The 72,089-nt window shown below is 47.5% G+C and overlaps 1 protein-coding gene, 1 long non-coding RNA gene and 1 pseudogene across 2 annotated transcripts; all 3 read right to left on the bottom strand.

Annotated features, from left to right (window-relative positions):
- Nucleotides 1-33,296: 33,296 nt before the first annotated feature.
- On the bottom strand, nt 33,297-36,481 carry LOC123057286 (serpin-Z2A-like; annotated as a pseudogene).
- Nucleotides 36,482-44,466: 7,985 nt separating this feature from the next.
- LOC123063540 (uncharacterized) lies at nt 44,467-48,082 on the bottom strand. Its single transcript, XR_006430385.1, has 4 exons — nt 47,694-48,082; nt 46,758-46,868; nt 46,586-46,656; nt 44,467-44,824 (listed from the first exon to the last, which is right to left on the bottom strand). It is a non-coding gene; the product is annotated as an uncharacterized lncRNA (long non-coding RNA).
- Nucleotides 48,083-49,376: 1,294 nt separating this feature from the next.
- LOC123063539 (serpin-Z2A-like) lies at nt 49,377-51,642 on the bottom strand. Its single transcript, XM_044487346.1, has 2 exons — nt 50,423-51,642; nt 49,377-50,328 (listed from the first exon to the last, which is right to left on the bottom strand). Exons 1-2 carry the CDS (start codon nt 50,786-50,788, stop codon nt 49,528-49,530), a joined length of 1,167 nt encoding a protein of 388 aa, XP_044343281.1. The 5' UTR covers nt 50,789-51,642; the 3' UTR covers nt 49,377-49,527.
- Nucleotides 51,643-72,089: the final 20,447 nt, after the last annotated feature.

Below are 72,089 nucleotides of genomic sequence, written 5' to 3'. Positions count from 1 at the left end.
CCCATAGGATTTTTGTATGCAGTTCTATAAGCCCATAATGCATCATCAAATTTCTTAGACCAATTCTTTCTAGACCTATTAACAGTCTTTTGCAAAATTAATTTGAGCTCTCTTCTGCTCAATTCTACTTGACCACTAGACTGTGGGTGATAAGGAGATGCAATTCTATGATTAACATCATATTTAGCAAGCATTTTACGGAAGGAACCATGAATAAAGTGTGAACCACCATCAGTCATTAAATATCTAGGGACTCCAAACCTCGTAAAAATAATTTCTTTAAGCATTTTAATATAAGTGTTATGATCAGCACTACTAGTTGGAATAGCTTCTACCCACTTAGTAACGTAATCAATAGCAACTAAAATATGTGTGTATCCATTAGAGGCAGGAAAAGGTCCCATATAATCAAAGCCCCATACATCAAACGGTTCAATAACAAGAGAATAATTCATAGGCATTTCTTGACATCTACTAATATTACCAATTCTTTGGCATTCATCACAAGACAAGACAAACTTATGGGCATCCTTGAAGAGAGTAGGCCAATAAAAACCAGATTGCAATACCTTATGTGCAGTTCTGTCTCCAGCGTGGTGTCCTCCATAAGACTCGGAATGACACTTGCGTAGGATCTGTTCCTGTTCATGCTCAGTTACACAATGTCTAATAACACCATCTACTCCTTCTTTATAAAGATGTGGGTCATCCCAAAAGTAATGTCTCAAGTCATAGAAGAACTTTTTCTTTTGCTGGTATGTGAAGCTAGGTGGTATAAACTTAGCAACAATATAATTAGCATAATCAGCATACCATGGAGTACTACGAGAAGTACTTATAACATTTAATTGTTCATCAGGAAAGTTATCATTAATAGGAAGTGGGTCATCAAGAATATTTTCTAACCTAGACAAGTTGTCTGCAACAGGGTTCTCAGCTCCCTTTCTATCAACAATATGAAAATCAAATTCTTGTAGCAAGAGAACCCATGTGATAAGTCTAGGTCTGGCATCTTTCTTTTCCATAAGGTATTTAATAGCAGCATGATCAGTTTGAATAGTTACTTTAGAATCAACAATATAAGATCTGAACTTATCACAAGCAAATACAACTGCTAAAAGTACTTTTTCAGTAGTAGCATAATTTCTTTGAGCATTGTCTAGAGTCTTACTAGCATAATGAATAACATTTAATTTCATATCAACTCTTTGCCCTAGAACAGCACCTACAACATAATCACTAGCATCACACATAATTTCAAAGGGTAAATTCCAATCAGGTGGCTGAACAACAGGTGCAGAGACTAATGCTTTATTAAGTATTTCAAATGCTTCTACACAATCATCATCAAAGACAAATGGTATATCTTTTTGCAATAAATTAGTCAGAGGTCGAGAAATTTTTGAGAAGTCCTTAATGAACCTCCTATAAAATCCAACATGACCAAGGAAACTTCTTATACCTTTGATGTCCTTCGGACATGGCATCTTTTCAATAGCATCAACCTTGGCTTTATCAACTTCAATACCTCTTTCAGAAACTTTGTGCCCCAAGACAATACCTTCATTAACCATAAAGTGGCACTTTTCCCAATTCAAGACAAGATTAGTTTCTTCACATCTCTGCAAAACTCGATTAAGATTGCTCAAGCAATCATCAAAGGAGGAACCATAGACGGAAAAGTCGTCCATGAAAACCTCACAAATCTTTTCACAAAAGTCAGAGAATATTGCCATCATGCATCTTTGAAAGGTAGCAGGTGCATTACATAAACCAAAAGGCATACGTCTATAAGCAAAAGTACCAAAAGGGCATGTATAAGTAGTCTTAGATTGATCTCTAGCCGACACAGGTATTTGAGAGAAACCAGAATAACCATCCAGAAAGCAATAGTGTGTATGTTTGCATAATCTTTCTAGCATTTGATCAATAAAAGGTAAGGGGTAATGATCTTTCTTAGTAGCTTTATTTAATTTGCGGAAATCAATTACCATCCTATAACCTGTGATAATTCTTTGTGGAATCAATTCATCTTTATCATTAGGAACAACAGTAATACCTCACTTCTTAGGGACACAATGGACATGACTTACCCACTCACTATCAACAACGGGATAGATTATACCTGCCTCCAGAAGCTTAAGTATTTCTTTTATTACCACTTCTTTCATTTTAGGATTCAGACGTCGTTGAGGATCACGAACTGGTTTGGCATCTGCTTCCAAATTTATTTTATGTTGACATAGAGTGGGACTAATGCCCTTAAGATCATCAAGAGTATATCCAATAGCAGCACGATGCTTCTTCAGAATTTTCAATAATCTTTCTTCTTCATGCTCCGAAAGGTTAGCACTAATAATAACAGGATATATCTTCTTTTCATCAAGATAAGCATATTTAAGATTATTAGGCAACGGTTTAAGCTCAAACACGGGATCACCCTTGGGTGGAGGAGGATCTCCTAAAATTTCAACTGGCAAATTGTGTTGCAGAATAGGTTCCTGTTTAAAGAATACTTCATCTATTTCCCTCCTTTCATTCATGAACATATTATTTTCATGGTCTAGCAGATAGTGTTCTAAACGATCACTAGGAGGTACGGCAATAGAAGCAAGACCAATAATTTCAACCTTACTAGGAAATCCTTCCTCACAATGTTGTTTACTAAATTTAGAGAAGTTAAACTCATGAACCATATCATCCAAGCCAATAGTAACAACATACTTTTCGCAATCTATCCTAGCATTAACAGTGTTCAAGAAGGGTCTACCAAATATAATGGGACAAAAGCTATCTTGTGGGGAACCAAGAACAAGAAAATCAGCAGGATATTTAGTTTTCTCACACAAGACTTCAACATCTCTAACAATCCCAATTGGTGAAAAAGTATCTCTATTGGCAAGTTTAATTGTGACATCAATATCTTCTATCTCTGCAATATCATGCATAATTTCTTTGTATAAGCATGGGGTCTAACACTAGCACTAGCACCCATATCACATACGCGATGATAACAATGATCTCCTATTTTAACAGAAATAACAGGCACGCCTACCACAGGTCTATGTTTATCTTTAGCACAAGGTTTAGCAATTCTAGCAGTTTCACCTTCAAACTGAATAACATGCCCATCAATATTATCAGACAAGAGATCTTTAATAATAGCAATATTAGGTTCAACTTTAACTTGCTCAGGAGGTGTATATGTTTTAATATTGCTTTTACGAACCACAGTTGAAGCTTTAGCATGATCCTTTATCCTAACAGGGAAAGGTGGTTTCTCAACATAAGAGGTAGGAACAATAGGATCATTATAAGTGACAGTCTTTTCTTCAACTTTAATAGGTACAGCTACTTTTACTTCTATGGGAGGATGATATTTAAACAACTTCTCCTTAGGGAGATCAACATATGTAGCAAAAGATTCACAGAAAGAAGCTACTATCTCAGAGTCAAGGCCATATTTAGTGCTAAACTTACGAAAAATATCGGTGTCCATAAAAGATTTAACACAATCAAACTTAGGTGTCATACCTGACTCCTTACCTTCGTCGAGGTCCCAATCTTCAGAGTTGTGTTTAACTCTATCCAATAAATTCCATCTGAATTCAATAGTCTTCATCATAAAAGAGCCAGCACAAGAAGTATCGAGCATGGTGCGATTGTTTTCAAAAAGCCGAGCATATAAATTTTGCATAATTATTTCTCTCGGAAGCTCATGATTGGGGCATGAATATAACATTGATTTAAGCCTCCCCCAAGCTTGACCGATGCTTTCTCCTTTGCGAGGCCAGAAATTATATATATAATTGCGATCACAGTGAACAAGATCCATAGGGTAATACTTTTGATGAAATTCCAACTTCAATCTTTTATAGTCCCATGATCTCATATCATCACATAGCCTATACCATATCAATGTGTCTCCCTTCAAAGATAAAGGGAAGACCTTCTTCTTAGCATGCAACATCATCGGGTATACTTGCAAGCTTAAATAATCCACAAACTTCATCCACATATATTAAATGCTCATCAGGATGCTATGTTCCATCTCCTGTAAAAGGGTCAGCTAGCAGTCTTTCCATCATACCCGAAGGAAATTCAAAAGGAGTTTCATTTTCAATAGGTTCAGTAGGTTGAGGAGCAACTCTTTGCTGTACTGGACGGGGTGAATATACCTCGAACAAGCCCCTCATAGAATTACTTTCCATAGTAAAAAGTGACAGTAAATTTCAGCACATTATATAAATTTTTCCTTACCAAATTCCACCTACCAAAGGCGCTACACTCCCCGGCAACGGCGCCAGAAAAGAGTCTTCATGACCCACAAGTATAGGGGATCTATCGTAGTCCTTTCGATAAGTAAGAGTGTCGAACCCAACGAGGAGCAGAAGGAAATGATAAGCAGTTTTCAGCAAGGTATTCTCTGCAAGTACTGAAATAAGTGGTAACAAATAGTTTTGTGATAAGATAAATTGTAACGAGCAACAAGTAAAAAAAGTAAATAAAGTGCAGAAAGGTGGCCCAATCCTTTTTGTAGCAAAGGACAAGCCGAAACAAACTATTATAATAGGAAAAGCGCTCCTGAGGACACATGGGAATATCGTCAAGCTAGTTTTCATCACGTTCATATGATTCGCGTTCGATACTTTGATAATTTGATATGTGGGTGGACCGGTGCTTGGGTGCTGTTCTTACTTGAACAAGCATCCCACTTACGATTAACCTCTATTGCAAGCATCCGCAACTACAACAAAAGTATTAAGGTAAACCTAACCATAGCATGAAACATATGGATCCAAATCAGCCCCTTACGAAGGAACGCATAAACTAGGGTTTAAGCTTCTGTCACTCTAGCAACCCATCACATACTTATTACTTCCCAATGCCTTCCTCTAGGCCCAAATAATGTTGAAGTGTTATGTAGTCGACGTTCACATAACACCGCTAGAGGCTAGACAACATACATCTTATCAAAATATCAAACAAATACCAAATTCACATGACTACTAATAGCAAGACATCTCCCTTGTCCTCAGGAACAAATGTAATTACTCACAAAGCATATTCATGTTCATAATCAGAGGGGTAATAATATGCATATAGGATCTGAACATATGATCTTCCACCAAATAAACCAACTAGCATCAACTACAAGGAGTAATCAACACTACTAGCAACCTACTAGCACCAATCCCGGACATTGAGACAAGAATTGATACAAGAGATGAACTAGGGTTTGGAGATGAGATGGTGCTGGTGAAGATGTTGATGGAGATTGCCCTCTCCCGATGGTGATGACGATGACGATGGTGATGATTTCCCCCTCCGGGAGGGAAGTATCCCCGACAGAACAGCCCTGTTGGAGCTCTAGATTGGATCCGCCAAGGTTCCGCCTCGTGGCGGCGGAGTCTCGTCCTGAAAAGTACCTTTCTATTTTTTTCTCATCGAAAGACTTCATATAGGATAAGATGGACGTCAGAGAGCCAAAAGGGGCCCACGAGGTAGGGGGGCGCGCCCTAGGGGGGGCCACCCTCGTGAACAGGGTGTGGGCCCCCTAGCCTTCATCTTTGGTGAGGATTTTTCTTTATTTATTTTAAGAGGTTTCGTGGAGTTTCAGGACTTTTGGAGTTGCACAGAATAGGTCTCTAATATTTGCTCCTTTTCCAGCCCAGAATTCCAGCTGCCGGCATTCTCCCTCCTTATGTAAATCTTGTAAAATAAGAGAGAATAGCCATAAGTATTGTGACATAAAGTGAAATAACAGCCCATAATGCAATAAATATCGATATAAAAGCATGATGCAAAATGGACGTATCTCGCAGCTGCATGACATTCTTTGGGCCGTCGATGACGGAAAAAACCATGGTATAAGCGAGGGGGAGGAAAATTTTAGGGAGTTCCCGGTTATGGTGGGAGATCGGGGGCCGAGCGATGCGCGCTTCTCTCGTACATGTACGTGCGCGTGTGCGAGGCGTTGACTCTAACTGAACCCGAGGGAGGCGTTGGGCTCTAACTGAACCCGAGCGATTGCACTACAGGCTATGCGTTACTGAACCCGAGCGTTCGATTGATGGCTGTTAACTGAACCCGATCGAGCGATTCCTTCGCTACTGCTGCTAACTGAAGCCGATCGATGCTGCCTTTGGATGAACAGTGAGCATTGCCGGGGGGGTTTGGATGAACAGTTCCCGGTGGGGGTGGATGAACAGGACCACCCCGTGGAGGGCAGGATGAACAGTAGACGGTGGAGGGCAGGATGAACAGTAGCCCGTGGAGGGGTGGTTGAACAGGAGCCCGTGGAGAGCGCTGGTTGAACAGTAGCCGATGGAGTAGCGCACGGTGGAGGCTGGATGAACAAGAGCCCGTGGATGAACAGTCGCAGGTGGAGGCTGGAGGAGGTCGACGGTGGATGAACAGTCGCTCGTGGAGGCTGGAGGGGGTCGACGGTGGAGATGAACAGTATACCGTGGAGTCCTATTTTGCGGTACGCCACACCCCTCCCGATGAACAGGACCCCCGTTTTAACCGTAGGAAGTCCGTTTCGTCCGTTTTGCGGTACGCCACACCCCTTCTGATGAACAGGACCCCCGTTTCGACCGTAGGAGGTCCATTTCCTCCGTTTTGCGGTACGCCAGACCCCTCCCGATCAACAGGACCCCGTTTCGAACGTGTCCAGTCGAACACAAGGCTGTTTCCTCCGTTCTGCAGTATGCCAGGCCTCGTTTCCATCGCCTGTTCCATCCAAGCCCTCCCGATGAACACGATGCATTCCGTTGCCTCCCCATGAACACGACGCATTCCTTGGCTCCCCATGAACACGACGACGATGTTGTCTCTCCGTTCCGACCCAGACATGTACACGAGCCCTGGCCGTACGTATGCGCGAGTAGGCGTTCAAGACCCCGCCCGTATGTACACATACGTGGCCTTATTTTCTTTCTTGCACCCTGGCCGCTGTACGTACGTGTAAATGCTACGTGCGCGCCTGTACTACGACACGTGTGTGCCTCTACATCGACCAGTATATATGTACGTACACGTTCATGAACAGAATGACAACGCTACGTACGCTTCGACCAGGTGGGTCCCGACTGTCAGGCACTTGCGTGCGAAGATGTAGCTGGTGGGTCCCAGCAGTCAGGGTCAAACGTCTTTTTCACGAAATACGGTGGCCCGTCCGGTGGGTCCCCGCTGTCAGGTGGAGGAATAATTATTTTGCGCGTAATAAGGAGGCACTTCCTTGCTGCGGCCGTGGACCCAGCTATCAGCATCTCCACGCACAGTACTCTTCCGATGGAAGTTGGTCGTTGACCACATTGACCACGCCGCGCCGAGAGCACCACGGCGGTGGACGACGGTGAGGCCTAGGAAGGGGACGACGTGGAGCTAGGGAAGACGCGGCAGTGAAGCCCGCGCGGAGAGGAGTACGAGGGTTCACTGGTTCGGCTGCGGTGTGAGGCTGCCATCGCCGCAGGGCCTGGCCAGCGGTGGGAATAGGGGGCGGTGAGGCCTTCGCGGCAGCACGGGAGGCAGGAGCATGCGGCACGACCGGCACTGCTTTGTGCGGCTAGAGCAAGAAGACCAGAGGTTGAAGAAGCACTACGGCCGTTGGATGGACATCGTACGGTCACTGGAGCTAGAATCGTTCATATTGACTAAGTTGAGAAAGCCCTTCGTCCCCGTCAACTTAGTAGGCCCAAAAGTCAGCCTCCCAACAAGGTGGGTACCAGCTAGCCAGGGGAGTATTCATTTTTTTGTGCGTAATAAGGAGGCACTTCCGATGGGTCCGAGCTGATAGCGGGGGGAACGTTTTTTTTGCGAAATACGGTGACCCGTCTGGTGGGTCCCAGCAGTCAGGGGGAAACAATTTTTTTCGCAAAATACTGGTGGCCCGTTTGGTGGGTCCCTGCTGTCAGGTGGAGGAATAATTATTTTGCGCGTAATAAGGAGGCACTTCCTTGCGGCTGCCATGGACCCAGCTGTCAGCCTCTCCACGTACAGTACTCTTCCGATGGAAGTCGGTCATTGACCACATTGACCACGCCGCGCCGAGAGCACCACGGCGGTGGACGACGGCGAGGCATAGGAAGGGGACGACGCAAAGCCGGGGAAGACGCGGCAGTGGATGCCCACGCGGAGAGGAGTACGAGCTTCACCGGATTCGGCTGCGGTGTGAGGCTGCCGTCGCCGCAGAATAACAGGGGTGTGGTGAGTAGAGGGATGCCCTGGCCAGCGGTGGGAGTAGTAGGGGGCGCTGAGGCCTGCGCGGCAGCACATCCGGCCACAGGAGGCGGGAGTAGGCGGTCCCGCCGGCGCTGCTTTGGCGGCTGGAGCAAGAAGATCAGAGATTGAAAAAACACGACGGCCGTTGGATTGACATCCAATGGTTACGTCTGCTAGAATCGTTTGTTGACGTATATAATAACTAAAAAATCTTGCATACGTGTCAACTAAACAGGCCCACAAGTGAGACCACTCCGTCTTTTTTTAATAATTTATTGCAGTCATTTTTTTGGTTGGCCAGATCCAATTTCGCATATTTCTGTGGGTTCCAAACTATTTTTAATACCAAAATGTCCAGCCAGATTTAAAGTACTTTGAAGACATATTTAAATTAGGTTAATGCCCAGTGAAATAGGAATCTGAAAATGTAATAAAATTCAGAAATTATGAAGTAATTGCCAATTTGTCATCTGTTTTTATATTTACAACCCATTTCATATTACTTTCAAGATTTGCAGGCGTCTTGAAAGAGTTGCAGCCCATTAGGGCATAGAAAAATAAGTAGGCCTGGATTGGGTATTCTTCAGAAGAAGTAAACTGGGCTCATTTTCACAAAGAAAAAATAGTTGGGCTGGTCACATGGTGAACATAAAATATAAGCCTGGGCTAGACGGGCCACAGCCCAGTTCAAACCCTGCTCCGTCTCAACAATACCAAACAAAAAAATACTGCTCGAGTAGCTACGTCTCAGGTGTCAGCCGATCTTGTGTTGTTCTCTTGTCTATTGACTATATACGCTCCCAATGTCGTGGGTCCCAGATGTCAGGAAAACACTAGGAGGAAGCATTTTATTTTTCCATACGCTGACGTGGTGGACCCCTACTGTCATCCTCTCCATGTACTTCTGCCGATTCCTGTTGTTTGTTGACCATGTTGACAACGCGAGAGGGCGGCGCCGTGGCGAGCGCACCAAAGCGTGATTTAAACCACAACGTGATATGCCAGATTTAAACCACAACGTGATATGCCAATTGCTATTTACCCTTCATAAGGACCCTTTTCATCGAATCCGTTCCGACTAAAGTGGGAGAGACTGGCACCCGCTAGCCACCTTATGCACCAAGTGCATGTCAATCGGTGGAACCTGTCTCACGTAAGAGTACGTGTAAGGTCAGTCCGGGCTGCTTCATCCCATAATACCGTCGAAACAAGATTGGACTAGTAACGGTAAGCATATTGAACAACATCAACGCCCACAACTACTTTGTGTTCTACTCGTGCAAAGAATCTACGCAATAGACCTAGCTCATGATGCCACTGTTGGGGAACGTAGCAGAAATTCAAAAAATTTCCTACGTAACACCAAGATCTATCTATGGAGAGACCAGCAACGAGTAGAAAGGGAGAGAGGAGAGTGCATCTACATACCCTTGTAGATCGCTAAGCGGAAGCGTTCAAGTGAACGGGGTTGATGGAGTCGTACTCGTCGTGATTCAGATCACCGATGATCAAGTGCCGAACGGACGGCACCTCCGCGTTCAACACACGTACAGCCCGGTGACGTCTCCCACGCCTTGATCCAGCAAGGAGGGAGGGAGAGATTGAGGAAGACTCCATCCAACAGCAGCACAACGGCGTGGTGGTGGTGGAGGAGCGTGGCAATCCAGCAGGGCTTCGCCAAGCACCATGGGAGAGGAGGAGTAGGGAGAGAGGTAGGGCTGTGCCAGAACTTCGTGTATAGCCCCCATGCGCCTCCCCACTATATATAGGGATGGAGGGGCTGGTTTCTTGCCCTCCAAGTCCATTGGGGCGTTGGCCAAGGTGGGAGGAAAGAAATCTCATTATTTCCTTCCCCACCGATTGTTATCCCCCCTTTTTAGGGATCTTGATCTTATCCTTTCGGGATATGATCTTATTCCTTCTAAGGGGGGATCTTGGTGCACCTTGACCAGGGGTGTGGGGCCTTGCCCCCACTACCCACGTCCATGTGGGTCCCCCCATGCAGGTGGGCCCCACTCCGGAACCTTCTAGAACCTTCCCGGTACAATACCGAAAAATTCCGAACATTTTCCGGTGGCCAAAATAGGACTTCCCATATATAAATCTTTACCTCCGGACCATTCCGGAACTCCTCGTGACGTCCGGGATCTCATCCGGGACTCCGAACAACATTCGGTAACCACATACAAACTTCCTTTATAACCCTAGCGTCATCGAACCTTAAGTGTGTAGACCCTACGGGTTCGGGAGACATGCAGACATGACCGAGACGTGCTCCGGTCAATAACCAACAGCGGGATCTGGATACCCATGATGGCTCCCACATGTTCCACGATGATCTCATCGGATGAACCACGATGTCAAGGACTTAATCAATCCCGTATTCAATTCCCTTTGTCTATCGGTATGTTACTTGCCCGAGATTCGATCATCGGTATCCAATACCTTGTTCAATCTCGTTACCGGCAAGTCACTTTACTCGTTCCGTAACACATCATCTCGTGATCAACTCCTTGGTCACATTGCACATATGATGATGTCCTACCGAGTGGGCCCAGAGATACCTCTCCGTTTACACGGAGTGACAAATCCCAGTCTCGATCCGCATAAAACAATAGATACTTTCGTAGATACCTGTAGTGCACCTTTATAGTCACCCAGTTACGTTGTGACGTTTGATACACCCAAAGCACTCCTACGGTATCCAGGAGTTACACGCTCTCATGGTCAAAGGAAGAGATACTTGACATTGGCAAAGCTCTAGCAAACGAACTACACGATCTTTGTGCTAGGCTTAGGATTGGGTCTTGTCCATCACATCATTCTCCTAATGATGTGATCCCGTTATCAACGACATCCAATGTCCATAGCCAGGAAACCATGACTATCTGTTGATCACAACGAGCTAGTCAACTAGAGGCTCACTAGGGACATATTGTGGTCTATGTATTCACACGTGTATTACGATTTCCGGATAATACAGTTATAGCATGAATAAAAGACAATTATCATGAACAAGGAAATATAATAATAATACTTTTATTATTGCCTCTAGGGCATATTTCCAACAGTCTCCCACTTGCATTAGAGTCAATAATCTAGTTCACATCGCCATGTGATTAACACTCACAGGTCACATCGCCATGTGACTAATACCCAAGAGTTTACTAGAGTCAATAGTCTAGTTCACATCACTATGTGATTAACACTCAATGAGTTTTATGTTTGATCATGTTGCTTGTGAGAGAGGTTTTAGTCAACGGGTCTGAACCTTTCAGATCCGTGTGTGCTTTACAAATCTCTATGTCATCTCCTAGATGCAGCTACCACGCTCTATTTGGAGCTATTCCAAATAACTGTTCTACTTGGAGCTATTCAAAATTGTTGCTCCATTATATGTATCCGGTCTCTCTACTCAGAGCTATCTGGATAGGTGTTAAGCTTGCATCGACGTAACCTTTACATCGAACTCTTTTACCACCTCCATAATCGAGAAAATTCCTTAGTCCACTAGTTACCAAGGATAACTTTGACCGCTGTCTGTGATCCATTCATGGATCACTCTTGTACCCCTTGACTGACTCATGGCAAGGCACACTTCAGGTGCGGTACTCAGCATGGCGTACTGTAGAGCCTATGTCTTAAGCATAGGGGACGACCTTCGTCCTTTCTCTCTATTCTGCCGAGGTCGAGCTTTAAGTCTTAACTTTGTACCTTACAACTCAGGCAAGAACTCCTTCTTTGACTGGTCCATCTTGAACACCTTCAAGATCATGTCAAGGTATGTGCTCATTTGAAAGTACCATTAAGCGTTTTGATCTATCCTTATAGATCTTGATGCTCAATGCTCAAGTAGCTTAATCCAGGTTTTCTATTGAAAAACACATTTCAAATAACCCTATATGCTTTCCAGAAATTCTACATCATTTCTGATCAACAATATGTCAACAACATATACTCATCAGAAATTCTATAGTGCTCCCACTCACTTCTTTGGAAATACAAGTTTCTCATAAACTTTGTACAAACCCAAAATCTTTGATCATCATCAAAGCATACATTCCAACTCCGAGATGCTCACTCCAGTCCTTAGAAGGATTGCTGGAGCTTTGCATACTTATTAGCATCTTTCGGGATTGACAAAACCTTCCGGTTGTATCACATACAACCTTTCCTCAAGAAAATCGTCGAGGAAACAATGTTTTGACATCCTATCTGCAAGATTTCATAAATAATGCAGTAATCGCTAATATAATTCCAACAGACTCTTAGCATCGCTACGAGTGAGAAAATCTCATCGTAGTCAACTCCTTGAACTTGTCGGAAAACATCTTAACGACAAGTCGAGCTTTCTTAATGGTAATTCTTACCATCATTGTCTGTCTTCCTTTTAAAATCCATCCGTACTCATTTGCCTTACGACCATCGAGCCGTTCTGCCAAAGTCTTCACTTTGTTTTCATACATGGATCCTCTCTCGGATTTTATGGCCTCAAGCCATTTATCGGAATCCGGGCCCACCATCGCTTCTCCATAGCTCGTAGGCTCATTGTTGTCTAGCAACATGACTTCCAAGACAGGATTACGTACCACTCTCAAGTAATACGCATCCTTGTCATCCTACGAGGTTTGGGAGTGACTTGATCTAAAGTTTCATGATCACTATCATAAGCTTCCACTTCAATTGGTGTAGGTGCCACGGGAACAACTTCCTGTGCCCTACTACACACTGGTTGAAGTGATGGTTCAATAACCTCATCAAGTCTCCACCATCCTCCCACTCAATTCTTTCGAGAGAAACCTTTCCTCGAGAAAGGACCTGATTCAAGAAACAATCCTTTATTGCTTTTGGATCTGAGACAGGAGGTATACCCAACTGTTTTGGGTGTCCTATGAAGATGCATTTATCCGCTTTGGGTTCTAGCTTATCAGCCTGAAACTTTTTCACATAAGCGTCGTAGCCCCAAACTTTTAAGAAACGACAACTTAGGTTTCTCTAAACCATAATTCATACGGTGTCATCTCAACGGAATTACGTGGTGCCCTATTTAAAGTGAATGTGGTTGTCTCTAATGCCTAACCCATGAACGATAGTGGTAATACGATAAGAGACATCATGGTATGCATCATATCCAATAGGGTGCAGTTATGATGTTCGGACACACCATCACACTATGGTGTTCCAGGCGGTATTAATTGCGAAACAATTTCCACAATGTCTTAATTGTGTGCCAAAACTCGTAACTCAGATACTCATCTCTATGATCTTATCATAGACATTTTATCCTCTTGTCACGATGATCTTCAACTTTACTCTGAAATTACTTGAACCATTCAATAATTCAGACTTGTGTTTCATCAAGTAAATATATTCAACATCTACTCGAATCATCTGTGAAGTAAGAACATAATGATATTCACTGCATGCCTCAGCACTCATTGGACTACACACATCAAAATGTGTTACTTCCAACAAGTTGCTATCTTGTTCCATCTTACTGAAACCGAGGCTTTTCAGTCATCTTGCCCATGTGGTATGATTTGCATATCTCAAGTGATTCAAAATCAAGTGAGTTCAAACGGTCCATTTGCATGGAGTTTCTTCATGCATATATACCAATAGACATGGTTCACATGTCTCAAACTTTTCAAAAATGAGTGAGTCCAAAGATCCATCAACATGGAGCTTCTTCATGCATTTTGTACCGATATGACTTACGTGGCAGTGCCACAAATAGGTGGTACTATCATTACTATCTTTTGGCATGAACATGTGTATCACTACGATCGAGATTTCAATGAACCATTCATTTTAGGTGCAAGACCATTGAAGGTATTATTCAAATAAATAGAGTAACCATTATTCTCTTTAAATGAATAACCGTATTGCGATAGACATAATCCAATCATGTCTATGCTCAACGCAAACACCAAATCTCGATGGTAGAGGGAGCGTGCGATGCTTGATCATATCAACATTGGAAACACTTCCAACACATATCGTCAGCTCACCTTTAGCTAGTCTCCATTTATGCCGTAGCTTTTATTTCGAGTTACTAACACTTAGCAACCGAACCGGTATCTTATACCCTAGTGCTACTAGGAGTACTAGTAAAGTACACATTAACATAATGTATATCCAATATACTTCTATCGACCTTGCCAGCCTTCTCATCTACCAAGTATGTAGGGTAATTCTGCTCTAGTGACTGTTCCCCTTATTACAGAAGCACTTAGTCTCGGGTTTGGGTTCAACCTTGGGTTTCTTCACTGGAGCAGCAGCTGATTTGCCGTTTCATGAAGTATCCCTTCTTGCCCTTGCCCTTCTTGAAACTAGTGGTTTCACCAACCATCAACAATTGATGCTCCTTCTTGATTTCTACTTTCGCGGTGTCAAACATCGTGAATACCTCAAGGATCATCTTATTTATCCCTGATATGTTATAGTTCATCACGAAGCTCTAGCAGCTCGGTGGCAATGACTTTGGAGAAACATCACTATCTCATTTGGAAGATCAACTCCCACTCAATTCAAGTGATTGTTGCACTCAGACAATCTGAGCACAAGCTCAACGATTGAGATTTTCTCCCTTAGTTTGCAGGCTAAGAGAATCGTCGGAGGTCTTATACCTCTTGACGTGAGCATGAGCCTGAAATATCAATTTCAGCCCTCGAAACATCTCATATGTTCCGCGATGTTTCGAAAACGTCTTTGGTGCCTCTACTTAAACCATTTAACTGAACTATCACGTAGTTATCAAAACGTGTATGTTCGATGTTCGAAACATCCACAAACGACGTTTGGGGTTCAGCACACTGAGCAGTGCATTAAGGACATAAGCTTTCTACTGTTCGCATAATCGCTACTATCAACTTTCAACTATATTTTCTCTAGGAACATATCTAAAACAGTAGAACTAAAGCGCGAGCTACGACATAATTTGCAAAAGGTCTTTTGACTATGTTCAGGATAATTAAGTTCATCTTATGAACTCCCACTCAGATAGACATCCCTCTGGTCATCTAAGTGATTACATGATCCGAGTCAACTAGGCCGTGTCCGATCATCACGTGAGACGGACTAGTCATCATCGGTGAACATCTTCATGTTGATCGTATCTACTATACGACTCATGCTCGACCTTTCGGTCTCCGTGTTCCGAGGCCATGTCTGTACATGCTAGGCTCGTCAAGTTAACCCTAAGTGTTTTCGCTGTGTAAAACTGTCTTACACCCGTTGTATGTGAACGTAAGAATCCATCACACCCGATCATCACGTGGTGCTTAGAAGCGACGAACTGTAGCAACGGTGCACAGTTAGGGGAGAACACTTCTTGAAATTGTTGTAAGGGATCATCTTATTTACTACCATCGTTCTAAGCAAACAAGATGCATAAACATGATAAACATCACATGCAATCAAGTAGTGTAGTGACATGATATGGCCAATATCATATAGCTCCTTTGATCTTCATCTTCGGGGCTCCATGATCATCTTGTCACCGGCATGACACCATGATCTCCATCATCATGATCTCCATATCGTGTCTTCATGAAGTTGTCACGCCAACGACTACTTCTACTTCTATGACTAACGCGTTTAGCAATAAAGTAAAGTAGTTTACATGGCGTTCTTTAATGACACGCAGGTCATACAATAAATAAAGACAACTCCTATGGCTCCTGCCGGTTGTCATACTCATCGACATGCAAGTCGTGAATCCTATTACAAGAACATGATCAATCTCATACATCACATATATCATTCATCACATCCTTTTGGCCATATCACATCACATAGCATACCCTGCAAAAACAAGTTAGACGTCCTCTAATTGTTGTTTGCATGTTTTACGTGGCTGCTATGGGTTTCTAGCAAGAACGTTTCTTACCTACGCAAAACCACAACGTGATATGCCAATTGCTATTTACCCTTCATAAGGACCCTTTTCATCGAATCCGTTCCGACTAAAGTGGGAGAGACTGGCACCCGCTAGCCACCTTATGCACCAAGTGCATGTCAATCGGTGGAACCTGTCTCACGTAAGAGTACGTGTAAGGTCGGTCCGGGCTGCTTCATCCCATAATACCGTCGAAACAAGATTGGACTAGTAACGGTAAGCATATTGAACAACATCAACGCCCACAACTACTTTGTGTTCTACTCGTGCAAAGAATCTACGCAATAGACCTAGCTCATGATGCCACTGTTGGGGAACGTAGCAGAAATTCAAAAATTTTCCTACGTAACACCAAGATCTATCTATGGAGAGACCAGCAACGAGTAGAAAGGGAGAGAGGAGAGTGCATCTACATACCCTTGTAGATCGCTAAGCGGAAGCGTTCAAGTGAACGGGGTTGATGGAGTCGTACTCGTCGTGATTCAGATCACCGATGATCAAGTGCCGAACGGACGGCACCTCCGCGTTCAACACACGTACAGCCCGGTGACGTCTCCCACGCCTTGATCCAGCAAGGAGGGAGGGAGAGGTTGAGGAAGACTCCATCCAACAGCAGCACAACGGCATGGTGGTGGTGGAGGAGCGTGGCAATCCAGCAGGGCTTCGCCAAGCACCATGGGAGAGGAGGAGTAGGGAGAGAGGTAGGGCTGTGCCAGAACTTCGTGTATAGCTCCCATGCGCCTCCCCACTATATATAGGGGTGGAGGGGCTGGTTTCTTGCCCTCCAAGTCCATTGGGGCGTTGGCCAAGGTGGGAGGAAAGAAATCTCATTATTTCCTTCCCCACCGATTATTATCCCCCCTTTTTAGGGATCTTGATCTTATCCTTTCGGGATATGATCTTATTCCTTCTAAGGGGGGATCTTGGTGCGCCTTGACCAGGGGTGTGGGGCCTTGCCCCCACTACCCACATCCATGTGGGTCCCCCCATGCAGGTGGGCCCCACTCCGGAACCTTCTAGAACCTTCCCGGTACAATACCGAAAAATTCCGAACATTTTCCGGTGGCCAAAATAGGACTTCCCATATATAAATCTTTACCTCCGGACCATTCCGGAACTCCTCGTGACGTCCGGGATCTCATCCGGGACTCCGAACAACATTCGGTAACCACATACAAACTTCCTTTATAACCCTAGCGTCATCGAACCTTAAGTGTGTAGACCCTACGGGTTCGGGAGACATGCAGACATGACCGAGACGTGCTCCGGTCAATAACCAACAGCGGGATCTGGATACCCATGATGGCTCCCACATGTTCCACGATGATCTCATCGGATGAACCACGATGTCAAGGACTTAATCAATCCCGTATTCAATTCCCTTTGTCTATCGGTATGTTACTTGCCCGAGATTCGATCGTCGGTATCCAATACCTTGTTCAATCTCGTTACCGGCAAGTCACTTTACTCGTTCCGTAACACATCATCCCGTGATCAACTCCTTGGTCACATTGCGCATATGATGATGTCCTACCGAGTGGGCCCAGAGATACCTCTCCGTTTACACGGAGTGACAAATCCCAGTCTCGATCCGCATAAAACAATAGATACTTTCGTAGATACCTGTAGTGCACCTTTATAGTCACCCAGTTACGTTGTGACATTTGATACACCCAAAGCACTCCTACGGTATCCAGGAGTTACACGCTCTCATGGTCAAAGGAAGAGATACTTGACATTGGCAAAGCTCTAGCAAACGAACTACACGATCTTTGTGCTAGGCTTAGGATTGGGTCTTGTCCATCACATCATTCTCCTAATGATGTGATCCCGTTATCAACGACATCCAATGTCCATAGCCAGGAAACCATGACTATCTGTTGATCACAACGAGCTAGTCAACTAGAGGCTCACTAGGGACATATTGTGGTCTATGTATTCACACGTGTATTACGATTTCCGGATAATACAGTTATAGCATGAATAAAAGACAATTATCATGAACAAGGAAATATAATAATAATACTTTTATTATTGCCTCTAGGGCATATTTCCAACACTTAACAACCAAAGCTGAAAGATGTATGAGTACTTATACAGGTTCAACCGTACAAAGCACGCCTCGAACAGTGCTACTTCGCCTACAGTTAACCAAGGGTGAGGCCGCCAATCCCCAGGACAAGGCCTAGGCGCCACCCCGCGCATCCACAACCTTCTGAAAGCGGCTTCATCTTGCAACATGGTCAATAAACAGGATATTCGCTTTAGAGCCATGGAAAAGCATGAACATAATCTTCTGTCGTATTCTCCAAGATGGACGGGCCTTCATTATTCGAGACCACCCACGAATAAGTATCTTTTCACCTCCAAGGGGAATTGAGTAGGTCGACATAAACATCATGTTGTGACCAAGCGCAAGTCTGACCCGACCATGGTCAGGCATCTGTATAGGAACAATAGAACTCAGGAGTTCCTGTTTCAAGAAGATCACAGCTGTAAAACTGTGTATAAGCAATAGTTTATGAACAACATATATAACAGAAAACAGCTCGTACCATAAGTTTCTCGACACAGTTGGACCTGTTTAACGAGTGCAGCAATGGCACACATATCCTACGTGGCCTTCCACCATTGAAGTGCCCCACAAGGACCTCAAGACGATCACTAAAGTGTAGGAACTTGTGGATGTCAATCCAGTCAACTTCAGTGCCATTAGTAATAGCCGAGTTATTACAGAGTAACAAACAAGCAGACTGCTTTACTCTGAAAAAACCTACATGTGCCACCAATTATAAGAAAATATTAGTTAGAAGTAGCATCTTCGTGCGAGATCCATTGCTACTTCTAAAGTTAAATTGTGATTAGTTAGACAAAATAGGTGGATTAAGAAGTAATCGAGGCAACAAGCAAGAACCAGATACAAAACTAACATGGATGAACAATTGGAACGACGTCGGGGTGGAAGATCGTAGTGAAGATGAGACCAGGTTCTGCTATTTCCATCAACATTCGTGCGCTAACTTTCAGTCTGTAACACTTGAGAAAGTTTATCCAAGTTCAGCCATAAAAAAAGCAGCGATCTTCTTGGTTCATGAACCCAACTCGGAACTTATATCCATGCCTTGTCTTCACTGTGACCATTAAACTAGTGTATTCAGTTATGGCAAGGCCGAGCACCTTGAGTACATGTGTTCTGGCAGAGCAAATAATACACAGTAGGAAAAATAATATGAGATGTCAGGACCCCGATTCCAAGTCACATCGATCTAGCCGGTAACACCTCATATCACTTTGCGGCCTCACGCACGATATTCCCACGGGTGTCGCCTTACCATGGCCCAGGACCGTTTGCGCCTTTTGGCTCACGTATATGATAGTGTCGCGAGCATCCATATGACAGAGAACTCGTGCCGACATGGTTAGTTGTGAACCCAAAGCGGTACTAACCTATGGGGACAGGCATACATGAATCACATCGAGCATGTCGGCCAACAGCGTGTGAATCCGGGCTGTAGCACTGGGCTAACAGGACTCCGGGAACCCGGGCTGTAGCAGGCTAGGCAGGACTCCGGATGTCACCGCGTGACATTTCCCCAAAGGGACAGACACAGGAACGAAGTGAAACACATGCCGGCCAGTCAAGTGTCCTTAGCAGTAGTGCTGGGCTAACAGGACTCCGGTGAACCAGGCTGTAGCGGACTACTGTGGCTCATGGAAGCACTAGACTACATTTCCCCATAAGAGAGGCTGCCAAGGATAAACAACTAGATTGCCGGATCCCACACATACCAAGCATTTCAATCATACACACAATATGCTCGAGATGTGTAAATACAACATGGCATCACAACATAACTCTACAACTCAAGTATTTATTCATTAGGCTCCGAGGAGCGAGATATTACAAACATGGGTCCCATGACCCAACAATCATAGCATACAAATCAAAGCACATGCGGAAGCTTAACATGTCTGAGTACGGACATCTACAAATGAAAAAGGCTAAGAAGCCTGACTATCTACCAGATCCTGCCGAGGGCACAAGATCGTAGCTGGGGTATCAAGCTAAACGTCGAAGTCTACACGGAACTACTAGCGAGACTGAAGTCTCTCTACAAAACATAAAATAGGCAAACGTGAGTACAAATGTACCCAGCAAGACTTACATCAGAACTATCTACATATGCATCGGTATCAATAAAGGGGCTGGTGGAGTTTAACTGCAGCAAGCCAACTTTGACTTAGTGGCTAACCTGAACTACGACAGCAAGCAACTCTTTTGAGGTGGCGCATACGAGTCCACATATTCACCATTCAATACACCACTATGGATCCGCTCCCGTCTCCCTACGAGAAGGCCATCCATAGCACTCGCACTTATCTTGCGAGTTTTAGAGTATCCACTTTCACTTGTCTATGAACTATTATAGGCAACCCAGAAGTCCTTTACCGCGGACACGGCTATTCGAATAGATGATGTTAACCCTGCAGGGGTGTACTTCTTCACACACGCTCTCACCACTTACCGCCATTTACACGACATGTACTCGACAACCTTCAAGCGGAAGCCCAACGAGGGTGTCGGCCATGGCCTACCTAAACACTCAAGTCTCTAGTCCAGGTTTATTGCCTATCCGGGTTCCATCCGCAGGGAGTCCGGCCGAGGTTTTCCCATACGGCCCCGGACGATGTGTACAGGGTTCCGAGACACCAAACGGGCGCCCGACATGCCCGGCCACAGTGTATCTACCGCATCATAGCCCACCCCTAGGGTCAGCGCTACGCATGGCCGCCAACACATATCCTATAAACACCAGAAACTAGTTACAACTCCTGGACAGAGGACAACGGTGATCAAGAAGTCGAAAGGGTCCATTGGTTTCGGGCCCAATGCGTGGTAGTAAATGTTTCATGGATCACAAACACAGAACTCAGTTCCTGAGGATGGCTTCAATGAGACAACCCACCATGTACTCCTACATGGCCTCTCACCGCTACCTTTACCAAATCGTATTCACACACTTAGCTCTCAACAGTAGGACATGTTTACACACCTCTGATTCATCCCCGATGAATCAGACCTGACTCAACTCTAAGCAGTAGCAGGCATGACAAACAAACATGAATGAGTAGGCACATCAGGTCTCAAACAACTCCTACTCATGCTAGTGGGTTTCATCTATTTACTGTGGCAATGACTGGTCATGCAGAGGAAAAGGGTTCAACTACCGCAACATGTAACAGTTGAATTGTTGTTGTCCTAATGCAGTAAAAGAGAGCAGGAGCGAGAGAGTTGGATTGTATCAGAATGAACAAGGGGGTTTTGCTTGCCTGGCACTTCTGAAGATAGTATAACTCTTCATCAGTGTCATCGAACTCATCGTCGGGAGCACGTCTATTGAGAGTGCACAAATACCGGCAACAGAGAAGGAAAACACAATCAATGCAATGCACAATATGATGTATGATCATGACATGTCAATATGTTGTGTTGGGCTAATGCATCTACAACCAGGGTGGTTTGAGCTCATTTGAATCAAAGATTCAAATGCAAACTCAAGTTATGGGTTTATAAAGTGCATTAACATGTTTTGAGCTAAACAACAATGTTAAGTTGCTTAAACATGCATGAAACCAGTACAGATGGATAGATTGGATTTTTTTGATCATTTTTCATATATAATTTGTTTGATTTGGAGTTATGGTTGAATTACTATGAATTTTTGAAGTTTGCAACATTTCCTGGAATTTCCTATATCTTATCTTATATTTACTAATTGGAGGCATCATACGAAGCTCCACGTTAATCCACATCATTAAAAGTGCGTTAGTCATTCTTAATCATCCGATCTATGTAATTGATCTATCTTGACCATTCAATTTCCGTTACACCTGTGACCAAAAAATAACCAATCTGGACGTAAACGTGACCCAACCTGCACATAGTTAACATCAGAAAAAAAATCAATATTTTCCTTAACAAAAACGTTATAAGAGTTGTGATCTCACAAGAAAAATAAACACCGTTATAAGAGACCATATCTCACAAGAAACAGGACCATCAGCACAGTTGTAAAAAAAAACAGCACTATGAGCACGTTTATACTAAAAAAAGGGGTCATCACCACGTTCCTCTCCATTCACGTATGATTCAATTTTTGGTGGAAAAAAAGGAAGCTCCACCCATAAAAACTCCATCGATAGATAAAAAAGAACAGGACAATGAACACGTTTCCTAAAAAAAGGCCATCACCACGTTCCTCTTCTTTCAGGTATAGATTCAATCTTCAGTGAAGAAAAAACAAAGGAAGTCTCCACCCATAAAAATTCCATCGGTAGACCATCAGCACAGTTGTCAAAATAAAAACAGTACCATGAGCACATTTTCTAAAAAAAAAAGGGTCATCACCACGTTCCTATCCTTTCACGTATGATTCAATCTTTGGTGGAAAAGAGGAAGCTCCACCCGTAAAAACTCCATCGATAGAGAGAAAAAAACAGGACCATGAGCACGTTTCCTAAAAAAAGGCCATCACCACGTTCCTCTCCTTTAAGGTATAGATTCAATCTTTGGTGAAAAAAAGGAAGCCTCCAGCCATAAAATCTCCATCGATAGATAAAAAAGGAGAATAATATCCCACCATCACGGATGGGAAGAAAAATCTTCCACGATTCGGTTATAGCACGTCGCAATGCCTCTACCCAACCTTGACTGCGGATATAATAAAAAGGAGAAAAAACATCAGCGTCGACTCCTGTACATGGCCGCGGCCGTCTCCTCCCCTTCAATATTCCTGCACCTACCAGTCGAGACTGACGGCGCCACGGCTTCTCTGATTGTTTTTTTTTTTTGCGGGGGCTTCTCTGATTGTTGAGTTGTATGCTGTCATGGATGACCTTCCGCTTTTCCGTTCTCCTGCGTGCTACCACCATGGGAAAATCAAGTTTGAATCCAGCATCTATTGCTTGATGGAAACGAACCTTCAGGTTTGGTCTGATTGCTTAATCGCGTGAATTACATGTATGGATGGAATAAGTGGATGCAATTTTTTATGGTCGGGTTCTGTAAAATTTGGTTACAGCTGTATGCATGAGCATGTTAACTGATTGTTTTCTTCACGTAAGTGCACTAAGAACGAGAAACCACACCATTGCAGACGAACAAAACGAATCTGTCTTGATTGCCTCCTCTCACTTTGCCTTTTGCCACCGATCGTATTGTGTATTACATTTAGTTAATTAATATGGCTATTACTAAGTCCGTTATCCGTTGCTAGATATGTTAAGTTTGAAGAAAGACAATAGCAGTATCAAAGACGCAGTTGATGATGGCACAACGAAGAAGACGGCGAAAGCACAGGACTTCAAATTCAGCCATAATGGTCCGCTTCACTACCACTACGAGTGAGGGGGAATGTTAGAAGTACAATTGTGCAGGGATAAGAGGATAAAGCTAGGATTATTTAAGCAAACTACATCTTGTCTTGTACTCCAAGTTTCACCCTATATTGTACTCTATATATACCCCTACGAGGGTCTGATCAATACAATACAATATTCATCCATCCTATAATTTCTACATCCATGTTTTCATCTATGTCAAAATAAATTTGGGGGAATCTATGCCAAAAGTTGAAGTGATGAGGATCATAACACTTCGATTGCATGTTTTTTTACAGAGATTTATTATCGCATATTTTGAACCACAGGAATGTCGCATCGAGTTGGAATTGGGACTGCAAATCAGAGTTGGAAATCAAGTTGTCCTCGCCGTTGGAGCAGCAGGAGGAGGAGGACAGCGGTAGGAGTGGACCGGGACGATGTGTGGCGCATGAGGGGCGGAGGAGGACATGGAGGCGTTGGTCGATAGGTCCCCCTTAGCCACCATAAAGCATTGGGGGCATAGTCACCTTGCTGCGAATCATGGTGGGTGGCATGGCATTGTGGATTTGGGGGGCAGCGTTTAGGGCTTGAAGGCTGATTGGGTTTTGGGGCCGATGACGGGGTATTTATAGGAGGGGAGGCTAGAGGGCCATGGAGTGGGCCATGAATGCTTGCTCGTTAGTTCTTAGAGGAGTATGTAAGGTGGGTATGTAGGGTTTAAGCATAAAGACAGGTCATAAGAGGCTGGCGGGCGAACACCGGGCAGTGAGTGGTTGTACCGAGATCGAGATGGAACCTTTTTATATGTCAAATTAAGGAAGAGAAAAGCTAGTCTCCCTAGACAGAAGTGGCGACCCAGCTAAGCCAAAGGATAGCCAGAGATGAGAGATGTACAGGAGCGCATCATGGAAAGCAGAAAATTAATGGATGCCAGACTAGAGAGATCGGCAACCACGTCTTGATATCACCAATAAGTACCCGTGCTTTAAAAAGAAGCGTATAATTTGAGATACACGCAATGCAAACGTGGCTGAAGCTGAGCGCTTGTTACACTAAGAGTATATATAAGGTCGCACTCCATCGGTGAACTGCATGCATGCGCGCGAATGATTTTTAAAATAACTATTTGCCATATTTGCTAATTGCAGTCGATTGATTTTCAATCGGCACCCAATCAAATTTTGGACCATACAATCGCATGTTTGCAAAGTTCCTACATGATTAGAGTTGAAGAGGTAGGTTTAGGGTTTTGCGTGGGGTGGCTAACATCCAGCCTCACGTCTTAATATATAGATGATCAGAATGCAATTATATACGTATACAAATATGTGTACATTTATAATATGCTAGACCCTATTTTACATGTCCCCTCAATCTGAACTATATACAAAGATTCAGATTGGTTCTAAAGCGGTCTAGCATCTGTCGAGTAGAGGGTTTAGTAAATACATCCGCTCTGGTCATCAGTTCAGATGAACCTGACTTCCAGTTTACCAACAGCTACTCGTTCTCTCACAAAATGGAAATCAATCTCAATGTGTTTGGTCCGAGCATAAACACTGGATTCGCCGTCAGGTAAGTTGCCCCTAAGTTATCACACCATAATATGAGTGTGCGCTGCCGTTTGACTCCATGTTCTGTGAGAACTGTGTCTATCCAAATGGCTTTGGCTGCGCCATTGGCCAATGCCTTATACTCTGCCTCGGTGCTAGACCTCGAGACTGTAGGCTGCTTCTTGGAACTCCAAGATATAAGATTGGGTCCAACAAATACAACAAAGTCATCAGTGGAACGCCTGTCGTCAACACAACCTGCCCAGTCTGCATCAGTGAATATACCGACTCCAGTAAATCTGGACTTACGAATCCGTAGTCCCGTGTCTAGCGTACCTTTGACATACCTCACAATACGCTTAACTGCTTCCCAATGAACCTCCATAGGCTGAGACAGGAACTGGCACACTTTGTTCAAGGCAAAGGAGATGTCTGGACGTGTCCGATACTGAAGTGCTCCAACTACACTGCGATACCTGAAAGAATCATCGGTACTCAGCAATGCACCACTATGACGCGAGAGGCTCTCGCATGTGGCAAGAGGAGTGGAAGTGGACTTACAGTTCTCCATGTTGATGCGATGAAGGAGATCAAGTGCATACTTCTTCTGCGTCAATGTCATGCCCCCTGAATGAAAGGACGCTTCCAGTCCAAGAAATTACTCCAGTCGGCCCAAGTCTTTGATGGGAAAACTGAAAGACAAGGACTGCACAAGGCGATCCACCACAGTAGGTGTAGAACCAGCAATCACAATATCATCAACATACACCAGCATGTATATCTAGATAGCACCATGTGAAAAGAAGAAGAAGGACGCATCTGCCTTGGAGGGAACAAAACCAAGCTGTAAGAGACGCTGACACAGCCAAGCATACCAGGCACGCGGCGAATGTTTGAGCCCATAGATAGACCCCTGGAGTTTGCAGACATGAGAGGGATAACGAGCATCCTCAAAACTAGGGGGCTGCTGCATGTAGACATCTTCGGCCAAAAAACCATGGAGAAAAGCATTACTCACATCAATCTGTCGAAGACTCCACCCGCGGGAGACAGCAAGAGAGAGGACCAGACGAACCGTGGCAGGCTTCACCACGGGGCTGAAAGTATCTCCATAGTCGATCCCTTGCTGTTGAGTAAAACCACGAGCAACAAGGCGAGCTTTGTGCTTGTCAACAGAACCATCCGGTCGAAGCTTGGTCTAAAAGATCCACTTGCAGCCCACAACATTAACACCAGGAGGCCGAGGCACCAACACCCATATGTGCATATGACAAAGGGCAGCAAATTCCTCAGACATGGCGGCATGCCAAGCCGGTTCACCAAGAGCATCATGATGAGAAGTGGGTGCGGCGAAGAATGCACGCCGATGAGTGTTGTACCGCACCATGCCATTTGTGTAGGTCTTGGGCTTACGCGTATGATCGCGGTGACGGGTGACCATAGTGTGCCCGGGAGCCACATCATCGGTAGATGGTGGCGGCGAGGACAGAGACCCGACCAGTAGTGTCGCAGCTGAACGATCTTCGGCAGTAGGCGACACGGGCCGAGGAGACGCGTCGGGCTGGGCCGGACCAGGCAACGACAGAGAGCCGGGCAGAGACGGCACTCCAGGGGACACGGCTAGCGACCCGGCGACGACGGGCGAGGTGGGTCGGGCTGACCCAGGCGAGGCGGGAGAGGCAGCGGGCGACCTAGTCGAGCCCGCGGTCGCGCCAGCGGTTGAGGCAGACTGGGTCGCGGACGCGCTAGCGGGCGAGGCCGACGAGGCCGCCTCGGGAGACATGACATGCACATCGGGGCCATGCACATCGATCATGGCGGATGCAGTGTGGCGACGGGTTCCTTGGAAGAAATTAGAGCAGCATCTGCAGAAAACAAGTCAGGTGACAAATATGATAGGTCGTATTTCCGCACATGGACATCCAAAACCGGTTCATTAGATGGAAAAGTGAGGGCGTTCTCAATAGAAGAAATGTCAACCGAGACACCTGGGCTGGAGTAAGAGAAAACTAACTCGTCGAAAACAACATCACGAGAGATATAGATCCTACCCGAGGTGCGATCAAGACACTCATAGCCCTTATTGAGAGGGCTATAGCCAAGGAAAACACACATCTTGGAACGAAACTCCAGCTTGTGAGCATTATACTTGCGGAGACTAGGCCAGCAAGCACACCCAAAAATCCTAAGAGAGGAATAATTGGGCTGGACATGAAACAGGCGGAACAGGGGCGTGTCCTTGTTGAGAACCGGAGTGGGCATACGGTTGAGGAGATAACATGTCGTAAGAAAGGCCTCATCCCAAAACCGAAGTGGGAGAGATGAATGCGCCAGTAAGGTGAGGCCGGTCTCGACCAAATGACGGTGTTTGCACTCGGCAATACCGTTCTGCTGAGATGTATGTGGACATGACACATGGTGAGAGATGCCCATGCATTGAAAATAGCGATGGAGCTTGTGGTATTCACCACCCCAGTCGGACTGAACGACCTTGATTATGCAATCCAAAAGGCGTTCGACATGAGCCTGAAAGTTATAGAAGGCTTGCTCAACATCAGACTTGTGTTTAAGCAAATAAATCCATGTGAAGTGTGTGTAGTCATCAACAAAGCTAACATAATACTTGTACCCCCTCCCCCCGAAGACACGATAGCGGGACCCCAAACATCTGAATGAATTAATTCAAGAGGTACAGTAGCGACATGGTAAGATGTAGAATACGGTAGTTGATGACTCTTAGCAAGCTGACATGCATCACACACTAATGGTGAAGTATTTGAAGTAGAACATGGAAGGTCATGGCTCCAAACAATGGAGGTGACCACAATATTGGTAGGGTGACCTAGACATTGATGCCATTGCGAGGACGAAACTCAGACACTGGATAAAGCATGGCGAGATGACGAGGACGATGCACGAGCAAAGGGAATCGGATAGACCCCTCCCCGACTGCTATCTTGAAGAATGATGCGCCTGGTTGCTTTGTCCTTAACAAAGAAAAAACGATGGTGAAACACAACAAACACGTCATTATCACAAACAAGGCGATAGACAGAAAGAAGATGATCTTTGATGTGTGGAACATGCAGGATGTTGCGCAGTTTGAGAGATGAACCGGGTAAACGAGAATGACCAATGTGTGAAATAGACAAACCTGCACCATTGTCCACTTGAACCTGGTCCTTGCCATCATAGCGCTCATGAACCTGGAGACGTTCAAGATCACATGTCAGGTGATCCGTAGCCCTGGTGTCCAGTACCCAAGGATAGTCGATGGTGTTGGTGGAGGCCGAGTTGGCGGAGCGAGTGTTGTTGTCTTGGTCATAGCGCTTGTGATAATCATCGGCCTCATGTCCACAGTTTTTGCAAATTTGGCACCGGGGGCGCCAGGGATTGTTGCGACGACCACCGCCGCCATTGTTGCCGCCGTTACCCCCGCCACCTTGCCGACCATTGCCGGCGTAGGAGGGGTTGCGATCACGGCCACCGTTGCCGCCTTGGCGGCCATGCCCGGGTTGGCCGTTGCCATCGGCCGAGCGAGCCCCACCCTGTGAGGGGTAGGGCTTCGAGTAGGGAGCACGTCCGCCCTGACCGTAGGGGCCGGAGCGAGTCACGGCGTTGGCCAAGGGAGTCCACCCTTCCGACGCACTCTACTGAGCCTACAATGCTTCGAATGACAAGATGAGCGAGTAGAAGCTGGAGTAGGGCATAGGTGCGTTACTCACACCGAGGGAGGCGGCGATGGGGTTGTAGGCGGAGCCGAGTCCTGGGAGGATGTGATTAATGAGCTCATCATCACGAATTGGAGAGCCGGTGGCAGCCATGTTGTCAGCGAGGGCCTTCATCTTGTGCATGTACTCAGCCGTGGACATCTCCTCCTTCCTCGGCATATGAAGTTGACGCCGGATGTGACGGACGTTGGCGCGACTCTGTGCGCCGTACATTGCACCGACGGCCGTCCATACCGCCTGCGCCATCTCATAGCTGATGAGCTGACAGGTGATGTCCTCCTCCATGGAGGTGAGAAGGAGGCCCTTGACCTTCTGATCCTGAGTCCACCAATGGTGGTACGCCGGGTTAGCGGCGGTCATCGCGGCATCACCAGTCCCGACGGTGATGGTCTTGTCGGGTGGCGCCGTGGTGCCTTCTAGGTAGCCATGGAGGTTGGCGCCGGTTAAGACGGTGCCGGCGATGCCTCCCCACAGCCTGAAGTTGTGGCGGCCAAGGCGGACGGAGATCGCCGGAACGGCGAGGGCGGCGGGAACGGTGGCAACCGCGGGCGAGGTGATGGTGCCGACACTGTTGGAGAGCGAAAGGGCGGTGGACGACATCGCAGCGGCGTGCGGCGGCGGAGGAGGAAACTTGCGGCGGCAGCGCGGAAGGGTGCCGCGCGGCGGCGGCGGCGGATGGATCGGGCGGCGGCGTAGGGTTCGCGCGGCGGCCCGGTGGCTATCTAATACCAAGTTGAAGAGGTAGGTTTAGGGTTTTGCGTGGGGTGGCTAACATCCAGTCTCACGTCTCAATATATAGATGATCAGAATACAATTACATACATATACAAATACGTGTACATGTACAATATGCCGCCGGCTTCGCCTCACGAACCCTACGCCGCCGCCCGATCCATCCGCCACGTGTATACGTAAAATAGGGTCTCGCATATTGTACATGTACACGTATTTGTATACATACGTAATTGTATTCTGATCATCTATATATTAAGACGTGAGGATGGATGTTAGTCACCCCCTGCAAAACCCTAAACCTACCTCTTCAACTATCAGTCCTTTGGTCAGGTCCTTTTTGCCTCATTGGGTCTACCCCCACCCGTTTTCTCTTTCCTCTTTTGACTTGTTTCCTCTGTATGTTGTGTGTTGCCCGTCGTATATGAATACTCTCTCAAGTCCTTGATCATGGGAGGCTGGCATTACCGGCTCCATCCCTGCAGTTAAGGATGACTACTTATTATATACAAATATCGGTGTTAATTATGCCAATATTCACCTTTTGTAGACACTACTCAAAGCCTTAAACACCTTCACAAACTTTGTCACCATGTGATCATAATCATCACAAATAGTTAGGGGGGGTTCAGCCTATTTCACCCCTGATTGTCCAGAAACTCTAGGTCCCCCAAAAATTTCATGTGTTCCTCTGGTTGCTTTCCCATAACAAACTTATGACTAGAGAACTCTTGAGGAGAAACATATAATAAAACCCCACGAATGTGTTTTCTGCCCTGATGAGGAATCTATTTCCCATCTGTTTTTCTCCTATGTTGGAGCTAAAAATCTTTGGGCATTCATTGGTGAATATTTTAAGATTCCTGTGGGCCATGATTATGAATCGGTAGCCAGATTCTGGAGCTCTAATAACAAAAATTCAGTGTTGAATATCATAATTTCTGCTGTCCTGCGGTGTTTGTGGAAATATAGGAACTTTATCATTTTTAACAACACCATATGGATTCCAATTATTCAGGTGTGGAGGCTGATACTAAAAGACCATCAGGTTTTGGCCAGCTTTGACGCCGGAGGACAAAACACACCTGATGAACTTTGTGGATTCCCTCACAGAGTTCATTCGGAGATCTCTGCTTATCCTAGGTGGCTGATGAAGCCATAACTACTTCTCGCAAAGGACTTGTGGAGCAAGATCAAAATCTCTGAGCCGCTGGGATCGGGGGCCTTCTACTCGCAAATCGAGAAGAGGGACTTGGGTGTCAAGACTTCAACGAGCCCACTATCTACGCTGAATGGATGTTGGTCACCGGAGGCGGGTGGCCCCCGTCGAAGACCAGGCACGCTGTGCCTGAGATCTGTGATGTTGCAGTAGATTAGCAGTTGCGTTGTTGCTGTTATGTTTATCTTTTGATCTGTCTTTGGTCTTGTTATCTTAACTATATGATTGTTGAGATTGCTCACTAGGAGCTGGTGTGCGAATCTTGGTTTCGTTTGATAATGGAGCAGGTGCTGCTCCATCCATGCATAACAATGGCAGAAAAACTATAGAGGAAGAAAGCAAGCATAAAATATATAGCTGAACTGTTTAATTTCTAGGCGGTGGTCACTCATTTTCTGAGATAGAATAATTAACTAGCTACGAGAGACAGCAAATACCCCCGTGTCGTCCTCACGTAGACAGCAAATACCCCCGCGTCGTCCCTAGGGCGGCTCGGGGGAACCCTAGGAATGCCGCCGCCGCCCCCCTCTACATCACGCCCCCCCCCCCCCCCTCCCGCCGCCGCCGGATGAGTCCGTCGGGCGAAGCCCGCGTCGGAGGACGGTGGCGGCGGGGATCTCCGCTCGCTCGGCGGCCTAGGTCGCCGGCGTGAGCCCGTGGTTGTGGGAGTCTTGTCTTCGGCGTCTCGGCCGGCGTGGCGGCTCAAGATGGCAACGGGGCCCCGAAACCCGCGTCCCCGCGGGTTTTTACCCTATTAGGGGACGGGGATGGGCGTCTTTTCATCCCCGCGGGGCTGTTGTTGGGCACATTATACAACCCGACACGTTTCGTGGGTTTGCACCCGTTTCGGTAGTCCCCGAACCCAAAATCCGGCAAACCCGGCAAAATACATTTTTTACCAACCAGTGCTCCTGCGCGGCCCAACCCAAAACTACCGAGCCCCCCACCCCCTAGTGTCGAAGGCCAAACAGCCAGTATCGCTAGCTCCTTTCCCCCTCGCTCGAGCCCTCATCTCTCTCTCCCACATAATACCTAACCCTAAACCTAGGACCCCAGGCGCCGCCTGGCTCGATCCCATCTCGCAAGATCCGCCGACCACGATCTGCACCGGCGAGCCTCCTCCCTCCACGTCTTCTCCCCTGCCGCCGGTCTGATCTGGAGAAAGGGCGTAGCCACCGGTGACGAACTCAATGGTGGCCTCTTCATGTCCCAAGTCGGGTTGTTTTTTGTTGAAATTTGCTTTAGTTGTGCTGCTGAAATGTGTTTTTTTTGCTGTTGAAATGTTATTCTTTGTTGCCACTATGTTTGTTTAAATATTTTGATTTTCTCGTGGGTTCCCAACGGGTTCCCCGAAACCCGATGGGTTTAGGGGACGGGCGGAAAACTAGCCCCGCGCACGGTGATGGGGACGGGGACGGGTTTGCGATTTTCTCGTGGGGATGGGTTTGGGAAGGCAAAGCCCGATGGGTTTCGTCCCCGTTGCCATCTGGAGTGGCGGCTGCTCGGCGCGGCGTCCTCGACCTTTCGCAGGTGATGGGCTGCCGGCTGCTCGTGGCTGCCTCGATGCGACGGCGTCCCGAGGTTTCAGATCTGGCCGTGGCGGGCTCGGCCGATCTGGCCCGTTGGCTTCGGCCGGCGGTGAGGTTGGTGGTCGTGCATGGTGATGGCGCCGCCGCCGCGCATGAGGTGCTTGGGCCAGTGGGTTCGCATGCTGGCGGCGCTGGGTTCCCCCATCCTTGTCCGGCAGCGTGAGGGTGTGGAGGTAGGGTTGCTCCAGGCGAAAGCCGATGGCGCGGTGTCTGCGGATGTCGCTCTCCTCCTGGGGGCCGTTGTGGAGTTCTCCGACCTCCTCCGCTCTCGGGTCACTTTCTTCGGGTGAAAGCCCAGGACCTGCGGTGCAGGACTAGATGATGGCATGACATCGCTTCCCCTCCTGAGGGCGTCGTCTTGAAGATCGTGATTCCCTGCGTGCTTTCCCAGAGCTGGACTTGCACGACATCACGGCAGGTGACCGGCGATGCGCTCAGAGGTGGAGCGGTGTTTCCTCCTCCGCATCGAAGACGCCGGATCTCGGCGGCGTGGCGCAGCGAGACTCGGCGCCCGATGCGTGTAGATGGACTCGCGCAGGAGGAGGTGGCTGTCTAGCGTCATGGTGGCGTCGATGGCAGAGTGGCCTAACGAGGTAGAAGCCTCAATATCTGCTCTGAAGACGGACCTGTGGAAGATGGCGGCAACGGCACATATGAGTGCGTCAGACCGGTTTGTGCCCCAGACCTGGTATGTGGCTCGGCTGGGGGTTCCGGCTTTTGATGGTAGGTTTAGGTGAGTGGTCTGGGTATTTGGCCCAGCTAGCATCCCTTCATCATATGAATAGGAATAGTGGCATATGTTGTCAAGGTGACGGATTCAGGCATATTGTTGTAATACTTTGTAAGGTTAACGAGAATAATCAATAAAGTGACTGTATGCATCTCCCAGATGCAGAGGCCGGGGGTCATCCTCCTTTTAAAAAAAATAACTAGCTACGAGCCTCAACGGTAATATTACTAGGACTATGGGCTAGAAGGGTCAAGGACATGGCCGGCAAAGACCACAGCCCCGGACACGTCCTCCACTATATAAAACGCAAACGGGTGGTCAGCGACGAACTCCCTCTGAATCGTCTTCCCCGAATACTTCCTGACGCCAACGACAGCGGTGCAGGCCGCCGCTTTGGTGCCTTCCTCGTTCACCTCGAGGACCGCCTTGTGGAACACCTCGTCCAAACGCACGACGCAGACACTCTTTTTCACCAGGCCGGACAGATCAGCTTCCTCCTCGCTGAACGCCTGCCGGACTCCCATACTCTCGAGCAGTTGGGCGAGGCGGCAAAAGAAGGAGAGCTTGAACTTGGGCAGCAGGAGCTTACTCACGCTCCTCGGGTACTTGGGCACGTGGTCGAGCAGGGAGCCGCCGGCCGCATCGAGAGCATCGACCATGGCGTGCAGCCCGTCACGCTCGTGGGGGAGGAACACGCACATCGCGTACCGTGCTGCGGCGACGCCGGTCTTGTAGGGGAGTTTGAGGACGTCAAAGTCTTTGTGGTAGGAGACGAAGATCTCGAGTTTTCCCGGGGCAAAGGTCATGAAGGGGACATTGATGGCCGCCGCCCGCCCAGCCGGTGGAACTTGCGGTTCACGGTGAGGTTCTTGGGGAAACGGCTCTTCCACACGCCCTTGAAGTAGATGGCGTTTGTGAGCACGAACCTCGAATTGTCGGACAATGACCCCTCCGGCAGGATCTCCGAGATGAGATTGTTCGTTGCCGCCGCTGCCCATTCATTAATCTCCTCCCTGATCTTCTCTATATCACCCTGCATGCATGCAGGAATTTATTATATACAATTGTAATGTCGATCCAGCAAGCACCGGTGCCACAAAATGAAGACGCTGACCTTAGGGCATCTCCAGCCGTTGGCCCCTTAGGGCGTCTAAAAGCGCCGCCTGAGAGTGAGCCGGCGTAAAAAATGGCCCTGGGGCGAGTTGGTCCCTAGCCGTCGGCCCCAGGGCCGCCCCCAGGCGCGTATTAAAAAACAAAAAAAAGAACGTTTGGCGAAGTTAGATAAAAACTAGTTAAATTTCGGCCAAACATGACAAATTTTGGCAAAATTCTTCCAAATATTACATTAACCTAATCTAAAAAAAAGAAAGGGGCTGAAGTCGTCGCCGCCATCGTCGCCGTCGGCCTTCTCCTCCTTGACGCGGGTGCTCCTGCTGGACCCCTGCCCAGCGTCGCCATGGCGAACAGGCGGCGGCGCGTCGTCGTCGTCGTCGCTGTCGCATAAGACGACGACCCCGCCTTCCTCGCGGCCGCGTCGGCGCTCCTCGAAGCGGCGTAGGGCGGCGCGCTGGCCCTCCTTCTCCTTCTCCCGGCGCGCCTTCTCCATCGCAATGTAGTCCTGGCGCGCCCATTCGAGGGCCGCGTCGTCCTCGTCGAACTCCGCCTTCACCGGCGCCAGCCCCGGCTCCGTCTTCACCGGCGCCAGCCCCGGCTCCGTCTTCACCGGCGCCAGCCCCGGCTCCGTCTTTGGCTTGACGAAGCGCGGAGGAGTCGACGAGGAGGAGGCGCGCCGCCCGCCATCGTTGATGACGATGCCGGCGCTGCGAGTGCGCCGGCCGAGCGGCGTCTCCGCCGCGGGCTCGGCCTTGACGCCGAGCAGCGCCGGAGAGCCGGAGGAGTGTGAAGAAGAGCATGATGAGGAGGAAGAAGAGGAGGCGCCGAACCTCCTTGGCGCCCATGGCCCGACGCGTCGGTGCTGCGCCGGGGCGGCCACCCTCGCCGGGGGGTGCGCCAATGGCGGGTCGTTGCCGCCCTCGAGGTGCGTGAGCACGCCCTCGAGTGTGCGGCCGGGGACGCCCCACCAGAGGTGGCGCCCCTCGCTGTTCTGCCAGCCGCCGACCACCGGCGCGCCGTTGGTGGACGCCAAGCGCTGCTGCTGGCGGCGCTCGAAATACACCGCCCAGGCCGCGTGGTTGTCGGCGGCGTACTGGGGGAGGGAGAGCTGGGCATCGGTGAGGGACGCGCGCACGATCTCGACCTCCTCGGCGAAATACTTCGGCTTCGCCATGGCGTCGGGCAACGGGGGAATGGGCACTCCCCCGGCGCTGAGTCTCCACCCTGTTGGCCCGACACGCATGTCCGGCGGCGCCGGGATGTTCGCCTGGAACAGGAGCCAAGACTCCTGTTCGCGGAGCGAACGGCGGCCGAAGCCGTTGGCCGCGCCTTCTCTCCGGAGAAGCGTTCCGCCATGGCGACGATGGGGCTCGGCGGGCTCAGGAGAGGTAGAGGGAGGGGCTGGACGGCGGCGCTCGGGAGAGGCAGGGAGAGGGAGGGGCTGGACGGCGGCGAGGGGCGGGGCTGGTGTGGGCACAGGCGAGTGGAGGCCGCCGGCTTTTATAGCCGGGCCGCGCCCGTGTGTACGCGTGCGAGGGAGGGGAGGTGTCGGCACGCCGTCCCGTGAACGCGCCGTCCGTGAGGAATCAATGGCAAGGCTGACCGGCGGCAGCCTTGCCATTGATTTCCCGCGGGAATCAAGGCCGTTGGGGGAAGACGAGGCGCCGAGTCGCTGACGCGGCTGGCCCGCATCTTTTTCGCGCCAAAACAGCTCGCCCCGGCGCCCCCGGGCGCCCCCCAGCTTGCCGGGTTCTGCCTGGGTCCGCCGGCGCTGTTTTCGGCCCAAGCCGGCGAAAAACGGGCTCCTGGGGACGCGACTGGGCCTTTTTTTGACGCCGGCGCGAAAAAATCGCTTGGGAAGGCCTTCCTAGGGCGCGGCTGGAGATGTCCTTAGCGAAGTCGACCGCGTGTATCTCGGCCTTGTAGGACTCGGCGGCGGCGTGCACGTAGGCTCGCGTCGCGTGAGTTTCATCTTCTTCTGGTGGAAGACACCGTAGGCGTAGGTGACGAGGGGCCCACCGGAGCCGGAGGTGTCGGAGGCGAGGCCGCGCACGAACCCGGCAACCTCGTCGGGGGACGAGGCGCCGAGCAGGGCGAGGAGCTCGTTCAGGGTTTTGCCTCGTGCTCCTGCCACCAGCAGGCCGAGCATGGTGTAGATGGATAGCGGCGAGAACGCGACGTTACCGTCGCCGGCGGCGAGCTTTTTTGCCAGGCCGTGCGCGAACGCCGTCAGGACGCCGGAGCCCACGGCAGGCGATGACGACGACGCGCGTGCCTTCTGGCTTGGCCTCGTCTGATCCTCCATTGTCGTCTGTCTGACACAATTGACGCTCGTGTGCGCCCGTAAGGGAAGGTGAATTAAAACGACGGGGCAAGGGTATATTACATGGTATTATTAGTCAAGATGCTAAACCCTAATAAAAATAGGTTTGGGCAGCGGACACCTTCCGATTATTGTAATTGTCAAACGAAGGGATAGGTTCCATCCGTTGGATCTCATCAAGTTAGGGAAAAAAATGATATAAAGGGTGTTTTTTTTATTGATTCATAATGTAGTAGAGGTATACAATCATAATGAATACACAACCGGCTTCTACATAATTAAGATGCACACAACCAACACAACACCCAAAGAAAATGATCACGCCGACATGACGCTATGCCTAAATAGAGAGAGAGAAAAAGAAAAAATAAGTAATGAAAACAACAATTGACAAAATATAATAGTGACCATCAGCACCAACCGTCTCTAGAAAACACAAAGACTATGAGAAAGGTTTTTCAAAAGCGGCGCCTTCAGAAAAGGAATGACGTACATGTGTCGCCATCCCAGATCCAACCACCAAAGGTCATATCATGGTTTTCACCTTGAATATCAATTCTGAGCAAAATCCGAGCAATGGCATCATCAAGGTAACGACGCAAGCAATGCCGCCATTGTCAGGTATAACCAATTAGGGTTTGACCAGAGTTTTCACCCTGGAGCTCAAGACTGTACTCGAGAAGTATCACCTAGTCGAAGTCAAATAATATTGTCTCCTCCACTTGCCTTGGTCCCAATAATTGCATATATGCGCACGGTCCTTATGGCGAGCAATGACCACGTTCGTACAGGTAGGACGGCGAGACTCGACAAGAGCCACTCATTACCATCCAAAGAAAACTTGACAAGGAGAAAGGACATCGACACTGCCAAATCCTGAGTTCTGGACACTTCGGAGGCCTGTATCATCCTCACAAATGGCAGTCGGTGCTGATCTGCATGAGACGACAGCACCACTCGTCGCGAGTATCTCTGTCGTCCTCGCTTGTGGGCGTAGATCATACAATTTAAGTCCTCTCAGGTGACAACCGTTTGGCAGAAAACCGCCCAACAACATGTTGGCCAGATTCATGGCACCACCTGACCTTGCATCCGAGCCCGGGTGGAAGACCACCATGATCGCGCCTCCCAGCAGCTCTCTCAACAATCTACCCGCCCTACATATTTTGAGATATCGGGTTATTAGTCGTTAACAATTTTTCTTGCTCTTTTTCTAATATATTACTGCAACGAATGCTACATCCACGAAAAGGCATGTAGAGGAGGGAGGGGCCCCACCCCCATGAAAATCAGGGAGATGAGAGAATTTAGAGGAAGATTGCGTAACACACTTCGTAAGGTTTTGTAGGTCTAAAATTTATGTATTACTGTCCTAGCAATTCTAGTCTCTTGGGTCTTGTCAGTTGTTCTACTCTTCATAGTGAGCATTTGCGTGTGCACCTTGAGAGTGGAGGTTAAGGACCATGGTCCACCCGAACCCCATGGTCACAGTCGGTGCAGTTTGATCTACTACCATGGACCACCCAAACCCCATGAACCCCATGGGCCATAGGGTTCTTCCTAGTCAGCTGTTGTGTGGTGCTGGTGGGCCCTAGTTGGCCGGATGGGCTAGTTTCACCGGCCGGTAATATGGCATGTGGGTTGTTTCCACCTGTCTTGGTCGCAACACTCTATCGGCAGAGCCTGGTGCAGGCATCATAGATTCCGAACGACGAGCTGTTCGGTGAGTGTCTGAGTCATGGGTCGGCTTGAGATGATATCATAACCAACAAGGAGGTGGGGTGGTAATGCTGGAGGCATCAATACGACCTGATCCAACGCCTCGCATGACTACCACAAGCCATACAGAGGGTCCGGAAGTACTTCTAGTTGAAACAACATCAACATAAGGGGTGGCAGGGGCGCCGCTGACAAGGGCTACAACTAGTTTGAAATGTTTCCGATTAGGTCTCCTTGGCCACTTCTAGATTGTTTACAAGCCCCCCACCCCAAGCAGCACCACCACTATTGCGCTTCTTGTGTAAGGTAGAGGGGCACGCTACAATTGACCTACCATACCATACACCAGTGCCCCAACTCTAAATGATGGGTCACGCTGTTCGTGGAGATCCCGCAGCGGCAACGGTGTCGAGGTTGGCAGGACGAGCGGCGTTCTATGTACCGTGCCGATGGCGGCGGGTCTTGGCGGTATGGTGCAGCTGAGTCTCGATGGCAGATGCATCTGGATGGATGAGCGTAGGGTGGTGGTGCCGTTGGGCGTCGTGGTGGCATCGACGGATGGCCGGACTGGTAAGGATAATGCAGATCTCTTCCGTGAAGATGGGTCATCGGTTCGATGGTGGTGGCGGCTTCTAAAACATGTACATGTAGTGCACGCCTTAGGTTTCCTGCTCCGGCTGTAGGTTCCGACACATTATTCGGATGGATCGGAGACGACAACGGCTCTAGATATAGGGAGTGAGAGTACTCCTCATTATCGAGGTTGTAGGTGTGAGTGGTGGCTTCGGATGGTTTGATGCATGTTCTCATCACACATTTGTTGAATAATGAATAAAGATGATTGTATGTATCAATTGATGCAGAAGCCAGGGGTTTTAACTTTTAACCTCCTTTTCCAAAATAGAAAATTAACTTAGTAGTAGAGGAACCAGAGGGGACCGGCATGTGGTCCAAGTCCCAAACATGGATCTCTTAGTGCTCTGTACCCCTCAAAACAGATCCTTCCCATATGTTTGAAGAGCAAAGAGTTGAGATTACCGCTGAAGAAAATCGACATGGTGTTTGCAGAAGCTGTAGTGTACTCTTGAATGTACATAGGTTATTTTGTAGGGAATCCCTAAGTCTCTCCGCAAGAATATTAAAACATTGATCTGATGAAAAGTGAAAAGTGACGCTGCAACCATAACGTTATTTCACAGTGATCAATGAAATTTCTCTCTTCGGGGTGGAACCAGTGCTGTGATCGGCGTGTGTTGCATCAACCCAAAACCAAGTAACAACAAATCACTACAAATCGTACGGTGAGAGCACCAATGACCACACTTGCTTGCATCGCCAGTCTATATATCATCATGTTACTCGCGGCAATATCTCTCAGGTCATGATGGGATGACCATCGATATTTTAACGCCACAAAAACATACAGAGGGGCCAAATAAAGCTTGAAATAGCAACAGAAAATATATAGTCGATTTGTTTAGTTTCTTGACGATTATCTGTTGAATATATGGTTTGTGCATGTATATTGTATAGTCCGGCCCACCTCCTAATCATTGTACAGTTGAGGTTATGGCCCACCTTGTACTCCATATATACGTGCGCTATGCACCGATCAATACATCGAGTTGCATTGCCAAAATATTCGTTTCCAACATGGTATCATACCTACGATCCTAACCCTAACTCCTGCCGCCGCCGCCGCGATCCCATCGCCGCCGCCGCCGCCGCCGCGTCTCCTCGCCGCCGCGCCGCCGCCCCCCTGTGTGTCGCCGCCGCCTCGCGCTTCCGCCCGCACCCGCAGCGCCGCCACCCGCGCCGCCGCCATCCCTCCCGCCGCGCCGCTTCACCACGCGCCGCCGCCCTCCCCTCTCGGCCATGGCCTCCCCCGGTTCCACCGGTACCACCCGCAGCTGCCGCACCAACCCCTTCGACGGCCCCGATCCCGTCGTCATCCGTGATCTCAATATCCTCGCTCGGGTTCCCGTCATTCTCGATCAACTCACCTCCACCTACTATGCCTGGAAGACGTACTTCTCCCTTGTGTTCCGTGAGTACAATCTCCGGGATCACATCGATGGCTCCATGGACTCCCGCTTCATGGAGGATGATAAGGAGTGGACGTCCATCGACGCCACTCTGATCTGCTGGTTCTACACCACCATCTCGAAGGACCTCTTCCACATGGTGGTCTCCGCTGATGATGACGCTCACGTCGTCTGGACTAAGCTCAACGGCCTCTTCACCGACAACGCGCTCCAACGCAAGGTTTTCTTGCACGGCGAGATTTTTGGGTGCCAGTAGCTTGACTCGTCGGTCGACGATTATTGTATGCGCCTCAAGAAGCTTGTCGATGAGCTCCATGACCTCGGTGAGAAGGTCTCCGACGAGCTCCGCCTCAGCACTCTCATCGCCGGCCTGAACGAAGACTTCGGGAACGTCGCCTCCAACATCCCTCTCATCACCAACCCGACCTTCCCCAAGATCGTCGCGTACCTGAAGCTGGAGGAGAAGAGGATGTGGATGTCGCGCGCCCGGGCCACCCATACGGCTCTCACTGCCGGAACCCGCGGCGGTGCGCCGCCCACCGCTCCGGCTCCCCCGCCGCGGCCCGCCCAGGGGCCCCTCCACGTGCAACCGCCGCCCGGGTTCCCATATCCCGTGCCACCGCAGGCCCCTCCGCCGCCCCCCGCCGAGCAGCAGCAGCGCCAGGGTGGGCGTCGCGGCCGAGGTGGCCGCAAGCAGTAGCAGCAGCCGCCAGCTGCCCATGGCGGGGCACCGCGCCAGCCGCAGCACCCGCTCCCGCCGGCGCCCTGGCAGGCCGGCCAGAACCCCTGGACGGGGGTTGTTCACGCATACTCCATGCCCATACCGCGCGCCCCCGTCCCCGGTGTTTTTGGCGCCTGCCCGGCCCCTCATCAGGCTTTGTACGCGGCCCCTCAGGCGTATCCGCCGGCGCCGCTCTACGGCCCCTCGGCGGCCTATGGGCTGCCTCCGGCCGATGGGCTCGTGGCGCCGCCGCCACAGCCTCTGCCGTCGGCCCCGGCCCTCCCGCCGGCACCATGGGACCCCGAGTTGCTAGCGGCCCTCCACACCGCCCCCACGCCACAGCAGTACACCGGCGGTGGCGACTGGTACATGGACACCGGAGCCACGGCTCACATGGCCGCCAACCCCGGTAACCTTCTTACCGCTCACCCTGTTCACACTGCTGCTCGCATTACCGTGGGCGACGGTTCTTCCATGCCCATCACTCATGTCGGCCATGCTTCTTTTCCTTCTAACTCCGTTCCATTACATCTTTCTAACGTACTCGTTTAACATGACATCATTAAAAATCTTGTTTCTGTTTGTTCTCTTACACATGAAAATTATGTCACCGTTGAATTTGACATGTTTGGCTTTTCTGTTAAGGATGCCCGTACCCGGATGGTGCTCCACCGATGTGACAGCCCCGACGATCTCTACCCGGTCCACTCCTCCACATCCTCCGTCGCTGCACCCATGGCGCTTTCCGCTGGAGTGGACCTTTGGCATGCTCGTCTTGGTCATCCCAACCCTGCCACCCTTCGTCATATTCTTCGCAGTTTTTCATTCACGTGTAATAAGATCGACGATCACACTTGTCATGCTTGTCGTCTCGGCAAACATACTCGTTTACCCTTTAGCACTTCCTCGCATGTTGCTTCATACCCATTTGAGTTAATTCATAGTGATGTTTGGACCTCTCCTGTTGCAAGTAACACGGGCTATCTCTATTATCTTGTTATCCTTGATGATTTTTCGCACTATGTGTGGACCTTCCCGTTGCGGCGAAAGTCGGATTCTGTTGCCACTCTCACCGCATTCTACTCCTATGTCTCCATGCAGTTTGGTCGCCCCATTCATGCGTTGCAAACAGACAACGGGAAGGAGTTCGATAATCTTGCAATCCGCAACCTTCTCGCCACACACGGCACAATTTTTCGTCTCACTTGCCCGTACACTTCGCAACAAAATGGCCGCACTGAGCGCGTGCTTCGCACTCTTAATGACTGCGTTCGCACCCTCTTCTTTCACGCCAACGTGCCACCACGTTTCTGGCCTAACGCGCTCGCCACCGCATCACTACTCCTCAACATCCATCCCTGTCGCACTCGCGGGAATTTTGCTCCTCATCATCTTCTGTTCGGCACGCCACCTTCCTACACCGAGCTTCGCATTTTCGGTTGCTTGTGCTACCCTAGCATCGCTTCCACTACTTCTCATAAGCTCGCACCACAGTCTGTGGCCTGTATTTTTCTTGGCTATCCCCCCAACACCAAAGGCTACCGCTGCTATGATCCTATCTCACATCGGGTCATCACTTCCCGACACGTTTACTTTGATGAGATGGTTTTTCCATTTCAGCAGGTACCTTCGGATGTTGTGGCCTTGCCCGCTCCTGGTGACGGCCGCTCGGGCGCTTCTCGCGGGCCGCCTCCTGGCTTTGAGGGTGCCTCCCGTGTCCCGGGTCGAGTTCCTCCCTGGCCGGTTTACTTCGGGGCTGCATCCCTCCCGGCGCCTGCGACGCCCCCTGCGCCACCATCGGTGCGGGCCTCCTCGGCGCCCCCCGCGCCCTCGCCGGCGGCCTCGCCCGCAGCGGCCTTCCCCACGCCCTCGCTGGCGGCCTGCCCCGCACCCTCGCCGGCGGCCTCGCCCGCGGCCTCACCCGCGGTCTCACCCGCGGCATCAGTGGCGGCGGGCTCTTCTTCGTCCTCGCCCGTTGCCCCTGACTCGCTGCCCCGCCCGATGACTCGCTCTCGGGCCGGTACCTTCCGCCCGAGTACGTGGTACACTAGCGATGAGTATCTTCTTGCTGCTTCCGTCTCCGAGCCGTCCCCTCTCCCATCGTCAGCTCGAGCCGCCCTTCGGGATGCTCATTGGCTCGCTGCGATGCAGGAAGAGTTCGATGCGCTCCAATGGAACCGCACCTGGCAGCTTGTCCCTCGGCCACCTCGTGCCAATATCATCACGGGCAAGTGGGTCTTTCGGCATAAGACTCGTCCCGATGGGAATCTCAAGCGCTACAAAGCTCGCTGGGTGGTTCGAGACTTTCGGCAACGTGCGGGCGTGGATTTCACCGACACTTTTGCTCCGGTTGTTAAACCGGGCACGATCCGCAGCGTGCTTCAGCTGGCCGTCTCCCGAGCTTGGCCCATGCATCAGTTGGACGTCTCCAATGCCTCCTTGCACGGCCACCTCGCCGAGCAGGTGTTCTGTGAGCAGCCCACCGGCTTCGTTGACCCACACATCCGGACCATGTGTGCTTGCTCTCCCGTTCTCTTTATGGGTTGAAGCAGGTGCCTCGGTCCTGGTACCAGCGCATCGCTGCCTTCCTGCAGACGCTCGGATTTACATCGACCCGCTCCGACGCGTCCCTCTTCGTGTACTATCATGGGGTTGACACGACCTACTTGTTGCTCTACGTCGACGACATCATCCTGACGGCTTCCACTATCGCGCTTCTCCAGCGGCTTACTGCTCGTCTTCGCGATGAGTTTGCCCTGAAGGACTTGGGGCCCCTCCACTACTTCCTCGGCATTGAGGTGGTTCGACGGCCAGATGGGTTCTTTTTGCACCAGCAGCGTTACGCCCATGAGCTTCTCGATCGTGCCGGCATGCTTAACTTCAAGCCCGCTCCCACGCCTGTTGACACCAAGGCCAAGGTTTCAGCTCTGGAGGGCTCTCTCGCATCCGACGCGGCCTTCTATCGCTCCATTGTGGGTGCCTTGCAGTACCTCACTCTGACGCGCCCCGACTTGTAGTATGTTGTTCAGTAGGTCTGTCTTCACATGCATGCTCCGTGCACTACACCACAACACCAATGTAATGGCATGCAATCTGCCGGGAGAAAGCTCTTAAGAGGGCAGAGAAACTGCCAGGATAGTAGTTCTCCCGGCAGATAGAACTGCCACAAGAACGGCTGCCGGGGATTTGTTCTCCCGGCAGTTAGATTATTCCCGGCAGTTTATCTGCCCTAGCTTATATATCTGCCGGCAGTTTGCTTTCTCCCGGCGGACTGTTTGCGCCAAAGGAAATACAGTTACCGACAATGTTACTGCCAGTACAAGCATGTTGACCCGGCAGATAGAATGCCAGATCATTGTGTTTAACTAGCAAAAACTGTTTTACGTATGCAGCATATACCTAATTAAGAATCCATTTTGGCAATCAGGTAGATCTCACATCTTAGACATACACTTCAATCGAAGTTACACATAGGCCTCATCAAAAACCTTAAATTTCCTTCAATATAAACATAACATGCCAGATACATATGTTTCTGGATACATACATATAGGAAACAACCATACATAAGGACTTGTGCTGGCACAAAATAGTACGTATGTTTCTAGATGTGCCACACAACCAAAATGAGCATCCAGTGGCTTGTGTACCAAAACAACCACCAAAATAAGCAGAACTTGCCAATGTCTCCAGGTTCAACAAACTAGGTGCACTACATTATCACTACACCAACTTAATTGTATGTCCTCCAAACCTTCAGCCGCTGTAGAACTTCCAAACCGTCAACCGCTTGTATGTAGATCTTGCAATCCTCCATCAACTTGTGTATCTTAGGAAAACCTGCAACAGACCGGAAACTCAAAATGGAGCTCTCATAGAACGATAAACCTGTTGTATCATAAACATGCAACTAGTAATGGAAGCACAAGACAGCACAATAAAAATGCAATCTTTATATCACATAAGGACAAGTGTTCTAATGCAAATAGCAGAAGTCAATAGACATTTCTTCAGGACATCAACTAAACATAGTCCAGGCACTTTGCAAGGAGGCTCCAGGCCAAGCATTTTTCAGCAAGGACTTCTATCCAAACATCAATAGTCCTGCTCAGTTTTTAAAAAGGACATCAAGGGCTCCAAACTGCTCAGGCTCTGTTTGGGTGAATAGTATATGTAAAATTGTAGTATTCGAAAACTACAGTTTCTAAACCTCTAGCTGCAAAATACCAGAGTTTGTGAAAACCATAATATTATACAGTATTTGCAAAATCATGAGACGTATCGCAGATGCAATATTTACGACAGTATTTTAAACTAAATCACGTGAGCTTGCACAGCCAGCCACTGATACAACAAAATATGTGTACATGTGCCCTTCACCTTTCCACCATATATCTACCTGACGTGTTGTGTAAATTTCAGAAACAATTAAGCTAGACAAACTTACCAATTGTTGATTATTATAATCAAAGAAACAGACTAGTCCTGCTTCTGGACAGTTTGTCATTATTATAGCAATCAATGAAAGTCAATCAAGGCCTTTAACAGTTCAGGCAGTGTGTAGCAACATAAAAACAAGGCTATTCAGGCAGTGTATAACAACAATCCAGTCAGTGTATAACTGTCGCCGCTGGAGATTCCCCGTAGAGGGGCGTCCTCTTTGGTAACCTAAAAAGCCTTGAGCATGGCTATTCAGTGCCGTTCTCAGTTCTTACGCCTGCAAACAGTAACAACTACTCCCTCCGTCCCATAATGTAAGACAGCTTTTTAACACTAGTGTAGTGTCAAAAAACATCTTACATTATGGGACAGAGGGAGTAGCAACTAGCTAGCTAGAAAAAAGTGAGTTCTATGCATGTGCATGGCCGTCTGATGATGATCCATAATCCATAATCAACAAAATTGCTGTAAGTAACTAATAAGGATGGTCCTTGAAGGATGCCACCTGAAGAAAATGTTAGCCCAAAACTACTGGCGAGTAACTAGCTCTCTGTCTTGTACAATCTAGCAGAGGACTAAATAGCAGCCAGCTGCACACTTGCTGCGGCAACACACAAGAACAGAGGAACTCACACAGTAGCAGTTGTGTGCTACTAACTATTTATGCTTAAGCATTCTAGCAAAACACATACACGTATATGTAGTAGTACTACACTTGAGGCTTGGCTGGATAGAAATGAAATGGCCCTGATTTACAATGAAGGAGCACGGCTCCTTTTATAGGGGATTACAAACTGCCTATTGCAGTTGTACGTGAATGTGAGGTAGCTACCTAGAAGCTTGCTGCTGCCAGCTCAATGCACTAAAGCTTGAAAAGTCTAGTTCAGCTCAACCTTTTCAACTAGGGAAAGCGAACTATTGCTTAGCTGCTTCTCCTCCTCAGCCTTTTCACAAGATAAAGTCTAATGCTATTTAGCTACTTCTCCTCCTCAGCCTTTTCACAAGATAAAGTCCAATGCTATTTAGCTACTTCTCCTCCTCAGCCTTTTTGATCGGAGAAAGCCTAGCAAACGACTCCCACTAGACTGGGTTGATCAACAGAAAACACTATCAGAATCAAATCAGGTGTTGCCGCTTTTCAACTATCCCTGTGTCACATACCTGCTTTGATTGCCCTCATCATCCCACATGCAAGGTCCCATAGCAGAAGCAGAAAAATCTTTTTGGAGCCGCTGTTATCAGTGACAGTGTTATGTATGGACCAGATGCATATATCCTTGACAACTTCAGTATCAGAAGATTTGGCAAAGAACGAGATTTAAATGTACTATACCTTTCTTAGAACATGTTCTCCACCTACACTAGGTGCCTTCCCAGAAGCAAGCATTATTTGGTTAGATGCATCTATGCCCATGACTCAAGCACCACCAAAAGATGGTTCATTCTGCATAGCACGGTAAAGAAATTACAAGAATGACACAATTAAACTTGGAAATAAAGGAATCCAACCAGAATCCAACTGCAAAATTGCTGGAAGAAATATGTTGGCAATGGACAGCAGTTTCAAACAAACAGATAGATAATCCACGAGAATTAGCAGTCCAAATTATGAAGGTCTTTTGACACTAGCTATGCATCAAGTGCCACTTTGCATTCACAAAAGGCATGAAAACCAGACTGCTAACATACGCATGGGGTCAGATCATGTTCCTATGTTAAGATCAAACATTTTCATGAGCAAATAAGACAGGTACTTATTATGCGTCTTAATATTCTGTTCAACCTCCTAAACCATAACATGCAAACAAAACAAGGTTTTTACGTGTTATTATTTGAAACAAAATAATCATAGTTGACAAACATTTTTCAATTTACACATCTAACAAAAGTTGGGCCAGAATCATGAATTCCTTGCCCAACCCAATTTCTACTTTGATGTTGCTATTACTAAAGTGACCATATGTTTCAGGTCAGACAAGATACCAGGCAGCAATTATTAGTAAAACATGCAGTACATAGTGTAGGCTGAATGTTTACAGCTGAAAATAGCACTTTGTAACAAGTATTTACCAGTAAAACAAAGCGGCAACTATTTCTAGAGCTATAGTTTGCACTGGCTGAGGCTGACTTCTTCCATCAGAGTGCTCTGCTATTTTCCTCAAAGCAGAGGGAGAAGATTTGGCAGATGTGCTCATGTGTGTTACAAATCATTGGAAAAATTGAAAGAACAGTAAAGAATACAAGAGAACGGGAAGCACCAGGACCATACCTCGCGCTCGAAGTACAAAAGGGGGAGGTCGGAGGAGCACGGACGAAGGACGATAGGCTGGAGAGCATGATGGTCGGTGGCGCATACCCTAGGAGAGACGGTGCTGCCCGGGGAGAAAGCATGGAAGGAGAGGCGACATCTGGGCGGCGCTGGGGATGGGCGGAGGGCGGACGAGATCTGCGTAGGAGGGTACTTGACGGCGACGGAGGAGGGTGCTCGGCGGCGGCGGTGGTCCGAGAGGACAGCTGCTGCGATGGGTGGTCAGGGGCGGCTGGGGTCGGGCAGTGGTGGGTGCTCGGCGTCGTCTCGTGTTGGCGGCGGCTAGGGTTGGAGCAGATGGTGATTTGGGCTAGATCTGGGGCGGCCGCTAAGTCTCTGGAGCGAAGTATTTGGGCTCTCGTGCGCTCTCCGCGCTGGCGCGCCTTTGGGCCCAATTATTTCGTTCTCGCGCCATTAACGCTTCCCGGCAGATAATGGGCCAAGGTTTAGTTCTGAGAGTGACCTAAATGGTGGATATCAACGCCGGCAGTATGTATGCCATTATTGCTCAACTTCTACCGGCAGTTATTCTGTCTGCAAGTACTTGTGCCGGCAGTTAAGAGATCCCCGGCAGTTGGTTTGCCCTTATATAGATATTTCTCCCGGCAGTTAATTGCCCCCAATCAAGTGTTGTGGTGTAGTGGTGTGACTCTCACTGGACCTTGGTGAAGCGTATCCTCCGTTACATACGCGGCACTACGTCCATGGGACTTACACTGGCGGCCTCCGCCTCTACCGACCTTGTCGCCTACTCTGATGCGGACTGGGCTAGCTGCCCGGACACGCGGCGCTCCACTTCGGGGTACTGTGTCTACCTTGGGCCGTCTCTGATCTCTTGGTCTTCCAAGTGACAGCCCACAGTCTCTCGCTCGAGTGCCGAGGCAGAGTATCGGGCAGTGGCTAGCGCCGTTGCCGAATGCTCTTGGCTTCGTCAGCTGCTCCAGGAGTTACTTTGTGATGTTCACAAGGCCACACTCGTCTACTGCGACAACGTCTCCGTCGTGTACCTCTCCGCCAACCCGGTCCATCATCGACGAAAGAAGCACATTGAGCTTGACATACATTTTGTTCGTGAGCAGGTGGCCCTTGGGCGCATCCGGGTCCTCCACGTCCTGACGGCGCAACAGTTTGCCGATGTTATGACAAAAGGACTGCCTACTTCTATTTTCGAGGAGTTCAGGTCCAGTCTTTGCGTATCCGGCGACGCTTCGACTGCGGGGGGGGGGGGGGGGGGGGTGTTGAATATATGGTTTGTGCATGTATATTGTATAGTCCGACCCACCTCCTAGTCATTGTATAGTTGAGGTTGTGGCCCACCTTGTACTCCATATATACGTGCGCTATGCACCGATCAATCATCGAGTTGCATTGCCAAAATATTCGTTTCCAACATTATCTATAGTTGTTCGAGGCAGAATATTAATTAACTACTAGTATGAGCTCTAATAAAACTAGACGATGCCCCGCACGTTGTTGCGGGAATATTTTGCAATAGATTTCTAAGATATTAATAATTTATGGAAATAAGAATATTCGGAGAAATAATATGTGAGCTAAAACTAAAAATACATATTGTTATTTGTGTTTGATTATATAGTATTTTTGTAAAATATTTATTAAATATATCATGCATGTTTGCATGTTGAAGTGAATATTTTTCTATGGCTCATTGAATGTTGAAGTGGGTCTTTTCTAATGCATGTTGCTTGATGAGGTGTCATGCTTGCATGTTGAGAGAAATAGGATAGTGGGGACTAACTATTTAGATACAGAAGATTACTACTACAGCTGATTATTACGGTGAGCTAGAAGGGTCCAGTACATGACCGGCAAAGACCACGGCCCCTGAGACCTCCTCCACGATATAAAACGCAAAAGGGTGGTCGGCGATGAACTCCAACCTCATTGCACATTTCTTCTTGCGGCCGATGACGGCGGCGCAGGCAGCCGCCACGGTGCCCTCCTCATTCACCTCGACGACGGCCTTGTGGAACACCTCGTCCAAGCGCACGTCACAGACGCTCTTGTCCATGATGCCAGACAGGTCGGCGGCCTCCTCGGTGAACGCCTCCCGAAGCCCTAGGCCTCGAAGGACTTGGGCGAGACGACAAAAGAATGACAGCTTGAACTTGGGCAGCATAAGCTCCCTCACTCTGCTTCGGAGCTTCGGCACGTGGTCAAGCAGGGAGCCACCCATATCCGCAAGAGTGCTGACCATGGCGTGCAGCCCGTCGTCCTCGTCCGGGAGGAAGACGCACATGGAGTACCGCGACATGGCATCATCACCGGCCTTGTAGGGGAGCTTGAGCACCTTGAAGCCTTCATTGTATGAGACGAAGAGCTCGCATGTTCCCGGCAGGGTCATGAAGGGGACGTCGACGGGGTCGGCGCCGTCGAGGCGGTGGAACTCATGGTCCTCGGTGAGGTTCTCTGGGAAGCGGGTCTCCCACGCGCCCTTGAAGTAGATGGCGTTGGTGAGCACGAACCTCGAGTGGTCGGTCAATGAACCCTCCGGCAGGAACTCCCAGATGAGATTGTTCGTCTCCGCCGCCGCCCACTGGTTGATCTCCTTCCTGGTCTCCTCCCTGACCTCATCCTACACATGCACGTTGTAACAAACAATGACGTACCATTGCCAATGTGAAACAGCGATCAACGTTAGAGATGAAGAAAAAAAGTTAGAGTGCTACCTCAGCGAAGTCGACGGCGCGTATCTCTGCCTTGTAGGACTCGGTGGCGGTGTGGAGGAAGTCCGGCGTGAGCTCCATGTGTTCCTGGTGAAATACACCGTAGGTGTAGGTGATGACAGGCCCACCGGAGCCGGACGGGTCGGAGGGGAGGCCGTGCACGAACCCGGCGAGCTCGTCGGCCGACGCGGCACCGAGCAGGGCTAGGAGCTCATCCAGAGTTCTGCCGCAGGCTCCGGCGGCCACCAGGCCGAGCGTGGTGTAGAGGGACAGCGGCGAGAAGGCGATGTTGCTGCCCCTGGTGTTGTCTCCCTCGCCGAGCTTCTTGGCCAGGCGGAGCGCGAACGCAGTCAGGCCGTCGGAGCCCATGGCCGGTGGCGGCGACGACCTGCGCTCCTTCTTGCTGTTGGAAGTTGGAACTCGCCTACTTGTTCTTCTCTTTATATTTTCTCCTTTTCTCAACTCCAGCGGTTCAATCTTCACGCAGGGTTTATATGCAACTACCAACCGACTAGCAAAGTCCTTTCCCTATACGTAGACAGCTAACACGGTTACCACCTCCTTGCAATACTAATTTGACTACGTACTCCCTCCTTATCAAAATTCTTGTCTTAAATTTGTCTAAATACGGATGTATATTAAAACGTGACTTGATACATCCATATTTAGACAAATTTAAAATAAGAATTTTGAGACGGAGGGAGTACTAACAATGCCGAATCTGACTACTACTAGGACTCTACACCCAGGACACGTACTGCTACGACGCAAACCTAGACAAGATTACCCAACACTTGCTTGGCCTCTCCGGCTCTTGGTCTGCCATGTGGTCGATGCGATTGACGGTGCTCAAGTGTTGGCGTAAATTAAGAACGGCGGATTGGCTGCGGGGTACCTCTATGCACTATCGGTGACTCAAGGTTACGCTCCACGCATTGCCTTGGAGAGAGAGTTCTCATCCAGCGGATGAGATGTGACGACCACTGCGCCGGATGGGAGTAGTCGTCCTCTCGGTCGTGGTAGAAAGACCCGTCGTCAATGCCGCAGGAGTAAGCGGAGGCGAGTCTGATGATGTAGCAACCCCTGGCCCCACTGGTACAGCTTCTTGTTGCGCTCTCTAGCTGGGCCAAGTGGAACCACAACAGTCAGAGCACGGTGAGGCGCAGACTTCTGCAGCGAGGTCGATGACGCAGGAGTAGGGAGATCTTGGTCTGGGTGTAGAAAATGAGGCTAAAGCGTATGCTCTTAGCAGGGACGCGTGCATGTTTATATAGGTACAAGGCCGCGAGATATACAAGGGTTGTTAGGCTGTGGATTGATTTACAAGTCATAATCTAGATAAGACACAATCACAACAGCCCAACTATGGTTACAACTAACTACATGCACGCACGCGTATACGGTTTATAGATACACCGTATATACATTGTTTAACACTCCCCCTCAATCATAACTTATCTAAGTTGAGGTTGCGTCGAAATGCCTCCAGCTCCCTCAAAGAAAGGGGTTTAGTAAACCCATCTGCAACTTGATCACCAGTAGGAACAAAGCAAACATTCAACAGCTTGTTGGCGACCCGTTCCCGAACAAAGTGATAGTCTATCTCGATATGCTTTGTCCTAACATGAAAAATAGGATTGGCAGATAAATACGTCGCACCCAAATTGTCACACCATATTGATGCTGCCTTGGGATGATGAATACCCAACTCTATCAACATGTTTTGGACCCAGATCACTTCAGCAGTGGCATTAGCTAGGGCCTTGTACTCAGCTTCGATGCTAGACCGAGACACGATAGCCTGCTTACGAGCACTCCATGAAACCAGATTTCCTCCAAGAAAAACTACAAAACCTCCTGTGGATCCTATCATCAGGACAGCCTGGCCAATCTATATCAGAAAACGCACTGATGAGCATGGAGTCTGACTTGCAAAGCTTAAGCCCATGACTCTGTGTTCCTTGAAGATATCTAAGTATCCGTTTTACAGCAGTCTAATGAACAGTAGTAGGAGCATGCAAAAACTGACAAACCTTATTGACAACATATGCAATATCTGGGCGAGTCAATGTTAGGTATTGTAGTGCTCCCACGATGCTCCTATACCTGGTGGAGTCTTCGGTTGCAAGGATGTCTCCATCATGAAGGGATAACTTCTCGAAGGTGGCTAAGGGTGTAGGCGCAGGTTTATATCCTGCCATGCTCATCCGCTGAAGTATCTCTTGCACATATTTTTCCTGTGATAGAAGAACACCACTTGCAATGTTTTTGACCTAAATACCAAGAAAGAAATGCAAGGCACCTAAGTCTTTCAGTGCAAAATCCATACTCAGATCCTTAAGGAGTGTTGTAACTGCTTTAGATGAGGAGCTTGTAACAATAATATCATCAACATATATGAGCATAAAAATAGTTACTCCATGCCGATGATAAAAGAACAGCACCGTATCTCCCTTTGACGCAAGAAAACCAAGGGATCGAAGTTTGGAGTACAAGCAATAGTACCAGGCTCTTGGTGCTTGTTTCAAGCCATAAAGTGCTTTATCAAGTTTGCAAACATGTCGTGGTGAGACCGAGCTCTCATGCCCAGGAGGCTGCCTCATAAACACTTCCTCTTCCAGAACACCATGCAAAAACGCGTTCTTTACATCTTGTTGACGCATGCACCAATTCCGATAAATTGCAATGGAAAGAACTAGACGGATAGTAGAAACTTTTACCATAGGGCTAAAGGTGTCCTCATAGTCAACTCCATACCTTTGCTTGAAGCCTTTGGCAACCAACCAAGCCTTGTACCTGTCAATAGTGCCATCAGACTTCCTTTTGATTTTGTACACCCATTTGCAGTCAATGACGTTCCTCCCTTTGACAGGTGGAACGAGGCGTCACATTTTGTTATCCATAAGAGCAAAGTACTCCTCATCCATCTCCTTCCTCCACTTGGGGTCACCAAGAGCATCTTGTAAATTTCTTGGTTCACCTGCAGCACAAAAAGACCCCCAACGAACACACCCGTCTTTGTAAACTTTTGGTTTAGCAATGCCACTTTGAGACATGGTGTGAGTGCGCTGAAGGAAATATGCCCTAGAGGCAATAATAAAGTTATTATTTGTTTCCTTATATCATGATACATTTTTATTATTCATGCTAGAATTGTATTAACCAGAAACATAATACATGTGTGAATACATAGACAAACAGTATGTCACTAGTATGCCTCTATTTGACTAGCTCATTGATCAAAGATGGTTAAGTTTCCTAGCCATTGACATGGGTTGTCATTTGATTAATGGGATCACATCATTAGGAGAATGATGTGATTGACTTGACCCATTCCGTTAGCTTAGCACCCGATCGTTTAGTATGTTGCTATTGCTTTCTTCATGACTTATACATGTTCCTATGACTATGAGATTATGCAACTCCCGTTTACCGGAGGAACACTTTGTGTGCTACCAAACGTCACAACGTAACTGTGTGATAATAAAGGTGCTCTACAGGTGTCTCCGAAGGTACTTGTTGGGTTGGCGTATTTCAAGATTAGGATTTTTCACTCCGATTGTCGGAGAGGTATCTCTGGGCCCTCTCGGTAATGCACATCACTTAAGCCTTGCAAGCATTGCGACTAATGAGTTAGTTGCAGAATGATGTCTACGGAATGAGTAAAGAGACTTGTCGGTAACGAGATTGAACTAGGTATTGAGATACCGACGATCGAATCTCGGGCAAGTAACATACCGATGACAAAGGGAACAACGTATGTAGTTATGCGGTCTGACCGATAAAGATCTTCGTAGAATATGTGGGAGCCAATATGAGCATCCAGGTTCCGCTATTGGTTATTGACCGGAGACGTGTCTCGGTCATGTCTACATAGTTCTCGAACCCATAGGGTCCGCACGCTTAACGTTTCTATGACAGTTATATTATGAGTTTATATGTTTTAATGTACCAAAGGTTGTTCGGAGTCCCGGATGTGATCACGGACATGATGATGAGTCTCGAAATGGTCGAGACATGAAGATTGATATATTGGAAGCCTATGTTTGGATATCAGAAGTGTTCCGGGTGAAATCGGGATTTTACAGGAGTACCGGGAGGTTACCGGAACCCCCTAGGAGGTTAATGGGCCTTAGTGGGCCTTTACGGAGAAGAGGAGAGGCGGCCAGGGCTGGGTCGCGCGCCCCTCCCCCCCCCCTAGTCCGAATAGGACAAGGAGAGGGGGGCGGCGCCCCCCTTCCTTCCTCTCTCCCTCCTCTTTCCCCCTCCCAAGTCCTAATCCAACTAGGAAAAGGGGGGAGTAGGACTCCTCCTTGCGCGCCCTCTCTCCTGGACAGCCGCACCCCCCTTGCTCCTTTATATACGGGGGCAGGGGGCACCCTAGAGACACAACAATTGATCAGTTGATCTTTTAGCCGTGTGCGGTGCCCCCCTCCACCATAGTCCACCTCGATAATACTGTAGCGGCGCTTAGGCGAAGCCCTGCGTCAGTAGAACATCATCATCATCACCACGCCGTCGTGCTGACAAAACTCTCCCTCAACACTCGGCTGGATCGGAGTTCGAGGGACGTCATCGGGCTGAACGTGTGTTGAACTCGGAGATGTCGTGCGTTCGGTACTTGATCGGTCGGATCATGAAGACGTACGACTGCATCAACCGCGTTGTGCTAACGCTTCCGCTTTCGGTCTACGAGGGTATGTGGACAACACTCTCCCCTCTCGTTGCTATGCATCACCATGATCTTGCGTGTACGTAGGAATTTTTTTGAAATTACTACGTTCCCCAACAGTGGCATCCAAGCCTGGTTTTATGCGTAGATGTCATATGTACGAGTAGAACACAAGTGAGTTGTGGGCGATATAAGTCATACTGCTTACCAGCATGTCATACTTTGGTTCGGCGGTATTGTTGGATGAAGCGGCCCGGACCGACATTACGCGTACGCTTACGCGAGACTGGTTCTACCGACGTGCTTTGCACACAGGTGGCTGGCGGGTGTCAGTTTCTGCAACTTTAGTTGAACCGAGTGTGGCTACGCCTGGTCCTTGCGAAGGTTAAAACATCACCAACTTGACAAACTATCGTTGTGGTTTTGATGCGTAGGTAAGAACGGTTCTTGCTAAGCCTGTAGCAGCCACATAAAATTTGCAACAACAACGTAGAGGACGCTAACTTGTTTTTGCAGGGCATGTTGTGATGTGATATTGTCAAGACATAAGGCTAAATTTTATTGTATGAGACAATAATGTTTTGTAACCGAGTTATCGGCAACTGGTAGGAGCCATATGGTTGTCGCTTTATTGTATGCAATGCAATCGCCCTGTAATGCTTTACTTTATCACTAAGCGGTAGCGATAGTCGTAGAAGCATAAGATTGGCGAGATGACAACCATGCTACAATGGAGATCAAGGTGTCGCGCCGGTGACGATGGTGATCATGATGGTGCTTCGGAGATGGAGATCACAAGCACAAGATGATGATGTTCATATCATATCACTTATATTAATTGCATGTGATGTTTATCTTTTATGCATCTTATCTTGCTTTGATTGACGATAGCATTATAATATGATCCCTCACTAAATTATCAAAGTATAAGTGTTCTCCCTGAGTATGCACCGTTGCGAAAGTTCTTCGTGCTGAGACACCACGTGAAGATCGGGTGTAATAGGCTCTACGTTCAAATACAACGGGTGCAAAACAGTTGCACACGCGGAATACTCAAGTTAAACATGACGAGCCTAGCATATAACAGATATGGCCTCGAAACACGGAGACCGAAAGGTCGAGTGTGAATCACATAGTAGATATGATCAACATAGTGATGTTCACCTTTGAAACTACTCCATCTCGCGTGATGATCGGACATGGTTTAGTTGATATGGATCACGTGGTCACTTAGAGGATTAGAGAGATGTCTATCTAAGTGGGAGTTCTTAAGTAATATGATTAATTGAACTTAAATTTATCATGAACTTAGTACCTGATAGTATCTTGCTTGTCTATGTTGATTGTATATAGATGGCCCGTGCTGTTGTTCCGTTGAATTTTAATGCGTTTCTTGAGAAAGCAAAGCTGAAAGATGATGGTAGCAATTACACGGACTGGGTCCGTAACTTGAGGATTATCCTCATTGCTGCACAGAAAAGTTACGTCCTGGAAGCACCGCTAGGTGTACCACCTGCACCAGCAACTGCAGACATTGTGAATGCCTGGCAGTCATGTGTTGATGACCACTCGATAGTTCAGTGTGCCATGCTTTACGGCTTAGAACCGAGACTTCAACGACGTTTTTAACGCCATGGAGCATATGAGATGTTCCAGGAGTTGAAGTTGATATTTCAAAAGAATGCCCGGATTGACAGATATGAAGTCTCCAATAAGTTCTATAGTTGCAAGATGGAGGAGAATAGTTCTATCAGTGAGCATATACTCAAGATGTCTGGGTACTGCAATCACTTGATTCAACTGGGAGTTAATCTTCCGGATGATAGCATCATTGACAGAATTCTTCAATCACTGCCACCAAGCTACAAGAGCTTCGTGATGAGCTATAATATGCAAGGGATGGATAAGACAATTCCCGAGCTCTTCACAATGCTAAAGGCTGCGGAGGTAGAAATCAAGAAGGAGCATCAAGTGTTGATGGTCAATAAGACCACCATTTTCAAGAAAAAGGGCAAAGGGAAGAAGAAGCGGAACTTCGAGAAGAACAGCAAGCAAGTTGCTTCTTAGGAGAAGAAACCCAAGTCTGGACCTAAGCCTGAGACTGAGTGCTTCTACTGCAAGCAGACTGGTCACTGGAAGCGGAACTGCCCCAAGTATTGGCGGATAAGAATGATGGCAAGGTGAACAAAGGTATATGTGATATACATGTTATTGATGTGTACCTTACTAATGCTCGCAGTAGCACCTGAGTATTTGATACTGGTTCTGTTGCTAATATTTGCAACTCAAAACAGGGGCTACGGATTAAGCGAAGATTGGCTAAGGACGAGGTGACGATGCGCGTGGGAAATGGTTCCAAAGTCGATGTGATCGCAGTCGGCACGCTACATCTACATCTACCTTCGGGATTAATATTAGACCTAAATAATTGTTATTTGGTGGCAGCGTTGAGCATGAACATTATATCTAGATCTTGTTTGATGCGAGATGGTTATTCATTTAAATCAGAGAATAATGGTTGTTCTATTTATATGAGTAATATCTTTTATGGTCATGCACCCTTGAAGAGTGGTCTATTTTTGTTGAATCTCGATAGTAGTGATACACATATTGATAATATTGAGGCCAAAAGATGCAGAGTTGATAATGATAGAGCAACTAATTTGTGGCACTGCCGTTTAGGTCATATCGGTGTAAAGCGCATGAAGAAACTCCATACTGATGGACTTTTGGAACCACTTGAATATGAATCACTTGGTACTTGTGAACCGTGCCTGATGGGCAAGATGACTAAAACGCCGTTCTCCAGTACTATGGAGAGAGCAACAGATTTGTTGGAGATCATACATACAGATGTATGTGGTCCGATGAATATTGAGGCTCGTGGCGGATATCGTTATTTTCTCACCTTCACAGATGATTTATGAAGATATGGGTATATCTACTTAATGAAACATAAGTTTGAAACGTTTGAAAAGTTCAAAGAATTTCAGAGTGAAGTTGAAAATCAACGTAACAAGAAAATAAAGTTTCTACGATCTGATCGTGGAGGAGAATATTTGAGTTATGAGTTTGGTCTTCATTTGAAACAATGTGGAATATCGCAACTCACGCCATCCGGAACACCACAGTGTAATGGTGTGTCCGAACTTCGTAATCATACTTTACTAGAAATGGTGCGATCTATGATGTCTCTTACTGATTTACCGCTATTTTTTTGGGGTTATGCATTAGAGACGGCCGCATTCACGTTAAATAGGGAACCATCGAAATCCGTTGAGATGACGCCTTATGAACTATGGTTTGGCAAGAAACCAAAGTTGTCATTTCTGAAAGTTTAGGGCTGCGATGCTTATGTGAAAAAGCTTCAATCTGATAAGCTCGAACCTAAATCGGAGAAATGTGTCTTCATAGGATACCCAAAGGAGACTGTTGGGTACACCTTCTATCACAGATCCGAAGGCAAGACTTTTGTTGCTAAATTCGGAGTTTTTCTAGAGAAGGAGTTTCTCTCAAAAGAAGTGAGTGGGAGGAAAGTAGAACTTGATGAGGTAACTGTACCTGCTCCCTTATTGGAAAGTAATTCATCACAGAAACCGGTTCCTGTGACACCTACACCAATTAGTGAGGAAGTTAATGATGATGATCATGAAACTTCAGATCAAGTTGTTACTGAACCTCGTAGATCAACCAGAGTGAGATCCACACCAGAGTGGTACGGTAATCCTGTTCTGGAGGTTATGTTGCTAGACCATGACGAACTTACGAACTATGAAGAAGCGATGGTGAGCCAAGATTCCGCAAAATGTCTTGAGGCTATGAAATCTGAGATGGGATCCATGTATGAGAACAAAGTGTGGACTTTGGTTGACTTGCCTGATGATCGGCATGCCATTGAAAATAAATGGATCTTCAAGAAGAAGACTGACGCTGACAGTGATGTTATTGTCTATAAAGCTCGACTTGTTGCAAAAGGTTTTCGACAAGTTCAAGGGATTGACTACGATGAGACTTTCTCACCTGTAGCGATGCTTAAGTCTGTCAGAATCATGTTAGCATTTGCTGCATTTTATGATTATGAAATTTCGCAAATGGATGTCAAAACTGCATTCCTGAATGGATTTCTGGAAGAAGAGTTGTATATGATGCAACTGGAAGGTTTTTTCGATCCAAAGGGAGCTAACAAAGTGTGCAAGCTCCGGCAATCCATTTATGGACTGGTACAAGCCTCTCGGAGTTGGAATAAATGCTTTGATAGTGTGGTCAAAGCATTTGGTTTTGTACAGACTTTTAGAGAAGCCTGTATTTACAAGAAAGTGAGTGGGAGCTCTGTAGCATTTCTAATATTATATGTGGTTGACATATTGTTGATTGGAAATGATAAATAATTTCTGGATAGCATAATGGGATACGTGAATAAGAGTTCAATGAAATACCTCTGTGAAGCTGCTTATATATTGGGCATCAAGATCTATAGAGATAGATGAAGACGCTTAATTGGACTTTCACAAAGCACATACCTTGACAAAGTTTTGAAGAAGTTCAAAATGGATCAAGCAAAGAAAGGGTTCTTGCCTGTGTTACAAGGTGTGAAGTTGAGTAAGACTCAATGCCCGACCACTGCAGAAGATAGAGAGAAAATGAAAGATGTTCCCTATGATTCAGCCATAGGTTCTATCATGTATGCAATGCTATGTACTAGACCTGATGTGTGCCTTGCTATAAGTCTAGAAGGGAGGTACCAAAGTAATCCAGGAGTGGATCACTGGACGGCGGTCAAGAACATCCTGAAATACCTGAAAAGTACTAAAGATATGTTTCTTATTTATGAAGGTGACAAAGAGCTCATCATAAATGGTTACGTTGATGCAAGCTTTGACACTGATTCAGACGATTCTAAACCGCAAACCGGATACGTGTTTACATTGAACGGTGGAGTTGTCAGTTGGTGCAGTTCTAAACAAAGTATCGTGGCGGGATCTACATGTGAAGCAGAGTACATAGCTGCTTTGGAAGCAGCAAATGAAGGAGTTCATATCCGATCTAGGTGTCATACCTAGTGCATCGGGTCCAATGAAAATCTTTTGTGACAGTACTGGTGCAATTGCCTTGGCGAAGGAATACAGATTTCACAAGAGAACCAATCACATCAAGAGATGATTCAATTCCATCCGGGATTTATTACAGGTGGGAGACATAGAAATTTGCAAGATACATACGGATCTGAATATTGCAGACCCATTGACTAGCCTCTTCCACGAGCAAAACATGATCAGCACCAAGGCTCCATGGGTGTTAGAATCATTACTGTGTAATCTAGATTATTGACTCTAGTGCAAGTGGGAGACTGAAGAAAATATGCCCTAGAGGCAATAATAAAGTTATTATTTATTTCCTTATATCATGATAAATGTGTCAGGACCCCGATTCCAAGTCACATCAATCTAGCCGATAACACCTCATATCACATTGCGGCCTCACGCACGGTATCCCCACGGGTGTCGCCTTACCATGGCCCGGGACCGTTTGCGCCTTTTGGCTCACGTATATGATAGTGTTGCTAGCATCCATATGACAGAGAACCCGGTCCGACATGGCTAGTTGTGAACCCAAAGCGGCGCAGACCTATGGAGACAGGCATACATGAATCACCTCGAGCATGTCGGTAATCAGCGAGTAAATCCAGGCTGTAGCACACTGGGCTAACAGGACTCCGGGGAACCCGGCTTGTAGCAGGCTAGGCAGGACTCCGGAAGTCACCGCGTGACATTTCCCCGAAGGGACAGACATAGGAACGAAGTGAAACACATGCTGGCCAGTCAAGTGTCCTGAGCAGTAGTGCTGGGCTAGCAGGACTCCGATGAACCGGGCTGTAGCGGACTACTATGGCTCGAGGAGCACTAGACTACGTTTCCCCATAAGAAAGGCTGCCAAGGATAAACAACTAGATTGTTGGATCCCACACATACCAAGCATTTCAATCATACACACAATATGCTCGATATGTGCAAATACAACATGGCATCACAACAAAACTCTACAACTCAAGTACTTTATTTAAAGGCTCCAGAGAGCCATACATAACATGTTCATACAGGTAGGGGTCACATGACCCGACACTCAAGTCATACAAACATACAAGCACATGCGGAAGCAAATAGTCTGACTACAGACACTAGAAAGCAAGAAGGCTTCTCAAAGCCTGTCTATCTACATAGGGCCCTCCACACTACTAGAAAAAGGGCTATAGATGGGATTGACACTAATGGCGCACCAGACAAGCGGCGCGCCATTAGTATATACTAATGGCGCACCACCTTCTGATACGCCATTAGAGTTGAAACTACTAATGGCGCACCTGGCCCAGGGTGCGCCATTAGTATCAAATTTTTTTTGAACTAGTGCGCCTGCCCAAACATACTAATGGCGCACTTTTCCCTTGATGCGCCATTGCTATTTTTGATACTAATGGCGCACTTTTCCATGCGGTGCGCCATTGTGGTTTTGTAGGCAAGTGCCGCAGCCCGACCGCCCACCATCTCTCTCCTCTCTCTCTCTCGCACGGAAACCCTATCCTCTTCTCCCTCACCCCACGCACACACGTCTCTCGGCCTCGCCCCGGCCCCGATCCATGCTGCCTCCCAGTGCTCCCTCCTCTTCCTGCGCGGCGGCCCTTGCCCTCCTCTCTCTTCGGTCCCCTTCGCGCCTCCTCGCGGCAGTCGCAGCCAAGGAGCCCGAGCTCGGCGGCGACAGATCGGAAGGCAGCGTCGGTGCTGGATCTGGGAGTGGTGGAGCCGCCGCCGTCCCCGCTCCACCCTCTCCCGCGCCCCCACCTTCTCTCCCATCCACAGATCGAGAACCTTCTCTCCCATCCGCAGATCGGGAAGGGAAGGTCCCAGATCCACATCGGGTGGGTGGGTGGGTCCTTGCGCTTCGGCGCGCTGCCGTCCACCTGGGCCGCGACCACCGAGGTCCTCGAGGCCGGCCATGGAAGTCCGACCTGCCAGCAGCCATGCCTCGCGCCCGAAACCCTAGCATGCATGCCGCAGGAACGAGGTACAGCACCGGACCCCTATGCTCCTCCTTCTTCCATGGACTTCTCACCATGAGAGGTCTCATCTCTGTAGGAAGGAAGACAACGCCATGGAAGCTGCTCCTTCCCCTTCCCCACCAGGACCACGCACGCCATGGAAGGTATCCTCTCCTGTTGCTGCTACCTTAGCTCTTTTTCCATCTCTAGATCTGATTCCTGAGCATTTGTGTCTCTGACCTGATTTGGTCAAGGGGGAGAAAGAGAAGCTGCTCCCATCCGCCTGTGCCTTCAGATTTGGCCGCCCATACAGTACGCACACGGTTTAGGGTTGCTCAAATCCATTTACACTAGTTTGCATGAAACAGAGGCTGTCACAAATGCATCACCTCATGTAGCTTCTTGGTCCGCTAGCAAGTTAGTAACTTGCATGTATTTTTTGGTGACAAACAAGTCTGACTCCAATGGATTAACTCTGTCCGTATCGCAAATTTGTTGGATTAACCCAGCAACGCTTTAGTTTTACTTCCCCGTCCCCCCTAGCTAGCTAACTCTTTTAAGGTCCAGTAGTGCGCTGTGATTAATTGTTCGGTTAAATCCAGTCCTGCTAGTCCGGCACACACAGATTTACTTTACTGACGATGAATGGGCTTTATATGTTGTCGTTCCATATTATCAAGGGTTCACTGCTTTTTAGCGAGATTTTTTTAGTGCTAGTAGTATGCAGTCTTGTTTAATTAGTGTTTCTTCCTTTCTTGTGCATTTTTTTTTGATTCCTTGTCATGTAGTGATGACGTGTTAGCATCACTGGCTGAGTGCTAGTGCTGCTTTCATGCATACTACACCAGATACGTTAGTATCATTGGCACATGGTGACTGTGTAATTACCAACATGGTAACATGGCTGAGTTACTCGTTTTCTTTTTTGCTTCTGTTCGCTACTTGCTTCTCATCGGTAGAAAATCTTCTAAACTCTCTCACTTGCAGATTGGGTCGATGTGGACTTCGTCACTCTCCCCACCAGCATGGACTTCATACAGGTAGCACCTCCCAAATGCCACTCCATTTATCTGTATTCATGCATTCTATACCAGCTTATTAAAACTACACGAGTGTGTTGTGTTGTTGGCCTGTGTCATCTTGTTAATTCTGGTTGGTCTCTATTTCTAGAATCCCTGCCTGCCTGTGATATTTGTTTTTTGGCAATGACAGGGCTGCCTATATGGTCCTATATTGTAAGTTTGCAGACTCGTATGGAACAATATCTATATTCCTCTATCTCTAGAATGTAGGCAGTTTGCTTCGCTCACATCACCAAGTTCTCCCACTATGCTTAAATCTATTCTACTCCATTTCCTGAGATGAAATTGTGATGATGGGAGTGACATTAAACAGCTTGAACATCTAATTGTGCATGTACTCCATTGTTATATACTGATCCATCTTGTCTTTGCCTCTTATTAACATTCAAATTGTTAATTGCATTCAAAGTGTTAATTGCAGGAGCAGACACAGAGGAGGAATCTGCTACCTCAAAGCAGTTGATCGACGCCGGGAGGGTGGGTACGTGATGTCGGAGGCTGCCGGGAGGGTGGTGACGAGCTACTGAAGAGATGAGTTCTGGCTCTCCTCGATGCCAGGACGAAGCGCTGCTACCGATCGGACGTGGACTCGATTGATTTTGATTTGAAATATGACGGGTTGTAATGTAAAATGCACTTCAGTTCAAAATTTCCTCCCCTTGCGAGAGGTATTCTTGGACGGAGGGAGTAGAAGATTAGTTATAGGATTTTGTTTTATTTCTGTGCAATTTTCTTTTTATTGGATACTTGTAAAGACATGGTAATATTCTTGCTATAATAAAAATTATGGTTCTATTTCATTTTTGTTTTTAAATTATTTTTCCTTATAGGTTGTTTTTTTTAAATTTGTATTTTTTTTGTTTTCAAATATACTATTAGTGGCGCATTTCAGCCTTTATTGGTGGCGCACCTAGCTTTTTAGCTAGTGGCGCACCTCTAAGGTTACTAGTGGCGCACTTCGCTTTATTACTAGTGGCGCACGTAAGGGTTAGTAATGGCACACTATTAGGTGCGCCATTACTGTCTGGGATAGTAATGGCGCACCAAATGTGCGCCATTACTAAAACTTACTAATGGCGTGCTAGTAATGGCGCACCTAATGTGCGCCATTAGTAGCCAAAATAGGTGCGCCATTAATAACCTGTTTTCCAGTAGTGCCATGGCCATGATCACCACCTGGGTGGCAAGTCACTCATCAACGTCGAGATCTACATAAAACCCATCGGAGGGGGCGGTGTTGTCGTCTGAAAACAGTAATTAAGCAAACATGAGTACAAAGGTACTCAACAAGTCTTACATCAGAACCTACTATACATGCTCATTCTCAAGAAGGGGGTGGAGTTATTGCAGCAAGCCAGCTTTGACTCTTGGCTAAGCTATCCTACGGAACTCCACTAGTAAAATAGTTTTCGCACATGAGTCCACTAATCACCAACACAATACTCCACCGGGGATCCTCCCTCGTCATCCTACGAGGGGGCTGTCGGTGTCAAAACCGGCGGATCTCGGGTAGGGGGTCCCGAACTGTGTGTCTAGGCTGGATGGTAACAGGAGGCAAGGAACACGATGTTTTACCCAGGTTCGGGCACCTTGATGGAGGTAAAACTGTTGGGGAACGTAGCATAAATTCAAAATTTTCCTACGTGTCACCAAGATCTATCTATGGAGTCATCTAGCAACGAGGGAGGAGTGGACCTACATACCCTTGTAGATCACGCGCGGAAGCGTTCAAGAGAACGGGGTTGATGGAGTCGTACTCGTCGTGATCCAAATCACCGATGATCCTAGCGCCGAACGGACGGCACCTCCGCGTTCAACACACGTACGGAGCAGCGACGTCTCCTCCTTCTTGATCCAGCAAGGGGGGAGGAGAGGTTGATGGAGATCCAACAGCACGACGGCGTGGTGGTGGAAGTAGCGGGATTCCAACAGGGCTTCGCCAAGCGCTGTGGGAGGAGGGAGATGTGTCATGGGAGGGAGAGGGAGGCGCCAGGGCTTGGGTTAGGTTGCCCTTCCTTCCCCCCCACTATATATAGGGCCAAGGGAGAGGGGGAGGGCGCAGCCTTGCCCCTTCCTCCAAGGAAGGGTGCGGCCAAGGGGGGGAGGAGTCCATCCTCCCCAAGGCACCTCGGAGGTGCCTTCCCCTTTTAGGACTCTCCCTTTCCCTTGATTCTTGGCGCATGGGCCTCTTGGGGCTGGTGCCCTTGGCCCATATAGGCCAAGGCGCACCCCCTACAGCCCATGTGCCCCCCCGGGGCAGGTGGCCCCACCCGGTGGACCCCCGGGACCCTTCCGGTGGTCCCGGTGACCCCGAACCTTGTCCCGATAGCCGAAATAGCACTTTCTATATATAATTCTTTACCTCCGGACCATTCTGGAACTCCTCGTGACATCCGGGATCTCATCCGGGACTCCGAACAACTTTCGGGTTACCGCATACTTATATCTCTATAACCCTAGCATCACCGAACCTTAAGTGTGTAGACCCTACGGGTTCGGGAGACATGCAGACATGACCGAGATGACTCTCCGGTCAATAACCAACAGCGGGATCTGGATACCCATGTTGGCTCCCACATGTTCCACGATGATCTCATCGGATGAACCACGATGTCAAGGACTTAATCAATCCCGTATACAATTACCTTTGTCTAGCGGTACGATACTTGCCCGAGATTCGATCGTCGGTATCCCGATACCTTGTTCAATCTCATTACCGGGAAGTCTCTTTACTCATTCCGTAACACATCATCCCGTGATCAACTCCTTGGTCACATTGTGCACATTATGATGATGTCCTACCGAGTGGGCCCAGAGATACCTCTCCATCACACGGAGTGACAAATCCCAGTCTCGATTCGTGCCAACTCAACAGACACTTTTGGAGATACCTGTAGTGTACCTTTACAGCCACCCAGTTACGTTGTGACGTTTGGTACACCCAAAGCACTCCTACGGTATCCGGGAGTTGCACAATCTCATGGTCTAAGGAAATGATACTTGACATTAGAAAAGCTTTAGCATACGAACTACACGATCTAGTGCTATGCTTAGGATTGGGTCTTGTCCATCACATCATTCTCCTAATGATATGATCCCGTTATCAATGACATCCAATGTCCATGGTCAGGAAACCGTAACCATCTATTGATCAACGAGCTAGTCAACTAGAGGCTTACTAGGGACATGGTGTTGTCTATGTATCCACACATGTATCTGAGTTTCCTATCAATACAATTCTAGCATGGATAATAAATGATTATCATGAACAAGGAAATATAATAATAATCAATTTATTATTACCTCTAGGGCATATTTCCAACAATCTCCCACTTGCACTAGAGTCAATAATCTAGTTCACATCGATATGTGATTAACACTCAAGGTCACATCCCCATGTGACTAACACCAAAAGAGTTTACTAGAGTCAATAATCTAGTTCACATTTACCATGTGATTAACACTCGATGAGTTTTGGGTTTGATCATGTTATGCTTGTGAGAGAGGTTATAGTCAACGGGTCTGAACCTTTCAGATCCGTGTGTGCTTTACAAATCTCTATGTCATCTCCTAGATGCAGCTACCACGTTCTATTTGGAGCTATTCCAAATAACTGTTCTACTATACGAATCCAGTTTACTACTCAGAATAATCTGGATTAGTGTCAAAGTTTGCATCGGCGTAACCCTTTGCGACGAACTCTTTTACCACCTCCATAATCGATAAAATTCCTTAGTCCACTAGTTACTAAGGATAACTTTGACCGCTGTCCTGTGATCCATTCTTGGATCACTCTTGTACCCCTTGACTGACTCATGGCAAGGCACACTTCAGGTGCGGTACATAGCATAGCATACTGTAGAGCCTACGTCTTAAGCATAGGGGACGACCTTCGTCCTTTCTCTCTATTCTGCCATGGTCGAGCTTTAAGTCTTAACTTCATACCTTACAACTCAGGCAAGAACTCCTTCTTTGACTGATCCATCTTGAACACCTTCAAGATCATGTCAAGGTATGTGCTCATTTGAAAGTACTATTAAACCTTATAGATCTTAATGCTTAATACTCAAGTAGCCTAATCCAGGTTTTCCATTGAAAAACACTTTTCAAATAACCCTATATGCTTTCCAGAAATTCTACGTCATTCCTGATCAACAATATGTCAACAACATATATTATCAGAAATTCTATAGTGCTCCCACTCACTTCTTTGGAAATACAAGTTTCTCATAAACTTTGTATACACCCAAAATCTTTGATCATCTCATCAAAGCGTACATTCCAACTCCGAGATGCTTACTCCAGTCCTTAGAAGGATTGCTGGAGCTTTGCATACTTATTAGCATCTTTCAGGATGGACAAAACCTTCCGGTTGTATCACATACAACCTTTCCTCAAGAAAATCGTCGAGGAAACAATGTTTTGACATCCTATCTGCAAGATTTCATAAACAAAGCAGTAATTGCTAATATAATTCCAACAGACTCTTAGCATCGCTACGAGTGAGAAAGTCTCATCATAGTCAACTCCTTGAACTTGTCGGAAAACATCTTAACGACAAGTCGAGCTTTCTTAATGGTGATACATACCATCATTGTCCGTCTTCCTTTTAAAATCCATCTGTACTCAACAGCCTTACGACCATCAAATAGTTCTTCCAAAGTCTACACTTTGCTTTCATACATGGATCCTCTCTCGGATTTTATGGTCTCGAGCCATTTATCGGAATCCGGGCCCACCATCGCTTCTCCACAGCTCGTAGGTTCATTTTATCTATCAACATGACTTCCAAGACAGGATTACGTACCACTCTGAAGTAGTACGCATCCTTGTCATCCCATGAGGTTTGGTAGTGACTTGATCTGAAGTTTCATGATCACTATCATAAGCTTCCACTTCAATTGGTGTAGGTGCCACAGGAACAACTTCCTCTGCCCTACCACACACTAGTTGAAGAGACGGTTCAATAACCTCATCAAGTCTCCACCATCCTCCCACTCAATTCTTTCGAGAGAAACTTTTCCTCGAGAAAGGACCCGATTCTAGAAACAATCCCTTATTGCTTTCGGATCTGAGACAGGAGGTATACCCAACTGTTTTGGGTGTCCTATGAAGATGCATTTATCCGCTTTGGGTTCGAGCTTATCAGCCTGAAACTTTTTCACATAAGCGTCGCAGCCCCAAACTTTTAAGAAATGACAGCTTAGGTTTCTCTAAACCATAGTTCATACGGTGTCATCTCATCGGAATTACGTGGTGCCCTTTTAAAGTGAATGTGGTTGTCTCTAATGCCTAACCCATAAACTATTGTGGTAATTCGATAAGAGACATCATGGTATGCATCATATCCAATAGGGTGCAGTTATGATGTTCGGACACACCATCACACTATGGTGTTCCAGGCTGTATTAGTTGTGAAACAATTTCCACAATGTCTTAATTCTGTGCCAAACTCGTAATTCAGATATTCATCTCTATGATCATATCATAGATCTTTTATCCTCTTGTCACGACGATCTTTCAACTTCACCCTGAAATTACTTGAACCTTTCAATAATTCAGACTCGTGATTCATCAAGTAAATATACTCAACATCTACTCAAATCATCTGTGAAGTAAGAACATAATGATATCCACTACATGCCCCAGCACTCATTGGATTGCACACATCAAAATGTATTTCTTCCAACAAGTTGCTTTCTAGTTCCATTTTACTGAAAACGAGGCTTTCAGTCATCTTGCCCATGTGGTATGATTTGCATGTCTCAAGTGATTCAAAATCAAGTGAGTCCAAACGGTCCATTTGCATGGAGTTTCTTCATGCATATACACAAATAGACATGGTTCGCATGTCTCAAACTTTTCAAAACGAGTGAGCCCAAAGATCCATCAACATGGAGCTTCTTCATGCGTTTTATACCAATATGACTTACGTGGCAGTGCCACAAGTAAGTGGTACTACTATCTTATATCTTTTGGCATGAACATGTGTATCACTATGATCGAGATTCAATGAACCATTCATTTTAGGTGCAAGACCACTGAAGGTATTATTCAAATAAATAGAGTAACCATTATTCTCCTTAAATGAATAACTGTATTGCGATAGACATAATCCAGTCATGTCTATGCTCAACACAAACACCAAATAACAATTATTTAGGTTTTAATACCAATCTCGATGGTAGAGGGAGCGTACGATATTTGATCAACCTTGGAAATACTTCCAACACATATCGTCATCTCACCTTTAGCTAGTCTCCGTTTATTCCGTAGCTTTTATTTCGAGTTACTAACACTTAGCAACTGAACCAGTATCTAATACCCTGGTGCTACTAGGAGTACTAGTAAAGTACACATCAACACAATGTATATCCAATATACTTCTATCGACCTTGCCAGCCTTCTCATCTACCAAGTATCTAGGGTAATTCTGCTCCAGTGGCTGTTCCCCTTATTACAGAAGCACTTAGTCTCGGGTTTGGGTTCAACCTTGGGTTTCTTCACTAGAGCAGCAGCTGAATTGCCGTTTCATGAAGTATCCCTTTGTTCCCTTGCCCTTCTTGAAACTAGTGGTTTCACCAACCATCAACAATTGATGCTCCTTCTTGATTTCTACTTTCGCGGTGTCAAACATCGCGAATATCTCAAGGATCATCTTATATGTCCCTGATATATCATAGTTCATCACGAAGCTCTAGCATCTTGGTGGTAATGACTTTGGAGAAACATCACTTTCTCATCTGGAAGATCAACTCCCACTCGATTCAAATGATTGTTGTACTCAGACAATCTGAGCACAAGCTCAACAATTGAGCTTTTCTCCCTTAGTTTGCAGGCTAAGAAAATCGTCGGAGGTCTTATACCTCTTGACGTGGGCACGAGCCTGAAATCCCAATTTCAGCCCTCGAAACATCTCATATGTTTCGCGACGTTTGAAAACCGTCTTCGGTGCCTCAACTCTAAACCGTTTAACTGAACTATCACGTAGTTATCAAAACGTGTATGTCAGATGTTCGCAACATCCACAGACAACGTTCGAGGTTCAGCACACTGAGCGGTGCATTAAGGACATAAGCCTTCTATGAAGCAATGAGGACAATCCTCAGTTTTCGAACCTAGTCCGCATAATTGCTACTATCAACTTTCAACTAATTTTTCTCTAGGAACATATCTAAACAGTAGAACTGAAGCGTCTGCTACGACATAATTTGCGAAGACTTTTGACTATGTTCAGGATAATTAAGTTCATCTTATGAACTCCCACTTAGATAGACATCCCTCTAGTCATCTAAGTGATTACATGATCCGAGTCAACTAGGCCGTGTCCGATCATCACGTGAGACGGACTAGTCAACATCGGTGAACATCTTCATGTTGATCGTATCTTCTATACGACTCATGCTTGACCTTTCGGTCTCTTGTGTTCCGAGGCCATGTCTGTACATGCTAGGCTCGTCAAGTCAACCTAAGTGTTTTGCGTGTGTAAATCTGGCTTACACCCGTTGTATGTGAACGTAAGAATCTATCACACCCGATCATCACGTGGTGCTTCGAAACGACGAACTTTCGCAACGGTGCACAGTTAGGGGGAACACTTTCTTGAAATTTTAATGAGGGATCATCTTATTTACTACCGTCGTTCTAAGCAAATAAGATGTATAAACATGATAAACATCACATGCAATCAAATAGTGACATGATATGGCCTATAACATATTGCTCCTTTTGATCTCCATCTTCGAGGCTCCATGATCATCATCGTCACCGGCATGACACCATGATCTCCATCATCATGCTCTCCATCATCGTGTCTTCATGAAGTTGTCTCGCCAACTATTACTTCTACTACTATGGCTAACGGTTAGCAGTAAAGTAAAGTAATTACATGATGTTTATGTTGACACGCAGGTCATAAATAAATTAAGACAACTCCTATGGCTCCTGTTGGTTGTCATACTCATCGACATGCAAGTCGTGATTCCTATTACAAGAACATGATCATCTCATACATCACATATATCATTCATCACATCATTTGGCCATATCACATCACATAGCATACCCTGCAAAAACAAGTTAGACGTCCTCTAATTGTTGTTTGCATGTTTTACGTGGCTGCTATGGGTTTCTAGCAAGAACGTTTCTTACCTATGCAAAAACCACAACGTGATATGCCAATTGCTATTTACCCTTCATAAGGACCCTTTTCATCGAATCTGATCCGACTAAAGTGGGAGAGACAGACACCCGCTAGCCACCTTATGCAACTAGTGCATGTCAGTCGGTGGAACCAGTCTCACGTAAGAGTACGTGTAAGGTCGATCCGGGCCGCTTCATCCCACGATGCCGCCGAATCAAGATAAGACGAGTAACGGCAAGCATATTGAACAAAATCAACGCCCACAACTACTTTGTGTTCTACTCGTGCATAGAAACTACGCATAGACCTAGCTCATGATGCCACTGTTGGGGAACGTAGCATAAATTCAAAATTTTCCTACGTGTCACCAAGATCTATCTATGGAGTCATCTAGCAACGAGGGAGGAGTGGATCTACAAACCCTTGTAGATCGCGCGCGGAAGCGTTCAAGAGAACGGGGTTGATGGAGTTGTACTCGTCGTGATCCAAATCACCGATGATCCTAGCGCCGAACGGACGGCACCTCCGCGTTCAACACACGTACGGAGCAGCGACGTCTCCTCCTTCTTGATCCAGCAAGGGGGGAGGAGAGGTTGATGGAGATCCAACAGCACGACGGCGTGGTGGTGGAAGTAGCGGGATTCCAACAGGGCTTCGCCAAGCGCTGTGGGAGGAGGGAGATGTGTCATGGGAGGGAGAGGGAGGTGCCAGGGCTTAGGTTATGGTTGCCCTCCCTTCCCCCC

Source organism: Triticum aestivum, chromosome 3A (genome assembly GCF_018294505.1).
Source record: "Triticum aestivum cultivar Chinese Spring chromosome 3A, IWGSC CS RefSeq v2.1, whole genome shotgun sequence".
NCBI classification, from domain to species: Eukaryota; Viridiplantae; Streptophyta; class Magnoliopsida; order Poales; family Poaceae; genus Triticum; species Triticum aestivum.
The sequence above is the reverse complement of the archived record's forward strand: the minus strand, read 5'-3'. Positions and strand labels throughout refer to the sequence as shown.

Excerpts from the sequence above, each read along its gene's own strand:
- LOC123063539 (XM_044487346.1), bottom strand. The coding sequence starts at position 50,788 with ATGGGCTCCGACGGCCTGACTGCGTTCGCGCTCCGCCTGGCCAAGAAG. Across the intron at positions 50,329-50,422 it reads GCGCCGTCGACTTCGCTGAG|GATGAGGTCAGGGAGGAGAC; the intron begins GTAGCACTCTAA and ends GTGCATGTGTAG.